General features: G+C 53.2%; 2 protein-coding genes across 7 annotated transcripts; one reads left to right on the top strand and one right to left on the bottom strand.

Moving 5' to 3' along the window:
* The first annotated feature begins 1,887 nt into the window (after positions 1-1,887).
* Positions 1,888-5,372, top strand: HES3 (hes family bHLH transcription factor 3). 2 transcript variants are annotated; one of them, XM_065575298.1, is made up of 4 exons: positions 1,888-2,306; positions 3,410-3,505; positions 3,678-3,759; positions 4,661-5,372. In XM_065575298.1, the coding sequence occupies exons 2-4, from the start codon at positions 3,425-3,427 to the stop codon at positions 5,050-5,052; spliced, it is 555 nt and encodes a 184-aa protein (XP_065431370.1). In that variant the 5' UTR covers positions 1,888-2,306; positions 3,410-3,424; the 3' UTR covers positions 5,053-5,372. The 2 variants fall into 2 exon arrangements, with proteins under 2 accessions (XP_065431370.1, XP_065431369.1); XM_065575297.1 differs by lacking the exon at positions 1,888-2,306 and adding an exon at positions 3,085-3,319 and having other exon boundaries at positions 4,661-5,369.
* Positions 5,373-13,874: 8,502 nt separating this feature from the next.
* On the bottom strand, positions 13,875-64,994 carry GPR153 (G protein-coupled receptor 153). 5 transcript variants are annotated; one of them, XR_010594296.1, is made up of 7 exons: positions 64,865-64,994; positions 45,768-46,286; positions 42,512-42,941; positions 25,474-25,663; positions 23,802-23,986; positions 19,972-21,572; positions 13,875-19,060 (listed from the first exon to the last, which is right to left on the bottom strand). XR_010594296.1 is itself a non-coding variant. In XM_024110263.3 (7 exons), exons 2-7 carry the CDS (start codon positions 46,121-46,123, stop codon positions 19,023-19,025), a joined length of 1,866 nt encoding a protein of 621 aa, XP_023966031.2. In that variant the 5' UTR covers positions 46,124-46,286; positions 64,865-64,994; the 3' UTR covers positions 13,875-19,022. The 5 variants fall into 5 exon arrangements, 3 of the variants coding, with proteins under 3 accessions (XP_023966031.2, XP_065431470.1, XP_065431471.1); XR_010594297.1 differs by having other exon boundaries at positions 20,200-21,572; XM_024110263.3 differs by having other exon boundaries at positions 20,906-21,572.
* Positions 64,995-65,234: the final 240 nt, after the last annotated feature.

Below are 65,234 nucleotides of genomic sequence, written 5' to 3'. Positions count from 1 at the left end.
ATTCCCTCTGGGCAGACCCCCGTGCCCGCGGGTCCGGCGTGCCGGGCTCGTCCGCTCCCTGCCCGGGGTCCGAGGGAAGAGCGTGTCGCGCCCAGGAGAGGCGGTGTAAACCCCCCCCCCCCCGCCCAGGGGCTCTGGGGGTCGGGGGGGGCGAGTCTGCAGCGGCTGGTTGGGCTGTGCCAGCATCAGCGCCCAGTGACTGCCTGGCACAAGCCACCCAGCCCCTCCTCCCCTGTGGGGCTCCCGACAGACGCCCCCTTTCCACTGCGCGGGAGCAGGGTCCATGGGCTGCCCGAACTCCTGGGTCCCTGGCGCGGCTGGGACCCGGACTGAGGCTGGAGCTCTTGGGAAGGTGATTCCCCCCCCCTCCCCCGTTTAATTAAAGCGGGGACCGCGTGTCGGGACACACCCAGGCAGCCCCGAAGCTGACAGGCCGCTGGCGATGTCCCCCCGTGGAATGCAGCGGCTGGCCCGGGGCTGGGCTGGGCAGGGATCTCCCTGGGAGCTGCCGTCTGCAGGCCGCATCGCGTGAGTCCTGGGCACGGGGGCTGGCACTAGGGCTGGCGGGGCTGGTGCCACCACGTACGGGGGTTACAGTGCGGTTCAGTGGCTCCCAGCGCCCCACATCCTTCCAGCGCCCCTACTTGGGGGAAACGGGAGGAAATCCAGCTGCCTGGCATCGTTCCCCCACCTTGTTCTAGGACAAGATCCTCAGGCCTAGTCCTGGGGGGCTGGAACAATGTGTGTCGTGGGGGGAGGGGGGCGCTGAGAGCCAAACCCTGTGTATGATGGAACCACTTCAAGCCAGGGGGGCCACGCCCCCCCCCCAATCCCCCGAGTTCCAGCCCCAGGGCCTAATCGGGCCTCTGGGTTGTAGTCTCGGGCCGTGAGCATAGGTGCCTCTGCGCTGATCTGCAGGAGGGTCCTGAAGCGAGGGACTCGGGGGGGAGGTCGTATCCTGGACGGGTTAGAGACCAGCCTTCCGGCCACACAGCGCCCTGCCTCCGCGCTGGGCAGGTATGGGGGAGGGGGGGTAATAGGATGGCAGAGCTGGTGCTCTCCCCAACCCCTCCATCCCTGGCTGTGAACAGGAGAATAACTCCCCGGTCCCCTTCGCCGCGCCCCGCTGAGCCCGCAGCCCTTTGGTCTGTTGTCCCCGGCCAGCGGCGCAGGGCTGCAGGGACAGCGGCGACAGGCGGGATTCAGCGCAGCCCGTGGGCACTATAAAGGCGTCATTAAAGGACAAATGCCGGAGCGGGGCTGCAGGCTGCTCGCTGTGCCGGGGTCCCGGCTGGGGAGCGCTGGGGGCAGGCGGCCCGTCGGGGAGGGGGCCCCGCTTGGCGGGACGGGCAGCGGCCTGCCCAGGGATCTGTCCGCACGGCGCCCTCGGGGACACGCAGGGACCCTGGGGCCTGGGCGCCTGGCACCGACTGACCCGCTCCGCCCTAGCTAGTCACATGCTGGATCCTGGCCCTTTCCGCCTGCCCTGCCCTGAGCTCTGCGGGCTCGCTCCCGGCCGCCGGCTTGCTCCCCCGCTTTCCCTACACACTGTGGGGGAACCTGGGCTTGGCCCCTCAGCCATGGGCCCGAGCCTGCACCTCTCCCGTTGAAGGCAAGGGCACGGCCCCCCTGGGTCCATTTCAGCACCCCGGGGCGGCCACGAGGCGCTCAGCAGGGCAACCTGGAGGTTTGGCTTTTAGCAGCGTGCGAGGAGCGGAGAGGTTTGGGGGGTCCCCTCCCCAGCGAGCGGGAGAACCCACCTTTAAGCCCCCCCCCCCCGCGGGTTTGCTGGCGACCCGGTGCTAGAGCAGGGGCGCGGGCTGGCTGCAGCCTTCCCTTTGCATTCTGCCTGCGCTGGTAAAAAGCGCCGCGGCCCGGGCTCACACAAACGGTTTGTGGCTTTGCAAACATCTGGGGTTTTGTATCTGGGACCAGACCTAATTGTCTATTATAAAAACCTTTTAAATGAGTGAGCTGGAGGAATTTCGACTGTGGAAGGCAATTTTGAAGCGAGGCGAATCCGGGAACGCCTCCATCCCCTCCGCCCGCTCTTTGCTGAGTTCCCACGTGCAGTCGGGGAAGGGGCTCCCGGAATAGTTATGGCTCTGAGGACAAAAGCCAGCCGAAGAGAGAGAAAGCGCCCCCCGCAGCACAGCGAGTGCACGGGCAGGAGCTAATGCAGCGCGCGAGAGGGGGAGAATTCCCTGGCTTTACAGAGGGCCCGGGACCCTGCCTGGGGCCGGGGAGCTGGAAACAACCTGGACCTCTCCTGGGACTCCTGCCTGTCGGGAATCCCACGTGCACCTGTGAGCGCGCGGGGCTGGCCTGGCCCTGCCATGCTTTAATGAAACATATGTTCGCTCATGTCTCCGCTTAGAGCGGAGAAATCGCGCCTCCGCGCTCTTTGAAGGGCTGCAAGCAGAAAATTGCTGCATTGTCCGGGCATTAGGGCCGCTAATCTAGCCTGGCCTCCCCGCGCCAAGCGTGAAACGCGGCCAGAAAGGAGGAATTGCTGGGCCTAGTTGACATGTCTTCATCTCCCGGCGGCCCGCCTGGCACGGGGCTCTCCCAGAGCCTGGCCCGGGCCGGGCCGCGTGCGGACTGCAGGGAACAAACCCTTCGCTAATTAGCAGTGCCCCGCGGAGGGACTCGACCTGCCGCAGCAGCTCCGGTAGCGCGCTAGGGATCCCCGGGGCGCACAGACTGCAGCGGCGGGACCCGAGCATAAGCCAGCTGGTGTCTGCGAGCTCTGGGGCGTGCGCGGCGCTGTACAGCCAGTCACGGCCCAAACAAGCCCGTTCAGCGAGAGCCGCGTGTTCTCCGGCACCCAGGGGCGCGGAACACAAAGGGAACCCTATGAGAGTTCAGAGCCGCACGGCAAGGGCTTGGTGAACCCCCGTGGGGGGGAGGGGGCAGAGATAACTCGAGTGATGCCATTTGCTTCCCAACGCGGAGCCCCCCCCCCCCCCCCCCGAGGTGTGGCGGGCTGGGCGGTGGCTCCCGTTCTTTAAATCCAGTGAAATACACAAACGGCACTTGAACAACTTGGTAAAAGTCATTGTAACCCTTCCCAGCCTCCCTCGCCTCGCCAATCACAGCTCCTGGGCCCCAGAATTCCCCCTTCCCCAGCTGCCCGCCCCCGGCCCTTGCCCTCCTCAGCGCCTGAATGCCGGTATTGACATGTAAAGTGGGTCCCCGGTATAAATCCTGCCTCCCTCCCCCGGCTGCGAACTCCCGGGGCCGCTTGTTCCCGGAGAGGGGGAACATGGTCACCCAGCCCGGAGGGCAGGAGAAACCGCAGCTTTGCAGCTTCCGCAAGGTTTGCTAGCAGCACTCGGCCGGAGGAAAGAAGCGGGCCGGGGGAGGGGTGAAAGCCAAACCCCGGTAACATTTCCCTTCTCCCCCGCAGATCTCAAAACCCTTGATGGAGAAGAAGAGAAGAGCCAGGATCAATGTGTCTCTGGAGCAACTGAAGGCTCTGCTAGAAAAGCACTATTCTCACCACGTGAGTCCCCCCCCCGGACCCACTACCCCTCGCCCCCAGATCACCCCACTGTCTAGACAGGTTTCCCAGCGGGCACTTCTTGGCTCCGCATTTACAGAGGAACCGAATCACTCGGCTATGGCCCGTTCAGTACGTTATTGATGGCGGTGGGTCTCTCTCTCTCTCTCTCCAGATCCGAAAGCGCAGACTGGAGAAGGCAGATATCCTGGAGCTGAGCGTCAAGTACATGAAAAGCCTCCAGAATTCTGTCCAAGGTAAAACTTCCGTTGCCCTCCCGTCTCCCTGCGGGAGTCGCAGGGCTCATGGCGGTTGTCGCTGGGTAGAAGGGTCTTGTGTTAATCTGGATCGAAGCTCGAGGCTGCGGGGTCCCGCCGGTTACATCCCAATGATGCGAATCCACGAGCTGTGGTGCAAGGAGCCAGAATCTCCGCTGGGGGACCGGGGCGGCAGCAGTGTCTGGTTATTGGGCTGCCTTTGGCCGTGCCTGGGCTCCCTGAGCGCCTCAAGACACTGGTGTGAAATTTACTCCGGATTTAGATCCCACGCCCCGTTATATCGATGGCCCGTGTGGACACGATTCTGGCCGGTCCCTTTGCTCTGTCAATTGCAGTTTCTATGAATCCCTTGGCGCCTCCGTGGCTCGCAGGCTGGGGCGGAGCAGTGCCGGACTGGCCGGAGAGCCCGCGGGGGTAACTGGACCCCCCAGAGGGGGAGGGGCCGAGTAGCAGCTGTTTTCCTGGCTTGTCTGCAGGCCGGATTAGGGCAGGCGCGTGCCGCGCGGATTGGCCCGGTCCTCCTCCCAAGAGCAGGTTGCACTCAGGCAGGACGCGCTGCGCGCGCAGGAGAGAGCCGCGACTAACGCAGCGTCCTGGATCCACGCGCCCCAGTGTGGCGAAGCCGGACTCCCCAGCCCCCACTGGCTGTTCAGAGACCCCGCGCCCCGCTGGCCAGGGGCCCAGCGCAGAGTCCGGGGCTCCCAGCGGTGCGGATCTGCAGGATGGGGCGGGCAGGAGCAGCCGTGATGCTATCGGGGTGGGGGGCTTGGCCCTGCAGGCTCCCGGCTGGCATTGGTGGGGCGGGCTGGGGCCCTCCCCGGCGCCGGGGGGTGGGGAGCCCGCTGCTGCAAGGCTGCTGATCCGCTCTCCCTTCTCCCAGGGGCTGATTACCAGGCCGGCTTCCGGAGCTGCCTGCACGGGGTGAACCAGTTCCTGCTGCGCTCCGAGGGGGCCAGCGAAGCTTCCTCCTTCCACCTGCTGCAGGAGCTCGCCCGGGCCTCCCCGCGGGTGAGCGGCTCCGGCTGCAGGACCACGGACAGCAGCCCCCTCGCGCCGCGCCCGGAGCCCCGGGGCTCCCGGCCCGGCGGCCGCGCGGCCGAGCAGAGGGGGCCTGTGCAGAAAGCCGGCGGCTCCACCCAGCGCCCCCGGGCCCCTGGCGCTCCCAGCTCCCAGCCCCGGACTGAGCCGGGCGCTGCTGCCCCGCGGCGCGGCCCCGGGCAGCAAAGACCCTCCGGGCCCAGCCGGAGCCAGGCGCTGTGGCGGCCCTGGTAGCGCGCGAGCCTCCCCCACGCGCGGCTTGGTCAGGAGAACGCGGGCGGACGGGGGCGGCCCCTGCCCGCGGGCGCTAGAGCGCAGGAAGGACGTGCCCGGGGGATAGGATCACCCCCGCTGGGCTCGGTCCTTCGCTAGCCAGCGCCCCGGGCGCGCACAGCGCAGGGGCGGAGGGTCTCCGCCCAGCCGGGGAGATGCAGGACCCGGGGGACGCGTTTCATTGTTTTAAATATCGCCCCCGCTTCCAAGGGGCGCCGAGGCGGCAGCGTGTTTGTACCCGGCTCCCGGGTTTAATAAACCGGCTCCCACATCCCGTGTCTCGGTTTCTTTCCCCGCACGGCCCAGCAAGGGAGCTGGCGGGGTCAGGGATGACGTGGGAGAAAGAAACACAACAAAGTTCCCGGAGAACCGAAGGCGCCTGCTCGCTCCCCGGGCCGCAGGGCGGGGGCAGAGGAGCTTCAAATATTAAACGAGTTTGAACAAAACTCTCAAGGCAGCTGGGAGCGTTGAAACGCGGAACGGCGGGGAGCAAAGCGATGCTGCAAAAGGCAAAGTACCCCCCAGAGCCGGGACATTGTCCGCGGGGAACAGGGACCCGTGTAGGGCGGCCCATTGGCTCCAGCCAAGGCCCTGACCAGGGGACACGATCCCGGGGAGGTTGCAGGGTGCAGAGCGTCTCCTGCCGCCTGGACAAACGCTCAAAGGGCGGCGACTGTGCCGGACATTCCTTAGGCCCGTCCACACTAGACCCCGCCGGGAGCCGCCTTGCGCAGCCTGCCCGCAGAGCGCCGCGGTGGGGGACACACCCAGGCCCCTTTGCCTCGATCAGACTTCTCCCCTTCAACGCCTGGCAGTCACTGCTGCTTTCCACCCCAGAGCCCTGCAAGCCCGCAGTGACCTGGCATGGTGCAGGGTTTCTGCCGGTGCTGGTAACGCTCCCCTGGACTGGATGCAGTTCCAGGCACCCACCCAAGGACTGTCTCTTTGTGTTGGGGGCCTGCCCTGTGTCCGGTGCCTAAGGGGGATAAAAAGCCACCGCAGGCCCTGCCCTGCAGAAGCTCCACCTTTTTGTGCCCTAGGACTCTCCAAGCACCTTTTCTCAGCACAGCTATTTAGCACAGTTCCAGATGGAAGGCGTCTGGAAGCAAGGGGGGTTGAGCTAACTCCCTGCTACATTTCAGCATTTTTCTTTCTTTCTTTTGGAAAAGCAGCCTCAGGCCCTTGGTTCCAAGCCCCAAATTTACCAGCTTTTATGTGCCAAAGACTAACAGGAAATGTTTAAATACCCCCACGTGCGTACGTGTGTGTGGTTTATTAGGGAGAGATGTGTGACTTTCAACCTGGGGAGCGCTGTGAAGAATCACCGTGCAAAAAATATATACAAAGAGCACTTACAATTCTGTGATGTTGCTTCCAAGTCAGAGGTACTGTGCTGCAAATCTAGTGAGTAGATAAGGTTGTACATTTAGCAGAAATTTACAAGGCCATTGCAGAGAAACTAAATTAATTCTTTGCCTCAGTCTTCACTGAAGAGGATGTGAGGGAGATTCCCACACCTGAGCCATTCGTTTTAGGAGACAAATCTGAGAAACTGTCCCAGATTGAGGTGTCATTAGAGGAGGTTTGGGAACAAATTGAGAAATTAAACAGTAATTAGAACAGAAATTAAACAGTAATAAGTCACAAGGACCAGATGGTATTTACCCAAGGGTTCTGAAGGAACTCAAATGCGAAATTGCAGAACTACTTACTGTGGTATGTAATCTGTCACTTAAATCAGCCTCTGTAACAGATGACTGCAGATAAGGTAACACCTATTTTTAAAAAAGACTCCAGAGGTGATCCTGGCAACTACAGGCCAGTAAGTCAAACTTCAGTACCAGGGAAATTGGTTGAAACTTATAGTAAAAAAACAGAATTATCAGACACATAGGTGAACATATGTTGGGGAAGCATCAACATAGCATGTGTACAGGGAAATCATGCCTCACCAATCTATTACAATTCTTAGAGGGTGTCAGCAAACATGTGGACAAGGGTAATCCAATGGATACAATGTACTTGGACTTTTAGAAAGTCTTTGACAAGGTCCCTCACCCAAGGCTCTTAAGCAAAATAAGCAGCTGTGGGATAAGAGGGAGGGCCATCTCATGGATCAGTAACTGGTTAAAGGACAGGAAACAAAGGGTAGGAATAAATGATCAGTTTTCAGAATGGAGAGAGGTAAATAGCAGGGTCCCTCCAGGATCTGTACGGGGACCAGTGCTGTTCAACGTATTCATAAATGAGCTGTTAAAGGGGGTAAACAGTGAGGTGGCAAAGTTTGTAGATGATACAAAATTACTCAAGATAGTTAAGTTCAAAGCTGACTGCAAAAAAATTACAAAGGGATCTCACAAAACTGGGTGACTGGACAAGAAAATGTCAGATGAAATTCGTTGTTGATAAATGAAAAGTACATAATTCCAACTATACTTACAAAATGGTGGGTCTAAATTAGATATTACCACTAAAGAAGAGATACTGGAATCATTGTGGATAGTTTTCTGAAAACATCTGCTCAATGTGCAGTGGCAGTCAAAAAAAGCTAACAATGTAAGTAACCAGTAGGAAAGGGATAGATAATAAGCCAGAAAATATCATAATGCCACTAGATAAATCTAGGGTATGCCCACATCTTGAATACTACATGCAGTTCTGATTGACCCATCTCAAAAATATGTATTAGAATTGGAAAAAGTACAGAGAAGGGCAACAAAAATGATTGGGGTACGGAACAGCTTCCATATGAGGAGAGATTAAAAAGACTGAGACCGTTCATCTTAGAAAAGAGACGACTGAGGGGGGGATATGATAGAGGTCTATAAAATCAGGCCTGGTGTGGAGAAAGTGAATAAGGAAGTTTATTACCCCTTCACATAACACAAGAAACAGAAAAAAATAGGCAGCAGGTTTAAACCAAACATAAGGAAGTACTTATTCACACAACGCACAGCAAACCTGTGGAATTCATTGTCAGGGGATGTTGTGAAAGACAGAAGTATAACTGGATTTAAAAAAGAATTGGATAAATTCATAGAGAACCAGTCCATGGCTATTAGCCAAGATGGTCAGGGATGCAGCCCCATGCTCTGGGTGTCCCTAAACCTCTGACTGCCAGAAGTTGGGACTGGACAACAGGGGAGGGGTTACTTGATAATTACTAGAGCCCTGCAAATCCACGGATATCCACTTTATATCCACATCCACAGATGCCAATAAGTATATCCACGGACCATCAACATACCCGTAGGAAAACACCCTGGTTCAGTAGGAGAAAAACATCATCATCAACCAGGCATAGTCTGCTAAGGACCATTGCACCAGCTAGCATGACCATGGTTGATGGTGTCCAACCAGGCTTCCTGTAGGGAAGTTCCCACTCTGTCTCAATCCTGTGAATCCATGAATCTCTGGGGCAGGCAGCACCAGGCAGGGGTAGGGATGCGCCCTTTGCCCATGAATGGAGAGTTTGCGAGAACACAGACTGCAAACTGTAGTTTCTTTTGCACAGGTGGAAGGCTATTGTTAGGGACTGCAGGGAGCATGCTTTGCAGGAGCAGGAGGCAAACAAGGCCCAGACTACAGTAAAGTGTCATTTATCATTTCGCCTCTCCCTTTGCTCGTGGGAGCTGCTTTTAGTGGGTTGCATTGAGATTCAAACTGTTACCTTCACTGTTGTGATTTCTCCCGCCCATGCGCACGCTGCGTGCATACAGCCACTTCACCCCCAAGGGGCTCGCCCCGCTCAGAGCTTTCACCAACATTATCTTCAAAGTTTTGAATGGACTCCCAGGGAGCCAGATCCTCAGGTGGTGCAAACCTGAACAGCCGCATTGGCTTCAGGCTGTGCCCTTACACCAGGCTCTGGGTGTTCCTTGGCAGAAACATAGACCCAGCTGCTTATTAGCAGCTGCTAGGAAAACCCGCCAGGCCCCAAAAGATCATTTTACCTGCTCTGTCGGCATTTACTGAGGCATGTAGTGGTGTAGGATGAGCTGTAAGCGATTGCAGCCTCCCACCTCCCCGCCTGCCTTTGTGTCCTCCACCACCTCCCCGGGCAGGGTGTGCTCCAGGCACCTCCAGGGCTCTTTTCCCTTCACCCACACATTAAGTGGCACTAATTATGCACTAAGTAGCCAGTCATGTTTCGAGTTACACGGTAATTGAAGTGTTCCTCCAGCATGTCACAATCCTTTGTTGGTTGCTTTCCACACGCCGACCAGTGAAAGTTAATGCTAGCAGCTTCCACCGGCCCATGGTCAGCGTTCCCGGAGCAACCTGCTGACTTGTCTCCCTGACAGTCGTGGAGCGTAGGAGTGCTTTCTTTGGCTCTGTCTACGTAAGATTTGTACCTAGAGCCCATCACCGTGTTATCTGTGCTGCACACAGCCCAGAACAGCAGGCCTTTCTCTCTGGGGCAGGGCAGGCATGCTCACTAAAGACAAGATGCAAAAAGTGAGTGTTGTAAAAAACTGGGGGGCAGGAGGGAGCAAGACTAACATGCTTTTCCGAGGACCCACCATGGGCCCAGCATGTAGGTCCTGAGGTTTAACATGCCCCATTAAGGGAGGCCCCTCATCAAACCCCCCTTTGTGCAGGGCTGGTGCTAAACTCCCTGGGATGAGAGTAACCGCCAGCCTGTGTCTGAAGGTAAGTGTTTTGGCGAGGGCCCGGAGTCAGCAGCAGGGCATCTCACAGCTACTCCCTCCACCTACTCAAGCAGCCCCAGGCCAGGCCCCTGGCCCCCACCCCCCACCCCCCACCCTCCAACCGCACCCCTGCATTACAAGAGAGCCAGTCCTCCGGCACCTCCAGGTGCTGTGGACAAGCCCTAAGGAGCTTGCAGAGGGAAGGGAGAGCAGGAATTTCTAGCAACTCCCTGCACTGTCTCCTGGGATTTTCACTTTGGCTTGGAGCCTGCCGAGTGAGCAGCCAGGAGAAGAAAAGGCTCCGCTATTAACATGACACTGGGACTAGTCAAGGGGTAGAAGAAAAGGGGCACTGGGGCCACGCTGCCACATCCCCCACTGCAGGAAGAGCTGAAGGCACAGACACCCCTTCACACTGTGAGCTGCAGCAGGGCCCAGCCAGGAGCTCTCTGCACTGACTGCTGGCGTCTCGCAGAGGTTGCGATGGGCAGCAATTGGCGCAGCACATCCATGGCCATGGGGGTACAGAGTGGCCCAGATTGCCGCCTGTCTCCCTACTCGGGCACCTCCATGGTTATTTGTACCTGAATGGTCCCAGGGCCGGAGGGTTCTGGCTGGTAGGAACTAGCTTATTCTGCAGCCCAAGGCCTGGAGACTGCCAACTCCTCTCCGGTCACACCAGCTGCTGATCTTACTACTCTCAATGATCCAGCAGCTGTTTGTCATGAGCGCGCTCAGACCTGGGACGTCTTCTATACAGCACGTCGCTCTGAAGAGTTGGAGAAACTGGGGTGCTAATGGCAGACCCTCCTTTTATGATATTCTTCCTTATGTCCACACCCTAAATTCCTACTAAAGGTGCCATCAGAGTTTCATCTTAGTCTATTCATTTACCATTCCCTCCCTCCCCCCGACATACTTCTCAACAGGGGGCTCTCTTTCCTACCTTAGATGACAGACGAGCATTGGCCTTCTATCTAAATAGATGTAGTTTGTGTAATTATATTTTGCCATCATCGTCTGGTAATTCACAATCCAAAATTGTAGGGTTGCAGATGAGTGTAACTTCCATGTCTGGTGAGCTGCACGCGAGGTCATCGCTGAGCCTCAGAGAGAGGGAAGCGATTTCTGTCTCTTCCATTTCACGTTTTTCCCCATGAAGAGGAATTAGGGTAGAACCTGTAGAAGCTTGTGTTTGAACAACTGGTCACAAAAGGTCACATTGCTTCCTGGGCCAGCTGTCAGAGAAAGAGACTTCATCCCAGTCGCCAGCAGTGAGTGGAGACGGGCAGTTGTCCTATGAGTGAGCAGGGGCAGAAGAGTCATTTTAAAGCCCTGATCACTGCTAAGATCTCAGCATGTGAAGAAGTTTATTCAGGGGCATTTAGAAAGGGTTAATGATTAACCTTCCGGGTTATAAAATGTTTTACCCATCCAGTCTGCAACTGAACCACTAAGTGCCTTTCACAAAGAGAGGAAGGCAATTAAGCAGACCCATAAATGAGAGAGACATGCAAACCCTAGAGAGACAATATCCCACGCTATTGTCTGTGTTCCCCCTTTCATCCTTAGACACGGGGGAGGAGAGGGTTTTATTGCTCGGGGGATTGTCACAGCTGTAGTGCAGCAAAGATGGACATGTTGGTGGAGAATCTTCCCGAAAGCATAAGCCTTGATCATTCTTGTGTCTTATTGGCAAAGACATAGAAGATCAAAACAAGGAAGCCAGGAGACCCCTTACAATAGGCCGGCTCCAAGAGGCGGAGGGTTTTAGAAAGACAGACATGCTTTCCCAGCGCTGGGAGAGGGACACTGCCTCATCCCACAATTTTGCTCAGTGAATGACAATGATAAGCATCTTTCCAATGGCCATAATTTGATACAGTTTTGTTTTTAACCCATCCTAGTGTGGCTGCGAGAATCACAGCTGGTGAAAGCGCTCCTAGGTGAGATGCACAGTGGAGCCCCTGTACCATTAATGATGCCAGACAGGCCGGGTCTCCTGGGACCCACTCACTGTTGCTTGGAATGGCTGGGCCTTCTTCGCAGTTGTCTTTAGCAGCGTTCTTTCACTGCTCCTGCCTTTTCCTGTGAACTCACGTTCCTACGGGAGAGAGAGGAAAGACACAGAGTGCCAGATCCTTCTTTGGTAGATGCTTTATGGAGCTCTTCCAGTTTCTGCTGACGTACCCTTATGCCCACACTAGGTACGTGTGACAGTGAATGGAAACGGCTTATATTAATGTGCCTCACTTCACCACCACGCCTTCCTTCCAGCTCCAAAAGGAGCCTCCTGCCTCGTGTCCAAGTAGCCCCTCGAAGAGACAAAAGCCCTTTTAGTCTCTGAAGCCGCCCCCTTGTCGGGGTCAGTGTGTCACAGCAAACAATGATGGGACCGTTCTGCAACCTCTGCCCCTCTAGATGGCAGCACCGGCACACGCATGGAAGAGCCATTGCCTTGCCAGGCTGTGCAGAGAGGCTGAAGAGCGAAGAGCAGCAAGGATGCTAGAAAGATGACTGTGGCCTTACCAAAATCTCACTGCAGCCAATGGAGGATCTGGGTTTCTTTGCAAACCAGTGCCTGTGCAGGGGAGCAAATACCCCAGCCCGGCCAGCGCTGCTGAGCGAGGCTCCGGGGGCCCTGTGTCCCCCTGGGCAGCTTGTCAGAAATAAAGATATTAAGCTCTGTTGTCCAATGTCATTCCAGCCAGCAGTGAAACTTCAGCCCCACTCTGCCCGAAGCTCAGCTGGAGTTCAGGTCCATGTTGCACAGGGAGGCAGACAGCCCCTTTTTTCTCTCCACTGCGCCTCGGATACCAAGGGGATGGGCGCGATACAAGAACCCAGAGAGAAGGCACATGTGGGTCCAAGTGGACAGGCTCATTCCTTCATGCACTGCAAGCATGAAGTGGAGTTTCTGAGCATTTGCCTGTAATTCCAGTCACTGTTTCCCCAGTTTCACCCTGCTGCTTTCATAACTAAGGGCAGCAGGTGATTCTCCTCCCGGTGGAGGATCCCTAACCCATCTTGCACAAGGCTGCCATAAAACATAGGTGAGATCATCTGACCAGAAGCTGGTGAGTCTGTCATGCAGTCTAGGCACTCATCCGACATCGCTTTTCAGCTTGCTCCGGGAAGCTCCTACCATCATGAGGCTGTGTCGACAGAGAACCCAGCCTTGACAAATCAGAACAAATGGGGAAATCTCTGCAAGATCAGACCTGCTAGTCTGCTCTCCACGTAGACATAACTGGGACCTAAAAGCTTAAAAACCATAAGTGTTCAGGTGTTACTCCAAACTCAGCTGTAGTCTGTGGAGGAGAGCAGGGAGGGGGGCAGGGCATACGTTCTCCTCAAGGGCACTGACTCACATGGTCCAGGATGAGGGAAGTCCTCACCATCAGCTGGCTGTTCAGTGAGTTGTGTGAACGCAGTTCGGCTCACCAGTGCAGTTTTTAGTGAGCAGGTGTGTCCTTCATACACTAACCTCAGACATTACTGGTACTAGGGATCGTACTTGCTGGCAATTCCTGCAGAGCAATCAACAGCTAGGGAGGGTTGAGATAAGCTCCAGCTCTGGGGCAGGTGGATCCTACTTGCTTGGATTCTGTTCTGGGGACTTCAGGTTCTGGTGCCTTTCCCCAGCTCACAGCCCGCCTGCGGGACTCAAACACATTGAAGTTGGTACACTCAGCACTTAGCAATACAAGGAGCCATTCCCCATCCCCATGCACTACAGTGCCATTTCGAGGGGGGACATTGCAGACAACTGCCCAGAAATTCTTACTGATGCAAACAAAATGGAGCTGGTTCTGTCAGTTTTGACATCACTAAGTTCTGTTTTGGGACGAGCAGGCAAGCCCACGGGAGCAAGTGATAGCAGAAATGGGCCCAGGACAGAGTTTTGATGATTTAGGGTGGGGGTTTCCAAAAGTGCGTAATCATTTGGGAGCGCAAGTCCCAGGGAATGTAAGTGGGATTCCTGCTATTCCCAGAGTGCCTCAGGAGCAGGAATTGCTTCCCACTGTTGCACTGGGCCAGGGTTATGCGAATGCAGGAAAGCTGTGGCCTGCACCTGAAGAAATAGAAATTAAGTGCCAGGACAACGTACATACCAAGTAGCCAGGTGAATGGAGTGTAAACAATACGGAAGGGATTTTTATTTAGTCCTTTACAAAGAGAAACCCTCAAGTTGTCAAAAAAGAGCAAACTACAAACCAATCAGAAATACTGTGAATAAAATGCTTTAAACTTTATACTTAAGACAAATCCATTTAGACCAATAGAAAGAATTGTTGCAAAGCATCAACATCACTGACAGAATGGAGATCTTACAAATGCATAGTACACACAGAACAGTTTAAAGAAGTAGTTTGAGTTCCAACAAAAGTACCTTATTGGAATACATTGGAATTTACAAAACATCAATCATTATTGTGCAATAAAAAGACATTGTCTAGTTATCCCAAAGAATGGAGCAGCCTTTGTATTCTTTTTTTTTTCTCCAAAATTCAGTAAAAATCAGGATTGGCTCTCTGCGATACGGTGGCACAAAACACATTCTTTTCAGAATATTGCCTTTTGACACTAAAAATAGTTAAAAAGATACAGTACTACAAATTGTTAACAACTGCTTAAAGCCTTGTTCTCCCCTGGTTAGAGGTGAAACACAAAGAGGTCACCAACAGAATTATTAATAAATGACCAGCATCAATATTTTTAATCCTTAAAGGCACAACATCACTTTCTGGTGGTGGAATTTTATCAATAGGAATAAAACACCCACCCAGACGCTCTGTTTAACCCCTTGTTTCTAAGTTTGTGGTTCATTTTTTTTATTGCAATTGAAAAATGAATTAGTTAGAATGGTTCATTTAAACATTGTGAATTCCAAATTATAAGCATACCTCACACCTGTCCCCTAGACACAGAGACTCTCTTCACTCACTTAACAGGAGAAATCTCGTTCTCCGGGACCCAGTTGAGAAGAGCTCAAGATTGAGTATTTTTTGCTTATGACAAAACTAAGGATTCAAACGTAACACTGAAACCGACTGTGTTTCTTTAATGTTTCATTCATGGCTTTGAAGTTTAAGTGAATTAATGGCAGGATCTGGATTGTTCTTTTACAGTCTGGGTTAGATTTGTCAAAAAGAAACACACCTCAAACCCAACAGAATTCAGCGGGTGGCTCCAATTTCAGAGGAGTTGAATTTTGGTTCCAAATGCATTTTATTTTCAGTCTAGTGCAGTTGGCAGCACTTTATGTGTATAATTTAAATCTGTCTATTTCAGTAAAATGTACCGGTTCTTTGAATTCAGTCTGCATTTGTATGCTTCAGACCATCAATGACACAACTCAACTGCGGCTCTGTCTGTTGACTCTTTCTCTGGAAAAGGCGGCAGAGTTTTCTGGCGCTCCGTTATAGACTATTTCTTGCAGCGGAGGAGGATTCTCCCACTCCTTCTTCACATTCAGGCAAAGCAGATAGCTTAGCCACATGCTTTCCCTGGAATTCCTTTCCCCATCAGTGCTGATTAACAAGGTACCAGGGGCTACACAGGTGCCGCTCAGTACTCTCGCTGTGCAGGGAATTGGGGCAGCAGCAGCATTCTTTAAGGAACTGGTACCAATGGTACTTTGCACTCAAAAGCACTTTTCACTGAGGGATCACAGCCCCGTGAGAAAGGCAAACGTTACTAAACTGCCACCACATCTGAGGAAACCGAGGCACACAGAAGTGGTGTGAGCTTGGACAAGTCACTTGTCCAATGAACAGCAGAGCCATGAACAGGATCCAGGAGTCCTGCCTCGCAGCCCCTCCAGACCCAACCGGCCTCCCTGTGCAGAGCAGGAAGGTTATCGGAGAGATGCTTTCTATTTACCCCCACCCCAGGGCAATCGGGGCTGATGGGAAAGGAAATGGCAGAGAACTACAGGGCAAGGCAGAGGCCCTGGTCACAGTCTTGTCAGCCCTCCTGAGCATGCTGCTGACACTCTTCAGTGCTCGCTTGTGAGCTAGCGAAATCTCACGTACTAGAAAATAAGCCGCTGGGGCACAGAGTCCCGTCGAAAGCGCTACTGGTAACTGTTCTATGGCATATGTATATTTTCTGTTCTCAGACAGCTCCTGCTAGCACCGGGGAATCTCAGCTGAGAGTGTAGCTGGTCTAACTCAAAGAAATGCAAGAGTACATGAAACCAATACATGCATGTTACCATATTTTACAATATATATCGGGTTGCATTCACACAAGCATAACATCACAGACCAGGGAGGGAATGTCCCTCTTTATGCAGCACGTGGGGACTGCCCGTGAATACGGCATGCAGCTTGGGGCATCCCCATTCCAGGTGGCTAAAACAAATCAGAGGGGATCAAGATAGAGGGGCCCAGAGCATGATAGGTTCAGAGGGGCTGCTGACCTAACCAAACACTGAAAGAGCTAAGTATGAATAACTCAGCAGAGAGACCAGTAAGAGCGGCAGGGAACAGCCACAGTGTAAGTACTTGACAGAGAGCAGTGAGTTTATCAAAGGGAAAGTTTAGGGTGGAAGTCAGGACAACTGTCCTAATGATCTTGATAGGACTCGGGAAGAGTCTCCCCAGGGAAAGAGGGTTAGCACTTTACCGGGAATGTGTGTTAATGCTAAACAACCTGTTCCACTTTGTATTAACCTGGGACACTGGGAATACCTTTCCCAGACCTGCAGAACAGCTCTGTGGGGCTTGAAAGTGTCTCTCTCACCAACAGAAGTGGGTCCAATAAAAGATTATCTCACCCGCCTTGTCTCTCTGATATCTGGGGACCAACAGTGCTACACAACACTGCAAAATAGTAGGTTCTATAGTCAAATGTAACTTTTGCAACAATGATTCTCCCTCTGTTATAGGCTGCTATTAAAAAAACACAATATTCATCCCTTCCAAGCGTCTGGAAAGGGCTATACTTGGGCGCACTATCAGATATGATGACCAGCCATATGGCTTCTGCTCTGCAAATGCAGACCTCGGGGTAAAAACATACGCCCATTTCCTGATAACCCCTGCAGGACAGAAGAGCACTATGAACACCCTGGCTGCCGAGCAGAAAGGCCACGTCTTCTCTTAGCAACTCGATGTACAACTTGCCACTTCTGTCCCCGCCACCTGCAATGGCTGGGAATGGGGCAGAGTGACCCACTCCAGGCAACTCGGAGGCACTGGCAGGCTCCAGGGAGATTCACATCCAAGCCGCTTTGCACAGCAGGGTGGATTAGGCTGACGCAGACCTCTGAGGTAATAGAAGGGAGGGTAAAAATAGAAAGTAAAAAATGGCAGGGAAATCCCGATGGCTCTTACCTTCCCCAGCCCTCTAAAGCTGCCTTTGGGGGACTGATTTCTAAAGGTGTTTAACATATACTGCAACCCGAGACTAGACGTTACATGTTCACAGAACTCGCCATGCTCCAGGTTTCCTACTTCCAGGGAGCAAGTCAGAGGGATTGGGAGTCAAGACTGGGGCTGTCCTCCCTGGGCGATTTTGGGGGCAAGACCCTTCCCGTCTCTGTACCTCAGGGCTGCAGAGCAGCACCAGGGTAGCCACCGATGCGATTTCAAAGTGATGTAGTTAAACTGGTGCAAAAGGCTATGTGAACGTGTCTTTCAGTCTAAGCCAGGCTTATCTCAGTTTAGCTGAAATTGACTCGGAAGAGGGTTAAACTAAACTGGAATAAGCGACTCCTGAACCGAAATACAAGGATCCACACAGGCAGGTGCCGGGCAGGGGCCCAGTCCTTACATCAGAGCTCAGCCAACACCAGGGGAAGTCATGCTGCACCATAAGCAGTCTGGACACAGACAAGGACTCTACCTCCCCACCAGTAAAATGGCCCAATTCACGTATGTTTGCAAAGCACTCTGGCTCTTTTGGAGCGAGCGATGTGCTAAGCACCGTCAGGGAGTGTATGTAGCTCAAACATAGATTTTAAGAAGCCCAGGCTGAGGGAAGCAACAGAAAAGGATTGAAACCCTTTGCAAGCCAGATACTGTAACCCTCAAGCCCCAGCCTATGCCCAGGAGTTGAAGAAGAGAGGAGGGTTACAGCTAGAGAAACAGGAGTAACAGCCTGGTGGGTGGATTAACTGATGGGCAGAAATATCTGCATTAGAGGTGCAAGCCAACTGGAACAGGAAACACGATGAGAGCCCAGCAGAAAGCCGGCCACTCCTCCCTGCTCTTCCAAGGCACCAGCATCTATCAGCTGATGCACATAACAGGGAGGGGTGCTACTATAGCAGGTGCGTTTTGGCTCTGATGGGAGGAGCAGACTAGACTTTGACGTGGCAACTCTCAGTATTTTCCAGGGTACATTGGTGGGGCTTGGGAAATAATCAGTGAATATTTCCGTTTTCTCTCCGTCTGTAATCAGGGTTTTTTCCTATTCGCCGAAATTGTATCCCAGTTATGAACTGCAGGGCAGGACACTGAAGCCTTCCACAGCTCTGAACTGGTTCAAGGAGCTAACAGCAAGCATGGCAGGGCCGGGACATATGCTTTGTTAGTGCTGGATACACAATCAGTGCAGAGTGGTCTGCCACTGGGTACCAGTGTTCAAGTGGAAAAGTCAAAGCAGAGATGCATCGCTGAGGCTTCAGTTCCCCCCATTAGCAGTGTTCAGACTGCGGCTGGGAAGGGAACAGAAATGGCTGTCCAGACCCATGCTTCTGATTGCTGCAGTTGGGGAAGAAAAGGAGTGTGTGTGTGTGTGGGGGGGGGGGGGGGTACCAGTCATCACCAGCTTTGTTTTTTGCACTTCAAACATTGCTTGTTTTAGTTTTAAGGACACAGAAATTAGCTCCACAGAGTGAACCTGCCACTTTACCTTTAGCTTGTGTCTGTATCAGTGGTGAAACCACAGGATACAAATTAGCTGGATTTCACAACATGAACCCAAAGGAGCAGGAGGCACCAATTCTCCAGTTTCATGCAGGTCCGGAGCAACAAGGCTGAGATCTGCACGAATGCACAAGAGCAATGGAGCCTCGTGCGAGCCTGTACAACCGGGCCTCGTGCGAGCCTGTACAAGAAATGGATCCTCGGGCTGTGGCAGAACCCACGAGCAGTCTGACTCTAGGAACTACGACTCTCAGCCTCGGCAGTGAGTTAGAAGATGCACTAAGTGAATCACAGATCTGTCTGCGGTCACCGGCCATTACAGAATCCAGAAAAATGGGCCTAATTCACTTAGCCTGTCTTAAAGCTGGCCTCTGTTCTTGGTCCACTGGAGCCAGTGTCATTAGCTTATCAGGTACCAATCTTCTCCGTTTTTCCCCCCTAGAGAAATCAGGTATAAAATTTAATTCACAGTAATTAAAAAAACAACAATGAGGGTTCAAGTATTACAAAATACTGAGCCCCTTTCCCCTTGCCTGGCCCTGGCCTCTATACGCTTCTTAGCTTAGCTCGATGCTGTTAGTTCCCTTCCATTATGCAAGACACTGTACGCACATGCACCCTACACATGCTCAAAAAGTAGCACTTGGAAATTGGTAAGGGTCACGAGTGGAATGTAACTTCTCCCCACGAGCGAGAGTCCTAGTGAAACAAAGGAGCTCACAGAAAGTCTCTAGCTCCCCCCCCCCCCCCCGCCCGCCTTCCCCTGGACCCCCCTCTCCCTCCAGGCAGAACAGAGTGATCCTGACTCCGCGGAGTTCGCTGCATTGTAGCAGAACAGCAGGTTAACCCAGAGGCCTGGACACCGCCATTGAAATGGAAATGTCGCCTCCTCTTCCCTCCTGACCCACCTCTCTTTGTGGCTCACAGACAGTGTCAAGAAAGGACAGAAGAGACACACTGGTTTTGTCGGTGATTAACTCAGCCTTTCGCTGGCAACAAAAGCTTTTCAGTGCCTGAATTCTGCCCAGTGTATCAATGTTCCCTGCAAAACACACCCCATTCTTCTGCCCTCAGAAAGGCCTTGCCCTCAAATGCGGTGGAGGAGAGAGGGGGGGAGAGGCTGAGTTTGTCAGCCCAGAGCAATCTCTGCCTAGGTCTTGTTTTTAATCACATCAATAGGGGAAGAAGAAAACACCCTAATTTTTTCTAAATGTCAAAACTGAATCTGTTCGCTCTGCTCAGGAAGCAGCTGTTTCTGTCTGGAGCAGCCTGGATGCATTGCGATGGCCCAGACGCACAGCACGCTCTAGCAACAACATCAGCCGAGTGTTGCCATAATGTTTTCTTACCTGCCATATGCTGAGCCCCATGTTTCCATCTGACTGTTATTCACCACACACGTGACTAACCCAACTCCGTAACAGCGCTCGGTCTGTTCCCAGAGCACGAACACAGGCCAGTTCGTACTGTTCAATCCTCCTTTCCCCAGACAGAGAGGGAGCCAGGTCTTGGATAAGTCACACACACACGCACACCAGCCCCGCACTATTAGGCACTGTAGTGTCAGGCTACCGTACCTTGGAGAGAAGGCTGCTTCCCTTGGTGAGCCAACCGCTCTGACTAAAATGAGAAATATCTTTATTCTTCTCTAAAGGAAACACAAGCTCAACTTTCAACCCCAGCCTGAACAGGAGGATGCAGCGTGTTAGCGATCACTAGAGAGACAAATGATGCACGTGTTACAGCTGCTAATAAATACCAGGAGAGAACATGGGGTTCAGCTAAACCCCCACCAGCCTTTTACAAACGGCACAATCCTGCTGCCCAGAATAAAGCAGAGTATTTGCTCTGTGCTGCAGCACCTGCTCCGATCCCCCCATCCCAGGCTCCCCTGCCAGCCACACACAGAAAGGGTCTGGAAGGACCGGGCTGTGGTTTTGTCCACCTGAGTAGGAATTTCAAACATTTTTACACCATCCTCAGTTCAGACATTCCTTTCTGGGACATTCCACATCAGTCTCTCGGCCTCCCTTTTTTTATGCATGAGACAACGTCAGATTTCTTTGGTGCTTTGCTCAGCTCCCGCTACTAAACCAAGACCACCTCTTTGAAGGACGTAAGGAAAGCCATAGAAAACCAACACACACGGCAGAGGTGGCACCAGAGGGGTCCAGCACACCTGCTCCTAGGAGGCCGAGCCGATGGAGTCGGAATGAAATGTTATATACCCAGATGAAGCAGAAGGGGAGCTTAAAAAGCTAGTGCTGCTTCCTTTGCTCCCACCTTTCTGTAGATTGTCCTGCTCCCCCCAGGAGATGCTCAAACTCGTCCGAAATCCCCCTGACTCGGAGCAGCTGCTGCTTGCTGGGCGGCTGTCTAATGCCTGGGCCTCGAGTTCGAAGGGAGTTTGTCCCCTGCAGGGGTCTCTGTTTCCCTCGGGAAAGAGGCATCTGGGGTCCTCCTGGGCACGGAGAGGCCTGGGCACAGCGAGGGTGCAGACCTTCCCCTGCGCCGAGAACCTGCGCAGCACCTGAGGCTCCCGCTCAAAGTCGGTCAGAGGGAAGTTGGAGCGCACACTGGCCTGGGGCAGAAAAGACTCAGGGAGGAGGGAGACGGAAGACGAGTGCATGGGGCTTTTCCTGGGGCTGGGCAGGGGACTCTCGTCAATGAAGTTCACCACTTCCTCCTTGCTGAAGCACTTGTACAGGTCCTTGCGGGAGAGCGGCTGGAGTGAGATGACGCTCTCCGCAGACTTCCGGCGCTTGCGGTAGGGGAGCCGCTCCTCGTGGTAGGAGGTCAGGCTGCTCCTCCTCCGTGCATGCCGCGGGATGAGGAGGTGGGCCAGCCTGGCCGCGTCCTCACCCGCCCCCCAGCGCTGGAGGTAGGCTGAAATCTGGCCCGTAGTCCAAATGTCCGTTTCATCGTGAGAATAACGCCTCAGAGGCGGGACCTGGAGAAGAGGGGAGAAAATACAACACAGGTCAGCCTTCCCCGCCTGGCCTGGGAGCTTCGTCGTCAGAGCTATGGAGTCATGTCAAACAAAACATTTATGGCACGTCAATGACTTGGTGCTGGATACAAACAGATCAGAGAAAGTCCTGACTGCCTGGTGCTCCTGCCGGAGGCCAGGGCAAGCTGGACGCAGCTCAGTGCAGACACACATTAGGCATTTATGCTGCTTCCTCAAGCATTTTCCATGCGGGTGGCACAGGGGGGGTCTAACCCCCGGGGAGAGGTTCCACAGGGTCCCCAGAGCTGGTGGCACCATGACTGGAGCTAAGGCCGAGAAGAACATCCCTTTCCAAAGCCGTGTGTTTTCACTGACTCCTGCTGAGTCGCTGTGCTACGGAACGATCTCCCGCACTGTGCAGCGGCAGGATGGTGTGACGGACGGGACACTGGACAGGGACTCAAGAAACCTGGCTCCAACACTAACTCTCCCTGTGACCTTGGGCAAACTGCTTCTCCTCTCTGGGTCCATGTTCCCCTCCCGCCCTGTGTCCGTTGGGATGACACGTTCTTTGGGGCTGTGCCGGGCACAACGGGGACTGGCCTCAGTGGCACTACCACGGTGCAAATTAACAACAACCGATTGCTGGGAAACAGAGAAAATGGAAATGGAATAGGCGCACACAAGAGCAATGAACCTGGCTGCCCAACTTCTGGTACTCGCAGCTGCTCCAATTTTAAGTAAGTCTGTAAAGTTTTAGGACACAACATGGGTTCGGGGGGGTCAGTGCTACCGCAAAGTGATTCTGAGGGAATAATGCTGACATCTGTCGTTCCACTGGGTCTCAGAAGCAGGCAGTAAAATACAGAGCAAGTCGATTACACACAGCCTTTCTTACGGCCATCTCTCAAGGTGTTTCGCATGCAATAAGAGACAGTCCAGAGGTGTGTCATTTGGACAAGGCCTCATCTTGCACAATGTACTTTGCTGTTTTAAAGGCCAAGTCTGGAATCACAGCAAATTCAGAGGGTGCTGTACCCTGGGGTGTGAGCTCCATTTTGGAACAGTCAGGAGCCCGCCACGAGGGGAGCTCCAGTCAGCTGTTCTTGGGCCGAGACCCCTGATGGGTGCAAGCAACTGCCAAAAGTTAATTTGACAGTTACAAGGAAACTCCACGGATCCCTCAAAACTGGATGAGCAGAGTGAATTGACATACTCCAGGCTGATCTGCTGGCCAATATTAAACCTTTTCTTACAAGTGATTGTGTGGAGCAGCCGGAGTGCAATGGGGCAGCTGTGAAAATCGGCCATGCCCTAGAAAATCCTGACTGATTTTCCGCCAATCAGAATGTGGCACATTCTGGTAGGTTTGTAATTAATGTTTATAAAAACTTCCAATAAATGAATTATTACTTGTCAATTGTTTAATTCCTCAGGGCTGCCCTCCTTCGGTGTGGTCAGCACTATAATCAAGTATACTAAAAAAAAATACAAACAGAATAAAGTGGGGGAGGGGAGGTTTGCATCTTACAAGGTCACTGATCAATGAGAGAGCATACAACAGCAAAGCAGAATAAGCAAAGGTCAAGCAAGGTCTCACCTAGGGGTCAGCGAGCCAAGGGACAGTTACTTTGTCCAGGGACTTTAAACGGCTCCAGTAATGGCCAGTCCATCTTTTATACAGTTACTTTGCTCCCATTCACCCGTCTGCTGCGCTGCCGTCACCCACTAACTTTCCACTGAACTCCATGGAATGGTAAGACATGCTCATCCACACAGCACCAACTGGGCTCTTCCTGGCTGTGCCTGGGACGCAGGGCAGGCAAGCCAGTGCTCGCCGTCTGGACACTCGACAGCAGGCAAGGTACATTCCCAAACTGGACAGACATGGACTGTCCAACAGGAGTGAGCTGAATGTGCCCAGATACACCTGCCGGCGCCGCGGGGGCGTCGTGCGGGGACACACCTGCCGGCGCCGCGGGGGACACACCTGCCGGCGCCGCGGGGGACACACCTGCCGGCGCCGCGGGGGACACACCTGCCGGCGCCGCGGGGGACACACCTGCCGGCGCCGCGGGCTCCTGTTGCACCTGGAATGCTGAGCCACAGCCAAGCGATTCACACATTTTTTCATACTTTGTAGGCCCTTTCTCTTTCCAAGAGCACGTTCCAAGACTGCTCAGAGGGGAAGGCTGCTGTTCAGCCACGGCCCATCCCGGAGCCCATTACCTGCAGATACTGCATTTTGTTCTCCTGCACCGATCGCACAGGATACACCTGAGGGATTCCTCTCTCCAGGGCCGAGAAGTCGTACTTGGCAATGTGCTCCAGGGCTAAGATGTCCCCTCCGTAGTTATAGTCGTAAGGCCTCTCGTACATCAGGTCGGTGTGAATCGCACCATCCAGGCTGGTCTCTGCAAGGGGTTGGTGTCACAATTAGTTTGGAAGGGAAAAAAGCACGTGCAATTTAGACCAGGAGGGAGACGTGGTGCTCTGGTGGGCAGAGCTCTGCTAGCGGAGTCTAGGCAGGAGATTCTCCAGCAGCAGGGCCGGTGGAAGGATGTTTCGTGTCTTAGGCGAAACTTCCACCTTGTGCCCCCCCGTCCCCCACCCTGAGGCGCCCCCCCCCACAGCGGCTCCCCCCCTCCACCCTGAGGCACCCCCCCGGTGGCAGCTCACCCCTGCCCTGCCTCCTCCCCGAGCACGCCGTCGCTGCTTCACTTCTCCCGCCTCCCAGGCTTGTGGAGCCAATCAGCTTAGGCGCCGTAAGCCTGGGAGGCAGGCACGGCGTGCTCGGGGAGGAGGCGGGGCAGGGGTGAGCTGGGGTGTGGGGGGGTTCCTCAGGGTGGGGGGTGCTCGGGGAGGAGGCGGGGCAGGGGTGAGCTGGGGTGTGGGGGGGTTCCTCAGGGTGGGGGGTGCTCGGGGAGGAGGCGGGGCAGGGAGTTCCCCTGCGTGCCGCCCCCCCACCCCCTTGCTGCAGGCGGCCCTCCCCGTGCTCCACTGCCCCAGCTCCCTCCGCCTAAATGCCGGCGGCGACCGGGGTGGCTGAAGATCCGGCCACTGCGGTCGCTGCCAAAGAAAATGACGCCCCCCAAATCCTAGTGCCCTAGGCCACCGCCTAGGTCACCTAAATGGTTGCACCGGCCCTGTCCAGCGGTACCAAGAGCGCTACATCTTCGACTGTTCTTAGCCCGAGGAGCCAGGGTCGCTGGGTCGCTCAGGGCTAAATTACAATGAATCTCCAGCCCAATTCCACGCACCGCTCCTGGGGGGGCTGATGAGAACACAGTGATTCCACCTCCTCAGAGACAAGGCCGGGAGATGGGATTCACGTCCCAGGGCTGCAGATGGGGGGGCTTTAGAGAAAACTCATGACTGCAGAGCGGCAAAGGATGGGTTGGTTCAGAACGGGCATCACTAAGGAGCGCCCGTTCAGGGATGGGGACCGTGCCCCACTCGAGCCACCACTGGTATCATGGAGGGCTGCCAAGCCCACCCAGGCTGCACCCACACTGGTGCTCCAACCCCACCCGCGGGAGGGTGGAAGAATGTGGCACAGTAACAGTTAATGGCATGTGGGTGCCTGGTAACTCCAGACAGGAGACGACTCCCGGCGAGTGACCCGTTTGCCCACCACCATGCTTGGAATCGTCTTGGCTATGCCTGGCTTTGGCTGACCAACCATAGAAAAGCATTTGCAGCCACTTCATTGCCCATCACCCAGCCCTCTCCACCCCCATGTTAAAATGCAGAGGGTGCATTGTCACTGGCGCAGCCCGCCGCTCAGCGGACACAGGACAAGCACCCTGGGAAGGGGGACTGCCGTGGTGGGCGCAGGCTGGCTCAGGCAGCTGCCCAGGGCATCCATCAGGTGTCAGCACAGGGCGTCGCTCGCTCTCACCTTCATCTGCGTCGTCGTTGGACATGATGGCCACGCACTTCTCCCAGATGGACCTTATGTCTGCTCGGTAGCGATCGCAGGCCCAGAGGAAGAGAGGGAGGAGCAGGGACTGGATGACCGAGCACCAGAGAACACACAACACCATCCAGCTGTAGGACATGTCAGACTTCAGGCTGGCAAAGCTCACCACCTGGGACATCAAAACCCCAATGCGTTAGTTACTCAGAATGGAACCATCGGTGCTCAGATGCTGGGCGCACGGCCCCCAAACTGGCCTGGCCCATCGACTCAGGGCCTGCGTGTGCCCCAGAGGTTAGTGCTGCGCCCTGCACAAACGGAGGCCCAGGCCGGATCCCCAGGCCGGCTGGCTGGCAGAATGCTATAGAGACCTGGCCCGGAGCTAGCCATGTGCACTGCTTTCCAGCAGACCCAGCTCCTGGTCCCTGGGCTGGCAGAGTAACTGCTCTGGGCAGGCTCCGAATGGAGCCCAACACAGCCCCGCAACCCAGAAGCTTCCATGGGGGTGGGCGAGACCTCAGCGTTCAAGCCGAGCATCCCAGCCCTGTCTTCCCTTCTCCAGGGAGCAGAGGGCAGGGCCGCCTGGGAGGTGCCGGTACCCAGCACACAGCTGCTCTGAAGGCCCTGCCTGCACTGCTGGGTGTCGCGTTTGGAGGGCGGCACTTACAGCTGCCACCTCAGGGCCTTGCTCAAGGAGTGAGAGCCACAGACTGTGTCTGGGGGAGAAGATGACCCAGGTGTCAGATTGTACCCCCAAGGGTGGCTCCGGCACCACATGCTCGCCCCATACTTCGGGGTGGAGGGGGCGGGTACCTTGCTGGCCTCACGCGTCATGGGTCAGCGCTGGAGCATCGGAGGAGGCAGTGATTACAGACTCCCACACGCTGCGTGTGTACAGCACCTGGTGCAAAGGGGCCCAGCCCGGCTGACAGGCAGAGCTGGCATCACGGCCTTCCACACCCTCTACGCCGTGGCCTCCCTGCCCTGCCTCCCCTGCACAGGAAGGGATACAGTCACTGCTATGCCACCATTATTCTTGGCACGGTCCCTCCCTCCCCAGGAGTGAGCAGACTCAGAGACGTACTGAGCCCTGCTCTCCAATATGCTGCATGGAGCTCCCGGGAGTGTCACAGCCGTGGCCAAGCAGCCAAGTCCAAGGCAAGAGCAGCGTCCCGTCCAGCAGGCATTCTCCGTCCCTCTCTGCATCAGCCACTGTCTGGTGCCAGGACACTCCTGAGTGCTCAACATCTCTGTTAACACCGAAACAGGCCTTCATGCACCTGAACCAACTGGGTAACAACTGCGTGAGGCAGGGCGAGTCTGGAAGAGGGGCCCTGCTAACCGGCCTTCTCAGCTTTGCTCAGCAACCTGTGAAAGCCTCCAGGCACCCGGCAACCTGCTCCTCTCCAATCCATACGAGAGCCAAAAGCCCAGAGCAGCCTCACCAAGGGAAGCCCACTCAGTTCCAAGCCTGCAGTGCCCTGCAGAGAACAAAGCCGTCTTCTGCGGCTGCCTCCACTTGGGCCCGGTTTCCAGACCCGCTTGGCCCACACGTTGCTTGATGCAGGGGCACTGCCCTGATGTCAACATCCCACTTGTGACATCATAGCTAGTCTCAGGGTGAGGCTTATGAGGTCATCAAGAGGATGATGGGAACAAGCAGCAGGGTCCAGAGAACCCAGAAGGGACAAGAAATAGGAAGAACAGGGGCAGTAGCAGATGTGCCCAAGGAGAGATTCCCAGTTCCCCCGCCAGCACAGCAGGTATGAGATAGCGGCTTGCATGCAAACGGAACAGGAGAGTCTTTCACCCCTTGAGCTCCTACTGCAAAGTCCTCAGCGTAATTCACGCAGGACAATGACGCAACCCACCCCAGTTACCGCCAGCAAAACTGACCAGGGCTGCAGCTGGCAGAGGTCAGAGGGCAGCAATCCTGCTGCCATCAGCCACAACGTAGGCAAACAAGCATCTGCGCTTTCTCCTACATTCGGTTCCAGGGTCTTTAAAGTTCAGTTCAGTTTGAGTCACTCCTGCAGGAGTTTCCCTCTCCTCTGCTTCCCATGCACCAGAGCTCCCTCTGGCATTCTCAGGCTCCCACACACAGATTCACTGACAGCCACTGCTCCATCCCTTCAACGTGGGATTTCACCATCCCTGGCCTGGTCAGAGGGAAGCAGTGTGTGTGTCCAGGTGCAAAGCCCCTTGAGTGGAGAAAGTGCGGAGAAAGGCAGCGTTCTCCTCCTCTGAGAGCCCCCTAACTCCAGCTGACGGCAATGGAGCTGAGCGCATGCAGCCTCGCGGAGGATCAGGCCCTAGATTCCAGACAAAAGGCAGACAGGTGAGACCCAGGTGGCTTTGCATTGTACTAAGCTCCGTGATACTCACTGGGGTGGTTTTGTCTTTACACGGAGAAACTCCCGTGCAAGCTTTGCGGCGTCAGTCTCCTGGTAGCAACCCCCCCTCCCCCACCCCCACACTTAGCTCCCACGTTCATTAGCCAATCAAGCCACTGCTGATCAGATGAAATGTCAAGCTGGTCTCTCTGGGGCTCCTGGTATCAAATAATGATTACACAAAAGTCACAAGTGAAAACAGCCTTTCGCAAGCACAGCACCCCCAACCACTCACCCTGCCATAGGGAGGCTGGCCGCAAAACCACGTCTCCTCTTAACACACCTGCCTTCTCCAGCCAGAATTAACAGCAGCCACCCCGACCTTGACGACTGCACCACACGCCAGAAAGCAGGCGGCCCACACAGCCACTCTGCGGGCAACAGGGCAGGGCCCCTCCTTCGGTGATTTGCAGACAAAGTCGAGATCAGAGCTGTAAGGACGGACTCAGACAACATGCTCCGGGCTCACATGCAGCTGTTTTTCTCAGTGTATGGGAGCTCGGTCTGCAAAATATAAAGCACTTGGCTGCGCTTTCCCAGACCCAATTTTGACAAGAAAATGACACGCGCCAGCTCCAGTGGGATCACCTGTCCTGACAGCGGGGCTGCGGCGACACCCTCCTCCCTCCAGCAGAGCACGAGCAGAACTGACAACTCTTGCCCAGTGTCAGCCAAGCACTGCTAATCCAGCTTGACACACATGCTGGCTATTAGGCACCTCCCTGCTCCTGCAGAATTTGGAGAGGAGACTGCGGACTCTGGATAGAACTTGGAACAGTCTGTCGGCTTCTTGGGATGGTAAAAATTAGATTCCAAGAGGGCACATTGTCAAGGCCCTGGCGATGGCGAGCCTAAAAGATGCACGTGCTGGTTCGCAGCCTGTAACCGAAGCCCTGCCCAGCAAACACCCTCCCGCAGAGAGTATTTTTCCTGATTTAATGCCCAAACGTAGCAATTATTCCATCTTTCCCCCTCACTCCCAAGGGCAGGGCATTTCAGTTGCTTTTAGAAGCTGAATACAAGCTTGATGTTCAGAGCAAGCACATGCTAGGGGTTAAATACACGGACCCTGCTAAGCGCACTTCATGCAGATCTCATGAGACTTCGCCCCAGTGATGCAAGTGGAACGAAGATGCAATAAAATGATGAATGCTGAAGGAGCTGCTAGGTAACAATGAGGACCCTGAGATGTAACAGCTTTAGGAACAGTATGTGTGACCAAGTCAGCCAGGGGAAGTTCTTCTGTATTGGATTCTAAGACTTTCCTGTCTGAATGTGTTGCTCTAGCTTAATAAGAAAGAACAAACAGAAATGCAGGCACATATTCTCCCCGGATAAGCAACCTCCCACCAAACACTGTGGGTGGCAGTTCCAAGGCAATGGCCTACTTCCAGGCGAAGGGCACAGCTGGCTTGCCAGGCTGGGAACTAGAGAGCAAAGGACAGTAAGGAGTTAAAAAGCACGTCCCTGGAGAAGATGGGTCAGTAAGTTCTAACAGGAGGACAAGCCATCAGCCCTCCCTGGGAGATTGACCTTTCCAGACCCAGGGAAGGGTAAGCCTCAGGGAGAGGCAGGTATGCGTAGAGGTTGGTTTATTGCTTTTAAGACCTGTTTTCTCTGACATGCTTTTGTTCCAGTAAATTATACTTTGCTTTAAGGAGAGGGTCAGTTCACTAATTACCACTGGAGGGAACAGACTGCAGGGTATGACCCAAGTCAGATCTGCGGAGGCAAGTACCAGGGAATGCCAGGCAGGGCCCAGTCTGCGAAGGGGAAACGCGCGTGATTCTGCCCAAGCCAGGTGATGGCTCAAGGCTGGGGGCAGGGGCACTCCACAAACTGAGGAGGGCAGAGGTGCTGATTGCCCGATAACAGTGCCAATCCCCCCCCCCCCCATCTCCAAGTCCATACAAGCAATGCAAACTGAAAGCTTCTCTAGGTTTCCTATTCTGGCAAATGGCTCCATGCTCTCCGCCCATCTGCTGGAAAGGACATGGGCCCTGTGGGTCACTGGTGCCGACAGTGCCCCAGCCGGTGTCATTCTCATCAACAGTCCAAAATCTTACACAGGAAATCATGATTATTCCGCCAAGGTCTCTCTTTGGGGGACTGCCCCCTCCCGCTCATTAGCTGCTCCAGAGCACTTTGTAGCATCTTGACGACGGCAGCTAACACCAGGCTGCAAATGAGTGCAAGCGTTCGGCTGTCTCCTCTCTACGTGAACTTGCCCAATGCACTTGGAGCCTCCTGTCTACAGGGAGAGGGGATGTGCGCGGCACCGTTGCTAGGCTGGATACATAGCGACTTGGTCTGAATCCCACAAGCTCACTCAAGCCCTCACTTGTCTATCCAGAAAAAAACCCTACGCGCATGGTCAAGTGAAGCACGCGCTTAAGCGCCTTCCAGAATCGGGGCATGAAAGAGCCATTCATCTACACCCATCCTGCAAGGCTGGAATGACTTTTTGCATGTCAAAAGTGTTGCCTGTTTCCCGTCCACTCCTCTGAGCTTTCTCCACACTGGGTTCCAGACGGCAGACAGCAAGTCTGGACTGCTGGGGTTAGGAATTAACATGTTGCTATTGAAACAAAAGGAAGAGGCCTGGTCTATTAAATTAAAACAACCTCTCTGCAGCGTGGTACGATAGAGGCCATTTCCCCAGTGGGCTGGCGCATCTACTGCCAGTTCCAGAGCCAAGGAGCTGCACGCACTCACGGACGGCCAGCCCTGTAGCACAAACCACCCAATTATTAATGTTTCAGAATTTGGAAAAGAAAAATACAGCCAGAATACGCAAACTGATTCATATTAATCAAGACTAACTATAGTGCTTCCCCCTGTTAATTAATGGTTCATTAACATAATGGTGTAAGTCAAATTCAAATGAACTTAATTTGATCTTTATAAATTGACTGCTTAACATCGCCTGGCATGGAGTATCAGCATCATCGCTGTTTGTTAAATCCTGCTTCAAGTAACATCATGAATGGGCTGCAAGGCCAGGAGCAAATTCCTGCTGGAGGAGGGAAGGCTGGCTCGCTCGCCAGGGCAGCATTTGCATTTTTAACTTTGCTATCATAAAAATCAGTTTAGTGCTTGTCAGAGGCGCCCGATCGGCAGTTTTGGACACTGCCGCTTATTTGCACCAGGTGTATTTATCCCCAGGGCAGAAACAGCACAGGCCACAGCTGTGTAAATTCCACACTCACACCCCAACATGCCTCAGCGGGGATATGGAGGATCATGCCCTGCAGACTGGGACTGATCTGGGGTAGGGTCTGTCACTCACCGCACGTCTGGATGGTACCCAGCACTATGGGCCCCGACCATGACCTCCAGGTACTGCGTCTTCCTAGGTGGCATCTCCATTCCTGGATGTTTGCAACCACAGCAACCCAAATCCTCTGCTAATATCTGTGGATGAATAGTCCATTTGGTCCACCCAGGATACCACATCATCCATCCAAGTTCTTCTTTTCTGCTTCCTGTTCTTCTGCCATTAGCTTTCCTTTTCAGTGCCCGTCAACATGCGGCATCCGCTGAACCTCTTGCAATGTGCCCTGCAAATCAAATCTTTGTTTTCATAAGATCGCTTACTAGCGTTTGCTGCGTTCCAGTGGTGCTGACAATACCCTGCAGTATCCTGGACGAACCTTATGGAATTAAGATCAACTTTATTGAATTAAGTTAAATCTTATTGAATCAGGGTTAATATCTTTGTGTATATTGTATTAAAAATGCAGTTGTGTATGTGTTATTGTGGCATTGAATGGACCTTCTCTAGCAGGGAGAAAGATGCTAATGTATTTCCTCCATTATCAACCCCTGGAAGCCCCTCTCCCAGAGAGATGTATGTACTAGTTCAAACTATATTCGCCAGGGAAGAAAGGGTTCTTGGATAAATAGCCTGGTTTAAAACTGGCGCAGAACCTTCTCCCGGATCCAGCCAATGGACAAGGCCCCAATCCTTAGGGTAGGGGTGGAAGGACTGGGGGCTAGTTCTGAGCTGAGGCTGTGTTGACCTTGTGGCCACAAGGGGTGGGGTGCTGACGGACAGCTCCTGCCAGAATCCAGGTTAGGGGTGGGATGAACCCTGGTAAGATTATTTGCATGCATGCAGGTTCTTTTATTGCCTTTAATATGCTTTCTCTGTAATGCTTTTTACCTTAAGAATAAAGCAGGCCTGCACGGGGAGTGCTGTGTGCTGCCATATAACTATTGCAGTTACACCTGTTCACTGGGAGCAGGTGTCCTCGGGCCACCTTGTCTGTGCTGAGAATTACACAGAGTAGGCAGGGAACAGCGCATCATGGAAACACCCCAGCCAGGAGGGAGAGGGGCTTTAGGTCTCTGCCCAGAAGGGCAACAGCTGGGCAGGCGGAAGCCAGAGAGTGGGTGCCCATGTCGGATTGCTAAGGGGAAATCCAGGCGCAGTTGCCCTGAATGGTGACACCCACCATCTCTAATACTTCTTCACTGTTACAGTCTAGCCAGGAGATCTTCAGAATTATTCTATACACCATAATTCAAAGGATTGCGGGTTGTTTTTTATTATTGATTATTTGAATGTCCAAGTTTCACAACCATAGTTTAACGCAGACCAACTGTATGTTTTAAGAGACTAAGTCTTCAGATGGATATCCTGTCTCATCAGACAGTTATTCTTCCAGAATCTCTTCTGGTTTTGCTATTCTGGTACTGACTTCAGTATCTGATTGTCCATCTTCTGTAACGATGCTTCCTGAACAGCAATAATTTCTCACTTGCTGTTTGGCTGCTTCATTCGCTGGAACCTTGCACGTTTCCCCAGGTTCTTTGTGCACCATGCTAGTTTTTGTCTTGTTCGTATTCAACTCTAGACCTGATTCTTCGCCACATTCATGTATAATCTCCACTAACTTCATCCAACCTTCTTTTGAAGCAGCCACCAGCATTGTGCCCTCTGCATGGCAAATGGTGCTCACCCACTCTAGGTACTACCACAATATAAACGTTCATGAACAATATCGATAAGAGGGTATTTGCTGCCTGCAGCTCAGTCAGTCCTTGGCCTCTCTGAAGAGGCTGATGATGAGGGGGCCCAGTTAGGAGGGTGATGTGGCACCTGTGCACTAGGAAAGAAAGACGTCACCAGCTGGTCCCCCTCCAGCCACTGACCACAAGGTAACGACTTTCAGCCATGACCGACCCCAGCCAAATCTGAGCCACTGGCCTGAGGGCAAAAGGCTCACTCCTTCCCCCTCTCCTGCTGCAGCTTTCCCCTGCTTTAGCCAAGGTCAGCTCCTCCCCATCCATGCTGCTCGGGGGTAGGGGAACCAATGCCTCAAGGGGCTGGGGAACCCAGGCCAAGTGCCATGTGAGGAGGGGGAAACCTCTGTACTAGCAGCACCTGCTTCATCCTCACCCCCCCCCAAATGTTCAGAAACTCATCCCACGAGCCAAGTCCCACAGTCCTGTGCGAGGCTATGGTGAGCTGCTGGAGAATTTCTTGGAAATTCTGTGAGTTACAGACCAGATGCAGCAGCATTGCCCTAAGCAGCATGGCCTACTCGGGATTTTATCACGAGTCCCACGATCCTGTGTGTTTTTCTGAAAGCTGCAGCTCCAGGACTCCTGTGATTACAAGAGAATCTTTGCTCCGATTGTTAACAAGGGAGTCTCAGGGTCTCCTGGTTGCAGAGAAAAGCTTGAAAATATGAACCCCAAAGGTGCCAAACAGCAAAGTTATTTTTTAAAGGTCTCATGATCTTTAAGCCACCCTCAGGATTTTGGGGGGCCTGACTTGTGTTTTTTGAGCACTTGGGATTGGCACTATTGCCCTAAGCCATCCAGTCCCCACCTCAAGGCATTCTGGTTTTTATTTAACTGGACACATCAACTGAACTAAACAAAACAATAGCTCTAAGTCAGGCATCTACATATTAAATGTAAGAAGCATTTCTATGCCCTTCAGTTAATGAGTGCAGACACGACTATGCTTAAGAAAGTGAAGCAGAACTGCAAGAATTAGGGCAGTTAAATCATATGCTTGAGTAGATATGCTAATTAATGAGCGTGCCCACTGAATGCCGACTGACTCAACATTTCCTGATAAACAGGGAGCGTCATTCCAGGAGATTGAAATATTGGGGTGTTTCTCCCTGATCTGATTATTTCAGCAAGCTAACCCTTCCGTGCTGTTTAGAACGGGTCAGCGGCAGTACAAACGTTTGAGAGCCCGAAGAAAGCCTCAGGAGTGAGTAACACTGGGAATTATTTGCAGGGCTTTGGTATTAAGTTAAAGAACAGCTAGTTGTCCCCTTCAAAACCTTTACATTACCCCAGGGTATCTGATACAACAATGTCTCCTTGAAAACAGCCTGCCCAGCACGCGGGATGCTTTCCAAAGACAAACACGCATAACCGACCCTGCCAATGTTCATTAAAAGAGGGACAGGTTTTGCGCACTTACTCCTATGGGTGGCACTGACTTAGCTGCTGTTGTCCAGCAGAGATCAACAGAACAGTCCCCTGCATAGGTAGGGCGACCAGACAGCATGTGTGAAAAATTGGGATGGGGGTGGGGGGTAATAGGCCCCTATATAAGAGAAAACTCCAAATATCAGGACTGTCCCTGTAAAATCGGGACATCTAGTCACCCTATGCACAGATGGTTTTTCTGGGAACAATTGGCTGATGATATCTACAGCTTTCAGATCTCCAGAGATCCTTAATGCTGCAGAAATAGTCTTCCTTTAATCAGGACTACACGAGAAGTTAGGAGTGGTGAAATCGGATTGCAGGCTGATCCACCGGGTGAATTACCTCCACAGATTTCACTGTGTGACTGTGTAAGATTTTAATTTTTTAAGGCGATCACACCAACCTCCCGATCTTACATTTTTTGCTCTCAATATTTAATACAAGTTCCGTAATAGGAAGCATTCAGAGACCTGCCTTTGGCACATATCAACGGCTGAAATGAAAACTTAAAACAAAACCCCAAAAGAGCCCAAGGATGAAGAGCCATATGAACTGCTCCATGCCCAGGTGCTGAATTCCACATCGACTTCCCGTCACTCTGTCTGGCTGGTACGGTTGAGTTAACTTGCCAGACCAAACCCACCACAACTCAGAGAGCAGCATTATGCCAACGCTTTCCCTTTTCCATGCCCTTCTGTAACCTGGGTTCTCCTGACCTCCCATGCTGCTGCCTGACACCTTTCATGCTGTAACTCAGGCCTGACACATGAAGTTTCAGAACAGGATTCACACCGAATGGGTTTCAGAGACCCCAGGCCAGGGGTCCAGCACAACCAACCCAGAGGAAAGAATCAATGACCCAGCCCCAGCCTGGAATCAGAGCTGCTGACGGCGATGCATGTGGGAACGAGGCAGTGGGGACAAGAGCCTAGAAAAGGCTCAAAGACTTTGGGCTGCAAAGATTTTCCATAGGAGGATTCTTTGCGGGGGAGGCACAATAGAGACCAGCGCCCACTGACGCTTTGGACACGGGCTGTCTCCTGGTGCCTGGCCAAGCCTCCCCACTTGGATCTGAAACGACAAGCAGAACGGAGCCTTGGAACGAGCGTTTCAGTCACTCCCGTCACTTTCCAAACCAAGGGCAAGGGAACATTGAGGCGCAGCCAGGGAGACGTGAGATGTGCGCGGCACTGCTTGGCATGGGAACGTCTGGGTTTTGTAATCACAAGCCTGTGGAATCAAACCCCGCAGACATTCTGGGCACGACAACCCAGCGAGTTCAACAGGACGAAGCACTGTGAGCAGCTTCCCTTGAATGTGCAAACAGAAACCTGCCCGAATTGCCCCACTGGAGCAACAGAGACAGAGCCGGGCGCTCGCTCGCTCAAGCTTCACCCGAGGGCCTGGAGCAGTTTTAGAAGCATTTTGTGGTCACAGTGTGCTAAGGACAGAACAGCTGGAAGCATTTCAGAGCATGGTCCTTGCATTTAACAGTTCACCTTGCTGCAGAAAACCTGCGTTCTAACAAGGGCGCTGGAGGAGACAAGGGGACCGAGCAGAGTGTGTGCGAAGGAAAAGCTAATGAGAGCAAGGGCTATTGCAGCAGGAAAACAGCCCTCCCTGCTCCATGGCCCTCAGCAAGGCTGGCTGACAGAGAGCTCAGAGCACTGGGACGAGACAGCACCGTTCACCCGCAGCTCACAGGAAGCTGCCCCAGCTCGTTGGCAGCCTGGCTCCCTGGCTGGCAGGCTCAGCAGAAAGGCCCAATACTTTCCCTTTCCTCCCCCGCCCACGTGGCACCTCTAGTGCTGGGCTGAAGCACATGGGGGGAGCTCGCACTGCCCAGCCTCACACCCAGCTTGGCTTGAGCTCATCCACTTCCAGAGCTGTCATTGCATTACCTTCCACTAGTGCAACGTCCCTATCAGAGAGACAAGGCACCACCCACGGATGTGTGCCCGCACTGCACCCAGGCAGGCCCAGAGAAAAGCTGGTACCAGGGGGTCAGTGTGGCATCCTGTTAGCTAGGGTAAGCACAGCCAGTGGACACTGTGTTAAACACACCAGTTGTGTCGACACGGAGCTCGGCGCTAACAGCGTGTTCGTTACCACGGATTCTCTCGAGGCCATTTCCCAGTGCAGACAAGCCCCGAAGGCTTGGGCTGCACTTAGCAGTTATGTCAGCATGGCCATGCTGGTCAGGGTGTGAAAAACCACACCCGACCGATGGAGCTGTGCTGACAACAACCAGCGTAACGGTTGCTATGTTGACAGAAGCAAACCTCGTTCGGGGAAATGGCATTCCTACAACAGGAGAACGGACTCTGCGTCCGCTACCAGAGGCTCCATGGTGCTGTCCGTGAATTAGAACTCGTGCCTAGACGCTAGTGCAAGGGCTCCTAAGAGTGCGCTGCACCAGGCGCTCTCCAGCATCCACGCGGGGCCCTCGCTTACCACATGCTAAAGCCACCTCCTCAGGAGTCTGCACTAGCTACAGGGCGGGTGCAAGGATGTTTCGCGCCCTAGGCAAAACTTCTATCTTGCCCCCCCCCCCCCCGAGCCCTGTGGCAGCTCCCCACCCCCCTCCGCCCGGAGGTGACCCCCGCGGCAGCTTCCCCCGGCCCGGGCTGCCGTGCAGCAGCTCCCCACCCCAGCTCACCTCTGCTCCGCCTCCTCCCCGAGCATGCCGTGGCCACTCCACTTCTCCCGCCTCCCAGGCTTGTGGCACCAATCAGCTGTTTGGCGCCGCAAGCCTGGGAGGGAGAGAAGCAGAGCGGGGCGGCATGCTCAGGGGAGGAGGTGGAGCAGAGGTGAGCTGGGGCAGAGAGTTCCCCTGCATGCCGCCCCTCCCCCCTTACTTGCTGCAGGTGGCCCTCCCCACGCCCCCCGCCCCAGCTCCCTCCGCCTAAATGCCGATGACGACCGGGGCAGCCGAAGATCTGGCCGCCGCGGACGCCGCCGAAGGACCCGAAATGCCGCCCCCAAAATGCTAGCACCCTACGCGACCGCCTAGGTCGCCTAATGGGTTGCACCAGCCCTGACTAGCTAGCAGGGCTGGCCAGGACTCTGGGGGAAGCCTCTGGATGCTGCTCCACAACCAACCACAGCAGTGTTGGCATCTGGCCCCGGGCCTCCGGCATGGGAGACCAGAACATGCCGCTGCAGGCACCACGAGCAGCCCCTCGTCACAAGGGGAACATGAGAGAGGAAATGTGCATCCCTTTCCTCCTGTCCTCAGTGTTTATTATGTAAATTCCAGCAGAGAACGTTCCCCCCTTAGGGTCTGACACATTTCGACAGCAAACACTTCAAAAGAACAAGGAGTCCTTTTTATCTGCTTGTCTCCTCCGCACGTCTCCTCCACGCCATGCTCCCCAGCGCACCCGGGGCCATGCCTGGCCCAGCCGCTCCAGCAGAGCGCAGGGCACTCAACGCTGCCTGTTCCCCATGCTTCACCTCCTGCACATCTCCGGGGATTTTCAGCCCAAGATAAATTCTTGCTCTGCTGAGGCTTTTTCCAAGAGCAGAATTTTAAGTAAGAATCCTGTCAGCACTGAGCTATTTAAAAATCCCAGCCATCAGCTCCAACAGTCACATGCTCTCAGAGCCTGGGGTCATCTTTAGCACCTTCCAACTAAAATCCGCTCATCCGGCACTCGCTCACACTCTCCCCCGCCCCTCTCTTACAGGCTCCGGATTTCTGTCCCCCTTCCCATGTTCCCTGCCTCTCCAGGGAGCAGACTCCCCTCCCCCCGGGGGGCGACAAGCTGGCCTTTACTGCCTTGTCTTTTGGACTGATCCACCAATGGCCAGGGACAGGCTGTGGGATCGTTAGTCCAAAGAGAAGCAGCAGCTACCCAGGAATGAGTCACTGGCTTTGGAGGCCAGAGGCCAGCTCCCCTCAGCCACGAGAGGCTATATTTAGGAGGGGCTGGCGCAGGGAGGTCCTGGGAAATGTTCCGGTCTCTCGGCTCGGCAAACAGGGTGCCGCGTCGCGAGGGCGTTGCGCTGCGGAGGGGTGGGTGACTTAGCGAGAGGACCAACTGTCTGGGGCACACGTCTTGCTCTCGCCAAGGTGCAGAGGGCCTTGGAAGACCAGGTGGGGCCCTGCCCTGGACCATCGGGCACAAAAGGAGCCTGCCGTGCCCTAACAGGAGTCACGGCTACAGAGCTATCCCCACATTAGCCACACAGGGCCGATGGGGCCCAGCCAGTTCCTGAGGTACAAGCTGCGGATGCTCCTGAAGGGGCAGAAGCAGCAGCGGGAGGATGAACGGGGGAGCAAAGGGGGATGATCCTGCCGGTGACGGGTGGAAAAACAGAAAAACCAAACATAGAAAGGTGCCAAGCCCCGGTGGAATCAGGTCAGATTTAAAGCAGGAACAATACACTTGCTGCATTCAAATTAGGCATCTAATGAAGCATGAAATATAATTTCAGGCTGCTGACTTAGTGTCCGGCGGTGCAGAAAAGCACTGGATTGGCCTGGCTGTCTGTAAACACAGCCTACCAACGACACCTACCCTGGCCTACCAACTCCCACCCACCTCTGACTGCCCCCCTCCCGCGCTGTGCATTACCGTACATAACTCACGGCGACAGGACATCAGCAGCACAGCTCCAGCGTCACACCAGCGCCACTGAGAGCCAACGGGGCCCCTCGTCCCCCCGGTGAGAGGAGCAGCGGGAGCGTAGGGACGGGCAGGGAAGGCGAGTGCCAGAGAAATGGGCAGGAGGTTCCCAGCGCACTCAGAAGGGCTGGCCTTGCCCCCCGCCTCCTGCCCATTGAGCCAGAGGAGAAGAATGTCTGCAAATGAGGAATCCCCGTTGGCCAGCAGGCGTCTCCTCCGCAAGTGCCCCAGCCCGAGGGCGCTGCACTGCCAACCTGCTCCACAGTCAGCACCGGCTTCAGACAGACAGCCTCGGCGTCCCTGGCAGGTTAAGGGACTTGCCTCGGGACACAGATTCAATCAGTGGCGGACTCGGCATAAGGGATTCAGGTACTATGGTGACAGGGGTCGTGGAAGTTGGGAGAGATGAAGCTCGGCTGTTTCTGGCTCCTAGGCCCCTCTTCGCCCACTACCATCTGGCTGCTTTCTCAAAGGCACAAACACAGGGGCTCCTACAGCACAGGGGGGGCTATGGGCCTGAAAAGGCAAATCGCCCTCCATAGATTTAGCCAGTCACTTATAAATAACTCTCCAAGCCAGCACGCCAGACTTCTCAGGAGCGTCGGCGGGTTATTAGCAGGCTGCAAAGCTCTGCCCAACCAGGGTGAACCGCGCCCCATCGCCCATCTGGGGCCATGTCTCCAGGGTGGAATGCAATCACACTCTCCACAGGGGCTATCGCTCACTGACTCATGGCTTCCGAGAGTGGATATTATTTGCTGGCAAGGTGTGGATGAGCTGGCAGCTCAGGGAACAAAATCTCAGCCAGGCAACACGTCTCTGTCATGTTTTGCCTGCACAACAACAGGCCTTTTTGAACGGCTTTAGCAACAGGCCTTCCTCTTTGTGCAGGCTGGGCCAGAGGCCTGTACCAGCTCTCCATCCATTGCAATGCACGTACACGTATTCTCGCCTGACGAGGGTCCTGCCAGTGCTTCTCCCTTCTCTCCCCAGAGAAGCCAAAGATGCACACAGAGTCCTGCTTAGAGGAGCTGCACCAGCTACCGAAAGAACCAAGTGAATAAATGTTACAGCCGAAGCAGGGAAATCTGCATCACTTGCCTCTGCTGGGCATTTCATAAGCTACTTCCCATGCGGTAAATACAGGCACTTACCACCCCCAGCTGCCTGGTGTGAACGCTGGGCCTGCCACACGTCCAGCATTATCTTAAAAGCCACAGGATTCCCATCCCCACTATACACGACAGCCACAGAATAAAGCATTGCGGACACTTGCCCAGGCAGTTCTCAGGTCCATGCCTTTTTCTCTGGCTAACTCCAGGTGCGTAGCCCTCCCTGTCTCCAGTCCTGTGCTCACAGCCCCTTCTCGTGATGGAGAGGAGGGGCCGGCACGCCCCATGGCCACTCGCCCCCATTCTCCATCACAAGCCAAACACGGGAAGTGCTGGGGCAGGACCAGTCGGGGGCGTCACATGGCTTGGGATAATTCAGCTGGTGTTGGTCCTGCTTTGAGCAGGGGGTTGGACTAGATACCTCCTGAGGTCCCTTCCAACCCTGATAGTCTATGATTCTGCTCCCTTCTGGGGCCTCGCTTTCCTTGCCCTAAAGCTGCTGGAATTCATCTGCATGAATCGATGTACTCACATGCCCTCCCCCCTCAACACACACACTGTGGTATCTGGATGCCTCACTGGCATCCCTCCCCCCACCCCACAAAGCTGGGCAGTGCTACTGCCCCATGCTGCCAATGGGAATGCAGGCACAGAGAGACCTGCCCAAGGTCACTCAGGGAGGCAGTGGCAGAGTTGGGAACTGAACCACATTCCCCAGGGGTCCAGCCCAGTGTCTTAACCACAAGCCCGTCCCAGCTGCCCCACCACAAGGCTCCCCAGACCCCCGCACAGGCAGATGGGGCGGCTGCACATGCACTCGGCTCCTGCCTCAGTAACTCTCTGTGCTGAGCGGATTTGACAATGCTCAGGCCGGGGGGTCAGACCTGCCAGCGTCCCAGCTCCTCTCTTCACTAAGCCCAGCTCCCGACCCGCACTGCCTGCCCCCTATCCCTGCGCGCCTATTGCGCAGGCAGGCTTGTATGAGAACGGCACTTCAAAGACATCGTTATTCTGCATTTCATCAGCATTAAACCATCTTTGCCATTTATTAGCCTTTCAATTCATTCCATATTCTGGCTCTGGCTACATTCCTCCTCACAGCGCGCCCAGCCCACTTGGTTCCGGGCATGCATATCGGTCCTGCCGTCTCTGCACCAACCCCGCTCGACCACCCCGACAACGCGGGACGTCACTCGCTCCAGGCCCGGCGCTCCCTCCGTCCCACACAGCCCTGCAGAGACGCCCTGTGATTTATTAGCAGTGGAAACTCTGAATCACAGAACTCCCGAAAAGTGCCAAAGTTCAAGGCATGAATCCCACAGCCTCCCCCTCTGCCTCCACTGCTGCGTGAGGCTGTTTCCTTGCTGCTCTCACATATGCATGTCAGAGGCCAGTTTCGCAGGTCTGGGTCCTAGCAGGCTGAGAGCTATGGTAGCAATGTTCGTTCACACAGAGCAGGAGTGAAACCCGGCTCAGGAAAGAGCTGCAGGATCCCGGCTCCCAAGCAATGGTGCAGGAGCTGGCACTGAGCAGGGACCCAGCGCTTCCCCAGGGAGCCCGGCTGTCTGCACTCACACCGCCGGTAGACTACGGGGACCGTCTCATGGAATTCCCCACGTGGAGAAACCTGCCCAGGAGGCAGGACATTCAGTGAGGTTCCTCTCAAGCAGCTTCCCCAGACCACTCTCTTGAGGGTGTGGGGTTTGCCCCATTGCCCCAGAACCCACAGCTCTCAGGGGATCTGCTAGAGGCCAGGGCCAAGGCCGTGTAGACCTGCGGGTGGGGGCAGTGGTTTCCACAGCACAGGGGGGCTCTGACCAGGAGCTATTACAGCTCTAGGCCAGGGGATGAGGGGTACAATCCCCCAGAGGCAACAGACCTCCCCTTCCACACAGGCAGGGAGAGAACCCCTCCTCAGCTTGTCCTCAGAGCACGGCCTTGCGCTCTGGCCCTGGCGTTTCTGGGAACGGCTGCAGGACGCCGAGGAGGGGGTGGCAGGGGAGTCTCTGCGGTAATTTCACTCCAGTACCCAGACAATTCAGAAAACCCAGGTCACCTGATTATTCTTTGTTAGCGAAACATCCTTCAGCCCCGGGTACCGAGCCCCAACAGCGGCACTGTCCCAGCCCCACGCCGGGGGAGCACCAACGCCGAGTCATGATTTCCATGGCACCACCAAACCTGCAGCCAGCACCCAAACTGCCCCCGTCCCCTGTGGGATTGGAAGGGCAACTTTCCACAGTCCAGCAGCAAGTGCCCCAGGAACGAGCGTGTGCGGCTGCATTTACCCTGGGCGAACGTTGCCTGAAATGCCCCCTCTGGACGCCAGAAACCTCCGGTCCGGGGTTGCATCAGCCTGGGCAGCTTTCCCCCTTTGTGCACTCGTCACTAATCCAACCCCTCCTGCCCAGCAGTCACTCACCAGGATGGGAAAGCCCATCAGGAAATCATAAATGAACACGATCCCGGTGACCAGGTAGGTGATTTGCAGAGAGGTCTTGATGGGCTCGGAGCCGTCGATGGACGAGCGCCGTTTGCCCTGCGCGTCCTCCACCACGATGGCAGGCACGTTGAACTTGTTCCTGTCGACGCTGTGCCCCATTTGGACGGAGAAGGTCTGGAAGAGGGCGATGCTGGTGCAGACGACGCCCATCGCCACACTGCCGCTGATGAGGAGCAGGAAGCAGACGCCGAAGCCCAGGCCGATCTCGGTGACAATGAAGCGACAGTCCCTGGCGTAGAAGCGCTCGGTGGTGTCATGCCATCCGACTGCTGGCAAGGTGGAGAGGATGAAGGACACCATCCAAATGCCCATCACAGTGTGAACAGCTTGTTTCTTGGTATTGCTCAACCTGCGGAGAGAAAGACAGCCTTCCATGGGTACAGACGAGACCCGCAGGGCAGTGCTGGCTGGAGAAGACCCAGAGGTACCAACTGCCCCCAAATGCCATGTCACCACCAGGGCAAAGGCGCTCACAAAACAAAGATAAAAAGGAAAACAGCCTCACAAGCCACAATGGAGCCTGACCAGGTGGGCGGCTGACCCTGACCCCCTGCTGAGGAGGATGGGGTGATGTGGGAGGAAGAGGGTGTGAATTATTTGTGCTTCTGTCAAACTGGCCGAGCGAGCTGAGGAGGAATTGACCTGGGCACACAAGCAGATACACTGGCCAGCTGTTCAAAGCTCGGGGTCCTTCCCAATCCATCTCCAACCTTGCGTCACAAGCGCTTGTCAGGTTTCTAACTGGTACCTAGCCCGCCCATGCGGAATTCACCTCCTCCTTGGCACTGCCAGCCAGGGCCTGTGGTAACTGCCCCTCTCCAGCTGCCAGCCAAGCAACCCTCCTGCTTTCAGCTCCTGCAGAATGCGGCAGCTGGCTACAAAGGCAGGGCCCGGCAAGGTGCTGAGCGACTTCAACTCCCACCAACTCCACACACCTCACAGGGCCGGGCCTGGACTTCACCGACACACAAGCCTGCAAGAGCCTGAGACGCTGCTGCCCTGACCCACAGCACCAAACTCAGGATGGGGAGGCTGCATTTGCCTCGTGCCCACCCGACCTGAGCGCGCCGTGCTACCTCTCAGGCGTGGCGGGGCGGTTCGGACGTTAGCCGCACTGGGGTTTCTCTGTGTGCGGCTGGATCCTCACCCTGTCCTGCCGCCCCGAGTGCCGTGGCAAGGGGATGATTTCTGGCAGCCTAGTTCAGCTCCATGGTGCTATTCAAGATTCTTTCTGGTCACTGGAAAAAATACAATTGCTCCAGGGAGGGTGTCACCACCCAGCCCGACTCCTGCCCCATGTCCAGCCTTCAGTAAAGCAGCTCACAGAGCCAGGGAACGGCGGCTTTCGGCAAGTGGAGGAGCTGACTGGGCAGGGTGCTATGCTTGGCTCCCCCCAGGCTGCTGAACAGAAAAGGGTCTGTCTACGCAGCACTGGCAGGTGTGCGGCCGAGCTCAGGCAGACACGTTAGCTCTGCTTGAACCAGAGCATTAAAAACAGCATGCGGCTGCGGTGGTCTGGGCAGAGGCATGGGCGAGCTGCCCGGGTACGATCCTGCCTGGCCCCTGGGTACGTACTCAGCCAGCCAGCCCTAGCCGTGAGGCCATACTCCTATTTTTAGGCACTAGTTTGAGTCAAACTGGTGTACGTATGTCCAGCCAAGCGGGGAACGAGGCCTCCCAGCTGCTGTGTAGACAGCCCAGGAGAGCAGCATTATTCGTATTTCATCTTTTCATACTGTGGCAATTCTGTTCAATCGTCAAAACACCCAATGCAGCGTTTTTCCTACTTTAAACAGATAAATACTCTTATGGGATCAGCTCTTTGATTGTTGCTTAGAACTTCAAATGACATGTAGAAAATACATTCGTCTCAGCAGCGGGCTCTCGCTAGAGCCACCGACCGATTTCATACAGGCTGCCAAACGCCGACAGACCAGAGAGACTGCTGATCTTGACGGACGGATTCAATTTGGAGGACTAGGGGTAAAATCCAGGCAGTGTCTCACCTAGCTGAAGGCTGCTGGGGAGTGTGGCAGTGTCAGGCTCAGGCTGGCATGACTGACAGGCTCCAAATTGAGAAACTTTTCTATAGAGATTCTCCAAGACTAAAGCTCTGCTAATAATCCCCAAGAGAAGAGTCATTTTCATTTTGCTTTATGCTCTTTTGAAGGCGCCTATCAGATATTGTGTTGTCTATTTATAAGTAACTACTCCTGCAGCATCTGAATAAAAAAAAAAAAGGCGAAGGAGAGAGAACTAATGGAAAGCAGTTGGTTAAAGGGAGATAAAAGGAAATATTCAGAGAACAGTTCCAGGGGCATGTACAAGAAATGAGAATGAGACAGACACGCAGTTGTTTTTTATGTAAACAACTCTCCAGCTAGAAGAAAAGGATTCTGGAGGGTTGCCGCAGCAGTTTTCACATGCTGGGAGTCGCATAGCTCCTCTTGGCCAGGCCGTTTTCACAATCCCCCCAAAGCCCCAGGGAGCACACACAGTGCAACCAGCTTCCCAGTGGGGTGGTTGGAATCCACCCTAGCAGGAAAAAATTCTACAGTACTGGGAGATATTAGAGAAAATGTATTTAAATTGCAAAGGAAGTGATAAAAGAGGATTAGACCCAAAAATATCAGAGACGGCAGGAACTTGTACTGAATGTTTATTCTTTCAGCTTCTGAAATGCAGCAAAATCATAAACTCCTAAGGATAATTCTTTGATCAACTGCCTTAATATTCTTTCTCCAAAATATCAGGCCTAACACTGCTCTGCCTCTGTATGCAAAATTCAGATGGGACGTTTGCTGTTTGAAGGGGGAACTGAAAAGCGTTTTTTTATCTTCCTAGTTCCGGTTCTGGGGCGAGGGAAATACAGAACTCTGGACTCTCATCTCGGCAGGGAAGTGCAGAGGGAGTCAGCTTTCCAATCCATCATGCTCCCAGAACGTGGCAATGGATTAGCTCATTCTAAAAGCCGAGATTTTAACTGAAACCATGCTGGGTGTGCTGCTCAGAGCTGGTCGCCAGGGTCAGTCCGTTTCTATCTACAAGGGGCTCCCCATCTCTAGACTTACTTCATGCCAGCTTGGAATGCATGTCATTGCACTCGAGGGATTTTTATCATGTTTTAAAAATAAAAATGTGATTGAGGTAGAAAAGGAGGGAGAGAGAAATTTACCTGTAATTGACTGGCCAGCGGACCATCCACATCCGATGGTAGGACAGGGAGGTGACTGAGAAGCAGGTGACCAAGGTTAAGGTATAGAAGGTGGAGACAAAGACCTTGCAGAGGCCTTCGCTCCATTCATAGTCTGAGCGCTGCCGCCGGAGCTCGATCACAGAGTACATAGTAATGGGGATGGCTATGTTAAGGATGTGAGTCCCAGCCAGTGTGCAGATAAGGAACTCCAGGGGCTTCCATTTCTTCTGCTTGGCACTTACACTCAGAATCCCCCAGGTGTTGGCTAGAACGGAGACCCCCGAGCAGACCAGCCAAGCTACCGCATTGTTGTGTAGTCTCTGATCATCATTCATGGTGGAGGGTGGAGGCACCTTCAGATGAGGCAAGTTGTGGATGACGTACAAGGAAGAAGGAGGGAAGTAAATACATCCTACAGCAGAGTGCAATCCATCCAGGGCGCCTTAGGGAGGGATCGCTCGCTGCAAGGGAGGACCCAACACCAAACGACTCCGGAACCTGCAGGAATACAGAGGGTCTGGCAGGTTAAAAGCCCCTCTCATACGTTTTGCCCGTCGTCCCTACTGCTGTGTGCGCAATGGACACGCAGCTGAACGCTGCCGTCCCCAGCGCAGGTCCCTCCAGGACAAAGGGGAGACAAACGGGCAGGGCAAACTGGCACTGCGGCTCCCCATGTGGCTAATGCCGAGGGGGTCAGGGCTGTCAATCCAGCACCGTCCCCCAGTACTAACGTCACCCAACCCAACCCCCCTTCATGGCCAGTCACAAGATGCTGGGAGCTTGGGTAAAACCCAGGAATAACTATTAGATTGCAGGCTACCAGGGAAGGGCACCAGCTCCACAGCAGGTCTAGCCAGCACACGGGGGGTGCCGCTCCGCACAGACGGCTTCGTGTGCACAGCCCCCCGCCCCCCGGAAGTACAGCTAAGCACAATCCAGCTCCAAACGCAGCCTGCGTCGTGCAGACCCAGAACTGTCCCTGGAGGTGTGTGACTGGCAGGGTCTGGGCTCGCTACCCCATGTTTAAATAGGTGTGAATGCAAACGCTTGGGGGAAGGGGTGGAGTGGGGGAGGGACCTGGGGCAGAGCTGGGGGTCAAGCCCCCGGCACTTTTGAAAGTCGGCGCCTGTGCCAGGGGACTGTGACTCCACGTTCAGTGCCTGAGGAGGCCGCACTCGGTGCAGTTGGATGGTGAAATCACAGAGGTTGGTGCCCCGGTTTCTCGCAGTCTGCCCTGAAGTTGGTACTCACGCTCTTGCATTGCCATTGGGAGCGTCACATGCACAGTGCTCCATGGCAGAACACCCTGCATCCCCGAGATGGCGTGGCACAGCGCAGCAGCTCTGCCCACGGGCCACCCAAGGTGCGTGCATGGCAGAAGCGCTGGAGTTCTTATTCTTCCACCAATTATGAGACAGAACCTGAGAGTCAGAGACTATCCTGGGCCAGGCTCCAGCCGCGCAGGAGGGTTTGTAAAATCACTGCACTTAACAGAGAATGAAGTGATGGGCCTAGGAACTCTGGCTCTGGAGGTCTGACTTTCAGCAGATGCTGGAATCCTGATAACCCAACGTATACCACTGCATCACTGTGGGGGGCTTGTGAGCCCCGACTCACACAGAGACAACAGCAGCCGAGCTACAAGGAGCTTTACCTGTGGTTCAGTGTCTGCACCCCTAAGAAAGAAGGGAAAGTTATCGGAGGGGGAGGGAGTGTTTGTCTGCATCACTCTTTGGGTTGTAGTGGCCGCAGCGCTGCCAGTGGCAGGAGAAAATTGCTACATATTCTGTCACAAGTTGAGATTTGTTTTGTTTCTTAATGTTTCCTTATCAAGGTTAGTTTGGGGAAAAATCAGGAAAATGTACAATTTCTACAGATGTCCCTCCAAAACCAGCAACTTGATATTTGGTTAATTAAAAAAAACCGCTCCCTTTATCATGCACTTGAAGTTAATTTTGTGTTGTATTCTCTTCAGACTCTGCTTAATGAATCGTACTTAACGGAAAGTATTTGACATTAGCTGTCACAATGTGATTCACTGTTTAATCTGAAAAGCGTTTTGCTGCAGTTACAGAGACTTAAAAATAAGATACGTTTTTCATTAAAACACTCGCAACCCCCGAGACTCCAGTGCCTGGAAATCGAGATCATCAGCACCACCACATGCTGCTTCCTCAGTGAGGAAGACAGGCCCACACCCCAGCATTTGCTAGGCCAGGAAGGTAATCGCCCCCCCTGGAGCAGTGGCCCTGTAAAGGGAAATCATGTCTTACTAAACTATTAGAGTTCTTTGAAGGGGTCAACAAACATGTGGACAAGGGGGATCTAGTGGACATAGTGTACTTAGATTTCCAGAAAGCCTTTGACAAGGTCCCTCACCAAAGGCTCTTACGTAAATTAAGCTGTCATGGGATAAGGGGGAAGGTCCTTTCATGGATTGAGAACTGGTTGAAAGACAGGGAATAAATGGTAAATTTTCAGAATGGAGAGGGGTAACTAGTGGCGTTCCCCAAGGGTCAGTCCTAGGACCAATCCTATTCAACTTATTCATAAAAGATCCGGAGAAAGGGGTAAACAGTGAGGTGGCAAAGTTTGCAGACAATACTAAACTGCTCAAGATAGTTAAGACCAAAGCAGATTGTGAAGAACTTCAAAAAGATCTCACAAAACTAAGTGATTGGGCAACAAAATGGCAAATGAAATTTAATGTGGATAAATGTAAAGTAATGCACATTGGAAAAAAATAACCCCAACTATACATACAATATGATGGGGGCTAATTTAGCTACAACTAATCAGGAAAGAGATCGTGGATAGTTCTCTGAAGACGTCCACGCAGTGTGCAGCAGCCGTCAAAAAAGCAAACAGGATGTTAGGAATAATTAAAAAAAGGGATAGAAGACGGAGAATATCTTATTGCCCTTATATAAATACATGGTACGTCCACATCTTGAATACTGCGTACAGATGTGGTCTCCTCATCTCAAAAAAGATATACTGGCACTAGAAAAGGTTCAGAGAAGGGCAACTAAAATGATTAGGGGTTTGGAACGGGTCCCGTATGAGGAGAGATTAAAGAGGCTAGGACTTTTCAGCTTGGAAAAAAAGGAGACTAAGAGGGGATATGATAGAGGTATATAAAATCATGAGTGGTGTGGAAAAGGGAATAAGGAAAAGTTATTTACTTGTTCCCCTAATATAAGAACTAGGGGCCACCAAATGAAATTAATGGGCAGCAGGTTTAAAACAGAAAAAAGGAAGTTCTTCACATGGCGCACAGTCAACTTGTGGAACTCCTTGCCTGAGGAGGTTGTGAAGGCTAGGACTATAACAGTGAGGTTTTTACCCACGAAAGCTTATGCCCAAATAAATCTGTTAGTCTTTAAGGTGCCACCAGACTCCTTGCTGTTTTTGTATGACCAATAACGCCCCGCCTGGGGGTCTGCCCTCTCAGCTCCCCCCAACACCTCCCCGGAGGCACGCCCACCCCCAGAGACCCTCCGTAAGCATCTCCCTGTCACAGGTCTTTGCAGGTGCTCAGAAGCCCAGCAACGGCTGAAGCTGTGGCTGGAGCCCGGGATGACACGTCCCAGCTCAGGGGCAGCAGGATGGTGCATGGGGGTGAACGTGACCGAGTCGCCTGCTCGCCTGACACAGGCCAACGCCCACGCGCCTGGCCCAGGAACTCCCGGCCTTCGTTCTCGCCCTTCCTTGTGCACCCAAAGCAGGACTAAGCACCCCATGAGAAGGAACCACCCCACAGCCCCACCCTCCCGCAGGAGTTACAGGGGCAGCAGCACAGGAACCCCCAGAGCATGGAGTCTTGGCAATAAGACCCCACTGAGATGCATGGTGCAGCTCCCAGAGCTGTTGTTTCAGGCTGCCCACAGACTAAGGAGGGCATCACCACACCAGTTATCCTGGGTTTCTATTGCCCCTTCACAGCCACAAAAACTAAAACTTTCATTTAAAAAGAAAAGGCAAGTGGGTAGTCTGAACTCATCACAAGACTCCAGGAGCTGGGGCCTTTGGCACAGAGATCTACAAATGCGCCTGTCTTAATCTGGACTTGCTTCTCTCCCGGGTTTGCCAGCCCCCTTCAGGATGAGAATCACCTGTTTTTACAGGCTTCCATGTGGGCTGGGACTGATTGGGGCTGAGACTGGGAGAGTGTTTTAATGGGGTCTTCTGGGGCTGGGGAGATTTTCCCTTTCCAGGAGGTCTGGGTCTCATTTGCGGTTCCTATTTTCAACGGCTGTAACGTGCAGAGTGTTTGACGGGTACCCGGGGAAATCTAAATATATAAACGCACACTAAAAATAGAAAACCAAGTCAGAGCTGCTTGGGGGCTCTGCGGCTCATCCTCAGCCTGAGACGGGAAGTCGGGGGTAACACGGGAATGATTTTACAGATACCTGGTGAAATCCAGCCACATCTGTTAAAAATCCACTTCGACTATTGAAACTATGTCGCTATTTCTGCAGAGGATACACTAGCTCCCTCTCTTTTTGACTGCCATGGCAACCCAACCATCATCAAGGGTATAAATATATATTCGGCCAAATGCCTCTTCCAGCAGTTCAGGCACAACCAGCACAAGTCCGAACCCTCAAACGTATCATATCAGACAAACCCAACTGGGACACTCATTCTTTGGCACAAGACAAGCATTAATTTTGACCCCTTACAGAGAGGGGAAATCATTGCCCTTCTAAAGGATGCAAGGTAAGGTGCTATAATTAGACTCCTTGTGAATAAACACAAGCCAGGAATCTGAATCCCGTCCAGAACAGCATTTCACTTTCACCTTCCTTACACAGGACACCTTGAGTTCAGGTCTCCTGGACTTCTTTGGCAGCCTAGCACCTATTTCGGCAGCACATGGATTCCCTTGCCCTGTTGCAAATCTATACAAGGAAGCGGTGAAACGTTAGGTGTTCTGGTTTCACCAAAGCATGGAAACCTCACCACTTGCATGATTTAAACCTGGGCTGGGCAGAGCACTGAAGAACTCACTGAAGGGAAAGATTCAACCCGTGCAGAAGGAGGAACTAGAAAGGACCCTAGACATCTTTCCCACCTCTAGCTTGGGGTTATTAGACAAGTGGAAAGTGAGGTACTTTCATTTGTGCACTACAATTTCATCAACACTCCCCTTCACCTAGAAATACTATTAACAATTCTGTACTTATACCCAGAATACAGGATACCCAGCGTTTCTGGATTTTACCAATAAAAGCTGGTAAGACGACATCAAAGACTACGCCAGGAGAGGAAAAAGGATTGTGATTAAGACGCTGAATGGGGCTCAGGAGATCTATGTTCAACTCCTGCCGCTGCCAAAGACTCCAAGTGACTTTGGGCAAGTCACAGGCTCCCTATGTCTCAGATCTGAAGAACAGGGACCGCGATGCTCTCTGCCGCCTACCCCTTTCGTGTCTTTCGTATTTGAGCTGTAAGCTCTTTGGGGCAGGACCTGTCCTGCTATGCACAGGTGGTAAAGTACTATGCCTCGATATTCCAGGGCCTCCGAGCACTCCTGGAACACTGCTATAAATCATTTCCCAGGTTGTGTTTAAATGAGCTCGGAGAATAACCCATTTTAGCTATTTAACATTATGTTTCCATTTTTCAGCTTTCCCATTGGATTATGTCCCCAAGTGTGCTGTTGAAAGGTTAAATATATTCAGCGACAGAGAAAGCAGGACGATGAAGTTTGCAACTTTTTCTTTTCTGTAGGTTAAGCAAGGGAGCTTTTTCTGAGCTGAAAATTGTAATGGGGAGCAGGGCTTTGGAGCTGTGCTCCAGCTCTGCTCCAGCTCCAGGCAAAAACCTGCAGCTCCACTGCTCTGGAGCTGCTCCGCGCTCCAGCTCCGGGCTCTGCTCCAAAGCCCTGACGGGGAGTGAAAACTAGACTAAGATACCTTCAATGCTTCTCCCCCTCCAAACTGAATTGAAGTGCAGCTTGTAGGGAACTCAAAGTTTATTTTATGCAAACACTGGATTTCAGAAAAGAAAAAATTATCAAAAAAATCCAAAAGGTATTTACCTCCATTTCCATGGCTTGCTTTTCTGGCAGGACAGACTAGGTCTTCCAGGAATCCTAGTATCAGAGCCCCGGGCCCTTCATAAGGAAGTTCTACAGATAATATAGATGTTTATGGTGCACCCCCCTCTCCCCTTCCTGCTGGTCCCTGACTGCCAGGATGATCACAAAAGCTAGAAATGGAAGACAGTCAGTGGATCACGCAGTCCAGGCCGGTCAATCACCACTTGTGTGAGAGAGGTGTATGCGTGTGTGTGTGTGTGTGTCACTTTTCCCCGTGTGTGGGGGATAGGGGTGTGTGTGTCACCTCTTCCCATGTGACTGTGTGTGGGTGGAGAGGTTGGGGGGCTGTCACCCCTCCCTGTGTGAGCTCTAAAGCCTTAAAGATCAGAAGGTAAATAAAAAGAATCCAACTCCGCAGTATTTCTTTTTAACAGGGGCTCCGTCAACTTGATGTTAATTTGAACGTTTGTCCTGCATGGTTCTGATTGATTGCCGGTGAACTTGCTTGCATACGAGTAATTTTACCAGTTTTCAGCACAGGGAAATAGGGTCACCCTGTGCAAGCGAAGAAGGTTGAAAACCACTGCTCTAGGTCCTACAAGATAGCCGATCCCAAGTTCTATCCCCAGCGGTTTCAACCAGTTTGGCTGAGATCGCGTGTCAGACGATCGAGCCCCCTGGCAGCTTGTCCTCACAGACTGAAGGAATCGCTAGGATCCTCTGCACCCCAGCTGCAGTTTCAAAAGTTCATTGCCTGACCCCTAAACAGGTGGGAGCTGCTGCTGGTTTTGCTTTCTAGGTCGAGAGAGTTTAAGGCCAGAAGGCACCATCTAGATCACGTAGTCTGACCTCCTGTGTATCCCAGGACACCAGCACCACACTGCACCCGCACACTAAGCACAACACAGAAATGGGGCTGAAGCGTTACAGCCCCCAGGAGACTCGACTGTTACGTGTAAGGATACGATTTCCCTCTGTGACTCCTTCAGCGTCAGCACTCGGGGCAGGAAATGGGCTTGGGCAACAGCAACACCTGTGCCTGAGGCACGCACGAGGCATCTGCCTGTTATTTAGGGGCCCAAAGCTGGAGCTTCTGAGCGAGGAAGGGCAGAGGCCCCGGTCAGTCCCCCCAGGATGCTCCGGGACAAGCCTGTGACAGAGGCTAGGACCAGAGAAGCCATGGGCTCGATTTGGGCCTTCTGAGTGGACTCGTTATCCCAGAAGAGATGGAGTTTTGCTTTAGCTTTGAGAGACTGGCAAGGGAAACTGAGGCAGTGGCTGCAGTACTGTGGCAACAAGGCAAAGCCCTCTCATTCTAACCGAGTGCTGGTATAACCAGGTCAGCCGCTGGCCAGCGACCTGCACTCCGGTCACATGCTACGCACGAGAGCCACAGGGCCACCCTTCCCGCTTGATTGTTCCCCACGAGGGCTGCATCCGGAGTCACACCAGTTACAGTCAGTGGAGACGCTCTGTCTAAGGAAGCAGGGACTCGGATGAAACGGGACCCGATGCAGCCACGCCAGAGAGGCGCATCCTCGCCATGTGTTCGTATAGCACCGCAGAGAGGAACGTTACATTACCATGCGGCGGTGGCAAAACATTGCAGCCATCCAAACAGTGTGGCAGCATTACACAGCCTTTGAAAGCAGAGAGCTTGGACCAGGGCCATTAATCATGACAACTAATCTGTGCAGCTTCACAGCCCAGAAACTCAGATGCTGGGAGTGAGCAGCGTTCTTCCTGGGTTTGTCTTTTCCAGTTTGCTTTCATTGCTATCAGGTTTTATTTAGAACACAACGATGGCTAAAAGTAACCACTGAAAGAGACTTGCACTCTGGCAAGTGCCTTTCTGTACGGAAGCAGTGCAGGAATGCACCGTGACGGGTATGGCTTCACCACACACTCAGATCCCACGGGACAAGATGGGTTTTCCCCAATTTAGGGCATGGAGCAGCCAGCAAGGCTGGGGCTTTGGTCAGATAGGAACTGACGGGGGGAGTTCAGGGGACAGAGCTGGTCGTAACTCAACCCCTCTTCACTTTAATGTAGTCATGCATCACCCTCCTGAGCTGAGATGAGTGATGCACTCAGTTCTATGGTTTGATTTCCCAGCCTTCTGTTCAAACATACTCAATACCCCCTCACACACACAACAGTGCCCCCCCCCCAGCACACACACACCTTTCCCTGAAGCAGGGCTTCTCACAGAGGACGTGTGTAATGAGCTTCAGGGGTCAGTCATGGGTCCACATTTTCATTAATGACTTGGCTAGTGGGTGGAAAGTAAGTTTATAAAATCTGCAGATGACACCATGCTTGGAGGGGTTGCAAGCACTTTGGAGAGCAGGATTACAATTCTAAACAACCTTGACAAATTGGAGAATTGGTCTGAATTCAGCAAGATGAAATTCAATAAAGACAAGGAAAAATCATATGCGCAACTACAAAATGGGGAATAACTGTCGAGGTGATAGTACAGCACTGCTGGCAAACATCTGGGGGTTATACTGGATCACACACAGAATGGGAGTCAACAATGTGATGCATCTGCAACAAAGGCTGGTATCATTCTGGGGTGTGTTAACAGGAACGTTGTGTGTAAGACATGAGAGGTGATGGTCTCGCTGTCTGCAGCACTGGCGAGGCCCCAGCTGTGTACTTTAGAAAGGTTGTAGACAAACAGACAGAGACCAGAGGAGAGCAACAGAAATAATAAAAGGTTTAGAAAACCTGACCTGTGAGGAAAGGTTAAAAAAACCAGGCATGTTTAGTCCTGAGAAAAGAGACCGAGGAGGAATCTGATACAGTCCTCAAACATGTCAAGGGCTGTTATACGGAGGATGGTGAGCAATCGTTCTCCATGTCCACGGAAGCAATGGGAGATTTAGGTTAGATGTTAGGGAAGTTAAGCTCTGGAACAGGTTCCAAGGGAGGTTGTGGAATCCCTGTCATCACTGGAGGTTTTTGAGAACAGGTTGGACAAACACCTGTCAGGGATGGTCTAGGGTTACCTGGCCCTGCCTCAGCACAGGGGTTGGACTTGACGACCTCTCGAGGGCCCTTCCAGCCCAGCCTTTCTGTGATTTCCGCAGAGCTGGGAGTCACAGCACAGCAGCCTTGTGCCAGAGGGAGTCATTTCCTGGCTTCTCTTTGAAGCCGTTCTTGAAGATGCAAGGGTTGTAGCTGGTGCACTCAGCAGGCCAGTCCTAATGCTGCACAAGCTGTAACCTATTTTCCATCAAAGAGAACCCCTGCCTGTCTCACAATCTGTCTGCCAGTCACAGCTCAGCTCCCCAGACACCTCTGTGACGAACTGGGAATGTTCTGAATGTTTTCTCTGAATACTGTGTGGGTGCCTCAGTTTCCCCTATGCAGTTCTTAAGTATCTAGCAAAAAGAAGAACAGGAGGACTTGTGGCACCTTAGAGACTAACAAATTTATTAGAGCATAAGCTTTCGTGGACTACAGCCCACTTCTTCATATGCATCCGAAGAAGTGGGCTGTAGTCCACGAAAGCTTATGCTCTAATAAATTTGTTAGTCTCTAAGGTGCCACAAGTCCTCCTGTTCTTCTTTTTGCGGATACAGACTAACACGGCTGCTACTCTGAAACCTTTAAGTATCTAGGGGGTGGGATAAGGGTGTATGGTTGCTGCAGAGCAAAGGGCCAGTGTACATAAATGCCCGACATTCTGTCTCCTAGCAACTGATAGCCTGGGCCCCACCTCTGCAAGGTACCAACTGAAGGTGTTGGAGACAAAGATCAGGTGATCTCCTGACCCGGGAAAGAGACAATGGCCAGAAAGGAGGGGCTGGAGGGGTTTTCAGTTTGGAGTTGGCTGGGGACTAGGAGTGAGGGCAGATGGGGGTGTCGGGCTCGCTGGGCCCCAGAATGGACCTGGTGGAGGGGTCCCATTCACTGGACCAACAAGCCCTGTTTTAAACCGTGTTCCGGTCATCTAATAAACCTCTGTTTTATTGGCTGGCTAAGAGTCACGTCTGACTGGGAAGTGGGGGTGCGTGCAGGACCTCTGGCTTCCCCAGGACCCGGCGCCTGGGCGGACTCGCTGTGGGAAGCGCACAGAGGGGCATTTGCTAAATGCTCCAAGGAGACACCCAGGAGGTGAAGCCGTGTGAGTTTCTTGCCCTGAAGACTGTCTGCTCCGAGGGAGAGGAGGCTCCCCAAAGTCCTGACTGGCTTTGTGGGGAGCAGTTCCAGAGCATCGCCCGGGGACTCCATGACAACCTCACATCTCAGTACAGATTCATCTCCAGGAGTCAAAGGAGCAGAGAAGCTCACTGCAGTCAGGCCCTAGAAGAGGGTCTGGGCGGACACACATCAAACTCTCTGTGTACAATGACCCTCCGAGAGCGAGCTGGTCTAAATGGTGACCGGCTAATCACTCACTCCTGCTCCCAGGCAATGCCTGGCCACCAGGGAGGGGTCTCCCACCTCCAAAACGAACTGCTCACAATTGCCCAAGTGCAACCATTTGTTTGCAGTCTCCTCTGGAGCACCAAGTAGTGGCAGGCCAGGGGCAATCTGGACATTAGGTCAGGCCCAACGGATCTGTGACAACTCCTGTGTTACTAATCCAGAGGATGAAAGCCAACAGGATTCCTTTTGATTGCCACAGGATGAATGAAACGGAGACTCAGAATCTCAGCCAAGCTGCAGGGAGCTATTCTTAGTTTTCTATCTGAAAAAAAGCTGTATTTTCTTTCTTAAAAGATAACTATGGAAAAACAAACAAAGTGTGCAGACTGCTGTGCTGTTTGCCGTACAACACCAGTCCCCACACTGCAGAAAGTGTACAGCAGCCAGCGGTAAATTACACCTTGCATTAAACGACACAAAAGTGAGTGGAGGGACTAAGCCAGAGGCGCAGAATCAGGGAAATTCAGAGTTCACTTCGGCAGTATGCCATAGCCATGTGCTGTGGAGAGAGCTCTTGCAATGTCTAGTGCACTAAGACAGACAGAATTTCAGCCACAATGCAGAAGTTCCCCCTTTCGGCAGCACTTGTACTTTGTACAGCATTTGGCAGTTTAATTTTCCTTTGGGGCGTTTTGACACTTGAGAAGGGCGGAAGGGGAAGAAGACAGAAGACAAAAAAAGAATTAAGTGTCCACCCACAGTGGATCTTCCAGACCAGTTACAGACCCTTGCAAATACGGGTTCCCAAGCAGATTGGCCAGATCCTTGGCCTTCACAGAGTTCAGGTGTCATCATCACAATGGTAATGATAAAACACCTTCCAAACTCTGTGATGGGCCAATGTCACTGGCAGCCGGGGCTATGTCCCCCCTATGTGGACAGAGACGTATCCAGGTGAGTCCCACTAACATTAATGGGAATCCCATAGCTAATCCCCACACATGGCTGAAGACTCATTCTTCCCTCTCTTGCTTCCTGCCACCAGTAACAAGAGCGCAGGGTAAATGCACAGCGAGGACTTCTCACCTTATTCAGTTTTATAATTGCCATTTAGCTGTAAGAAGAGGCAGCGGTGCCACACAGTGCAGTCCTGGGAATGAATGATACTTGCGTGTATGAAAGACTCATTATTCACTAAAGATCTGTAATAATCCCCTAGACATTAGCTGAATGGCACGTATTTAACCACGCACCAGCGCTGCTTGGGTTCCAGAATGGCTCACCCACGTACACAGTGGAAGGACAGGCTGGGGTGTAATTTCCAGCAGCTCACGTCTGCAAACACATTTTAAACATGAGCAAGCAAAGGGCCCCATTGTATAACCCTCCTGCTGGGTTTGCACTTCATTCTTCCATGCAATCTCAGTTTTCCACCTGTCAATCAAGCTAAGGATTCTACACATACAAGCACCCTACTTACTGGTCCATGCATTACTGACACAGGCTGCACCCCAAACCCAGGCATCACCCCTCTTGTATGCTCTTACTAAGGGCTACTCGCACCACTGGCCAATGCCCTGTTGCACAAGGAAACAAGTCTCCAACCAATGACTCCTCTTAGCAACATCTCCCAACATCATCTCTGCTTCCTGCAAGCACTAAATTAGTGGGATACCAAGCAGAGAATGAGAAAGGAAAGTTAAAATAAATAGGGATTTAAGAAAATAACTCACTGGGGAAAAAAACACTAAGGAGAAAGTTATTCATTTCCTATCTGCATGTCCAAACCATGAATGTAGAGGACAACAAAAGCACAGACACTAGTGGTCAAAGAGGGTGGATTCACACAGGGCCGATTGTGGGATCTGTAGGAGTGGCACAGGATTTTTCATGGCATTTCCAGAGAAATCCGATGCTCTGCAAAGCCTGCAGAGCGAGTCCTGCTATACCTTGGAATTCTCCACCCTTCTTGGCCAGCAGTTGACTGGCCACAGAATGGGATACAGTCTAGCCTGGCACGTCTAAGTTCCTGGCTCCAATGCAGTAGGTTGGTTCAAAAGCTGTTATCAGACACCTAATCTGGGGTCTGCCCAGGCAAGATTTCAGAAGGTTGGAAGTGAAACCAAGAACAGCTTCAACAGAAGGCCAGAACTTTGGGAGTTATATTCTTTCTGCACGCGCACGCGCACACACACACACACACACACACACACACACTCTGGAAAGGGCCTTCCTTGGACTGAGTTAAATATAGGACACGTCATTCAGGGAAGGCAGAGTGGGGGCAGGGCTGTTCCTCGTTAGGATTTGGGAGGGTGGCAGGAGAACACAACCCATGGCAGCCCAGGTGAAAGATGCCGATGTTGTTCCTAATGTCTCTTTGGTGCTAAATTAACACGATGGCTCCACTGATTGCATGGCTCACAGAAAGGGCCAGTTTCATGCGTATCAGAGAAACACACATTTTTTAGTCTCCTTGCTCTCTGTCAGGAAACTCCACTTATCACGCATTCATAACTTCACCTTTCCAAGGGGGGCCAGCTACGGAACCAACTGGACTATGCACATTCTATTAAAAAGGGAGTCTCCTATCAGTCCCCAGAAGGTTGATGTGAGGTTCTGAACCTCTTAGCAAAGCGAAGTGCTTGTAACTCCCTGGGCGCAGCACTGACAAACCCTTTCAAACCGCAGATGTGGTGACGGGGCTCTTCAGTGCTGTCCTCAGCTGATGTAGGAAGGCGGCTCCTCTCACGCTGCCGGCAGGACGCACGCGAACTGCGAGACGTTTGGCTCTGTGAAAAATCACATCACTGGGAATCATTTTTCAGAAAGAAAAATCGAGGAAAATCAATAGTGGCTTTTCCGCCTTCTGCAGCAGCTACGTGAGAAGCGACACAAGAACTTGCTGTATCCTCCTAGCTTGGGCATAGACGCCAGCACCCACCAGCCCGCTCTGGAAGCTGGATAGGACTTAGTAACTTGAACTGCAGCAGAGCAGGGAGACGGAGGGGAGGTGTTTAATCCTGCTCTCCACTCTCGGGAGCCATGTCTTTGTTAGTAGCATTTATTTATATTTCTGTGGCACCCACAGGCCCCAAACGAGCCTGAGCAAAGACGGGCTCTGCCTGGAGAGCTCAAAGGCTAGGATTATGGCAAGATACCACAGGTGGTCAGACAGACAAACACGGGAGGGGCAGCTTCAAGGGAGCCACTCCAGCTTTACACCAGTGGAGTAACAGAAGAATCTGGCCCCAAGACACCAACAATAAGCTTAAAGGCATTTTGTTGCCCAACCTGACAGCTGGGCCAGGTGCCTCTCGGAGTATGGAGCAGCGTCTCCATCACTCACTCTCTCTCCTCGCCGGATTTGAGGGCAGCCACTCCCCCCAAGACTGGCCAGGCGGGCAGGCGAGCTGCTGCACCGATCAGGTGCTAGGAAGCACTAAAAACACAGCAGGCACTGCCGGCCAGAGGAAGCTTGCGTGCATTAGCTCTGCCAAGTTTGCCATCTTCAGCTGCTTCGAGCCAGAGATCCAGAATCCCCCGCTGAACATCACTTCCCCCGACTGCACGGGCAGCAGCTGCCTGGCCAGCAGGGCACTCTTCAGAGGGCAGCAGGAGAAATCCCAGAGCAGGGGGCTGGCAATTATTTTACTAGGGCAACAAGACAAAGCCATCCATCCGGACCCAAGGAGGTGAGAACAGACAAGAACAAGCAGATCTTCTTGTAAATGCTGCCTCCATTTCCAATATCCTTAAGTCGGAACACCACCACCACCGGCATGCCCCGTTTAAAAAAAATAAAATGCTTTTGCTCTCTGGCTGCTATAGTTATGGACATGTGACAGAGCTATAGTTATTCTGTACTGTATGGCATTGCATTACCTGGGCTATATTAGTATTGAGCGGCTACAGCTGCTGTTTTTGCAGAACTCATTAAATATTAAACTTAAATGATGCCAATATTATCCGCTGTGAAAACACACCCCAAAGAGGCTAACGAAACACAGCGACCATTTTAATTATTTAGGCCGTGCCATAACTGCCCCGGCGCTTTAACTCAAGAAGCGATGAAGAGAAACGACAGGCACAAAAGCTCTCCTCCGAATAAACGGAATCTCCTTTGCAACAACGCAACGTCACGGGCGACCTGAGTTCGGGCCCCTTGACCTGTGGGCCAGCAGGGGCAGCTGCCAAGCCCCAAGGAAGGGAGAGGTCCCGATCATTTTAGGCTGAGCTCTGGGCTGGTGGTGTCTTCCTCTCTCCGCAGCCGCTCTGAAAGAGACTGTCAAGAAATACCTTCTCGTGACGTGGGCATTTCTCCAGTAGCCCCTTAGGACACTTTGATTCTGCAGCCGGGAGTAATCAAACAGCTGAGTGAGACTGCTCTCCTCTGTAAAGCACTTTGAGATGCACTGATGAAAGGATCTCTGTAAGAGCCGGTATTAGTGTTCTAATAAAGCAGCTTATTCCCATCTTGATACATGCTGCAAACTGCCATATACACAAATGTGTTTCATGTGTGCCTAGAGAATAGAATAACCCTAAGGCTGCAACAGATTCCTCACAGTCATTTACTTTAAACTACTTCCAGTCCAGACAAAATAGCAGCTAAATAGTGCTGGGGTAGGCAGTTATTAAGTTACATCTAACTAAATTCACCAGGTGCAACCTCTTCTTTCTGTGGTTCACATGGGTCTGAATAAAGATACAGTGTGTGGAAGCTGCCAAGAATACAAACTTGCCTTTTGTTTGTTAGTTTGGTTTTGGAGGGGAAGGCCCAGAAAAAGAGTAGAAAGAAATATTTAAAAATGACAGGCTTTTAAGAAACAAATGTTCCTTATTTCAAACATAGAGGTGGAGAGGAGGCCTTCTTTCCTGCATATGGCTGCTAACCAAAACTGCCGAAGCTCTGATGTGTTTGAATGCAGCGCCCATTGCAGCAGTATCAGGGCACTGGAACAATTCAGAGACATCACAGCCTCTCAACCAGAGGCAACCAGTTCACGTCTCTACAGAGCCAAATCCTGCATCCCTGCAGTGTTCATGCTCCCACTGCGGGGAAAAGGAGCTGAAGATTTTCACCCCTATGCCTGCTCTGAAATGTAATTAACAGGCTGACTAAGCCAACACAAAGGTGAATCCAAGTGATTTTAGAGGATAGACCATTAAGAGCTTTTACAAAAGCCCATTTTCACTTGCAACAGATTATTGCCTGCTTCAGAAGGGTCCCTATTTTCAGCTCTAGACAGGGGAGGGAAACCCATTCTCAACACCACCATTGTAACCAGCACACGCTGGGCGCCTCATCTCATCCTCACCTGTCCACGAGTGTGAGATGTCACCGACGCTGCAAGAGGAATTCGACGTGCACACTAGATAAGTGGCGAGTCCTTGCTAGCTGTAGGAACGTCTTGTCAGAACCAAAGCTTAGGCTGACATTCATTTCTCAGGTCGGGTGGTCTAAACTGCAATCTACACGGCAGAGGTGCTGTGAATATGCTGACGACAGCAAGAGTAGCTACAGGCTTGTATCTGATTACCGGAGCATTTAACGATCGAGATACACACAGGAGTTTATGGCAGGATGTTCATTTGTGCACACATCGCACTAAGATTATCGGTGGCATGTATTCTTGTAATCTGTACCACCTGCCTCCTGGGCTGTGTTTACTTGTGGCAGACTCTGCGTCTCTTGGGTCAGAGCAAAGGCTACCACACACCTCTGAATCCTTGTTTCTACCCTGGAATCCTTGCTGGAGCCTGGACATTGCCTCTGGGCAAGGCCAACACCAGACAAGCATCGTGGAAGTTTTTGTGAGTCTAGAGGGACAATTCCTGGAATCACAGGAGTTACAGATGGAAATGACCTATTAGATCTTCCAGTCCATCTCTGCAAATACAGGACTCTTCCCTATTGTACCTCTTCTAGTGTTTCCTCTAGTTTTACGTTCACGAAGTGGCAGTACTTTTACCCCTTCCACTGCAAAGTTATTGGCATCAGTAATGTTGGGCCCCCCTTTGCACAGTGCTTTGAGATCTACAGGGAAAACAGATTCATAGTCTAATCAAGGCCAGAAGGGACTACTAGAATCATCCAGTCTGATCTCCTGCAGAACACAGCCAGTGATTTCACCCAGTTACCTGGTGTTGAGTCCAATAATTGAACATGCGATATGAGTATTATTCATATGTTGTTCCGCAGACCAAGAGAGCTCACTGCTATTAATATTCGTAAACACCCTCCTTCCTCCCACCAATAATTCCTCTACCTCCTTGGCGGACTATCACACCTCACTTGGATTTATCCAGGCTGTACATCCTCAGCTATATTTACTCTACACTCCTCAGCCAAGCCCCTCGTCTGAGTATCTCTGAGCTCCCACCGGTTTGCCAATATTTCCCAGCAACGCGATGCCCAGAACTGACCCCTGGGCTAGATGTGATTGCACCAGAGCAGCACAGAGCAACCATTGGCTCCTTCCTCCATGCCAGGCTGTCTCTTCACATGCAGCCCCCGGTAACCTGGCCTGCTTGGCAGCCACCCCACAGCACAAACTCCTGTCTCACTGCTCGCCTGCCATCACCCCAACGGTGCGCGCAGCATTTCTGCTTTCCAGCACAAATGTTCCAATTACTCCCCACTGCATTCCTCTCTCCTCCCCATGTTCAGCTCACTTCACTGGCTAGGTTTTTAATCTTTCCATGCCCCATTTTTTATTTCTCTGTCCTCAAGGATATTCTCAAATGCTCCCAATTAATATCATTGGTACATTTCATTAAGATGCTGTTCACCCTCTTCTAGATCATTCATGAAAATGTTAAACAAGACCATACCTAGCACTGATTTCTATAGCACTAGATAGCTCCCCCCGATTCAATACATCGCCAATTAGCATTGCTCTTTGTTGGTGGCCTTTTAGTCCGTTTTCAATCCACTGGAGTGTGTTATGTGATGAACAGAGCAATATGTGGGTTATAAAACAAACAGAACCACATTTAAATGCCTAATTTGTTTACCTCCCACCCTGCTTCCCAAACAATAAACCTTTACATTTTACAGTTATTAAGGGAAATCTGAGTTGCTGTTATTTGGCTCCAATGTGTTAAGTCCTTGAGGAAGGAGTAATGAGAGGAAATCAGTAAAGGGAAGTTTTAAGGCAAGAATGAGGCTGTAAAAGAATCACCCATGGAAATGATAGAAACCCCATTGCCTGAATCCTTTAATGCTAGATCAGACAATAGCTAGACTGTGTAAAAGAGGGCAGTACAGTGCAATGGGAGGAGGACAGTCTAAAAAGGCCTTTTTAGCATCTAACTTTTCCAATTCTGAACCATGTCTCTGTGGTTATGAATAATTCAACCCTGCCTTCCCAAGGGTTCAAGATTCAATAATTTGGGAGTGAAAATCAAGTGCTGGTTGATATGCTGCAGGGACCTGCAGAAATTAGAGTCTCTGCTTGTTCTGTATAAGAAAGCTTACTAATAGTGGCAAACACCATGCTGTTTGGTTGTGAATACAGAGGACTTCCTGCGAGACATTTCAGACCAGCTAGTTTAGTTTGAACAGGGTGAGATGGAGCTGGATGGGAAGTGTCCTTTTTCCATTGGATGGCTGTTGGTATTTCTAACACACGCTGTTCTCACATACAGGTCTGGAGTATTAGGCTATTTTGCAGCCTTAGCTGAAAATGAGTCAATTTTTTGGTAATGGGACTATAGGATCAGAGAAGGTAGAGATGGAAAAGACCCATTAGAGCATCCACTCCAGCACCTGCACTTGCAGAACAGAATCCCTCATCAAAAGCTGCAGGCCACTGACAGCGCCATGGATGGCCGGACCGGCCAGTTCTCTCGGACAGGTGCGGGTGACGTGCCCTGCGGTGCATGCAGCACCTCCTCCCACTTGGTCCCTTCGTTCCTGCCAGCAAACAAAGGATGGGAACACACCAGAATCCTAGTCCCCTCTCGGAGGCAGACATGGTCCCTGCCGCAGGGACGAAGCCAGGGCCCCTCACCTGCCCAGCCGCAGCGGGGACAGAGAAGTACAAACCGTTTCCAAACATTTTTAAAAAAATCTCTCTCGAAAGTGGCTAAAACCAGTTTAGGAAGCGAAATCCAGCAGGTTACTGACCAGAGGGATTTTCTACAGCGAGGTGACTGAGCTCCTGCAAGCATGAATCCAGCACGCGCTGACAGCCCCTGATCTACATCACTGCAGCTACAGCTGGGTGGCCGGAGTGGGAAGGGAAACAATCCGGCCAAGCCCCGACAAGTCTCCGGGGCTCGTGGAGGAGGAAGGCAGCCGGGGAAGCGCTCGGGTTCCAGGCGGGGGTTCCCAGGCGGTAGTCGGGCGGTCCCAGGCAGCCAGCCCCAGGGCACAGGGTCCGGGCGAGTGAAGTCCCCGGGGTAGCCCGGTGCCCAGGTGTGGGCGGAGCCCCGGGCAGGTGTCCAGGTGTCCGGGGGGGGGGCAGGGCTCGGCGCACCCCCCAGCACCGGGGGCGGGGGGGCGCTGGGTGTCCCCGCCTGTCCAGCGCCAGGGGCGGCCACTCCAGCCCCGTGCTACGCGGGGACGCGCCTCCCCCGGCTGCAGCCCCCCGCCCCCGATGCATTCCGCCCCCGAGCCCCGGCGGGCTCCGGCTCTTACCTGGCGGGGCTGGAGCAGCCCGCAGCCCGCTGTCCCGGTGGCCGGGCTCCCGGCTCGGGGCGGGGCGGCGCGGGCAGGCGCATGCCTGGCCGCGCTCCCCGGCTCCGAGCCCCTCCCGCGCCGCGCCGGGGCGGGGCGGGATTCCCCGGCCGCCCCCGCCTGGCTGGGACCCGCGGGCGGAGCGTGTCCCCCGCCGGCTGCTGCCCACGCGCCGCCCGGGGCCGGGCTCTGCAGACACGGGGAGCGCGGCCAGGGGACCCCGGGGCTGCGGGAGGAGCCGGGGGCGCTGAGAGCCCTTGAACCGGACTGTAACCCCGGGGTGCGGGACCCCCACCAGCCAGGGGGTGCGCAGCGCCCCAGCGCCCCCGTC

Source organism: Chrysemys picta, chromosome 21 (genome assembly GCF_011386835.1).
Source record: "Chrysemys picta bellii isolate R12L10 chromosome 21, ASM1138683v2, whole genome shotgun sequence".
NCBI lineage: Eukaryota > Metazoa > Chordata > Testudines > Emydidae > Chrysemys > Chrysemys picta.
Note: the sequence above shows the minus strand (reverse complement) of the source record. Positions and strands in the feature narration are given on the sequence as shown.

Excerpts from the sequence above, each read along its gene's own strand:
- HES3 (XM_065575297.1), top strand. The coding sequence starts at position 3,167 with ATGCCGGTATTGACATGTAAAGTGGGTCCCCGGTATAAATCCTGCCTC. Across the intron at positions 3,320-3,409 it reads AGCTTTGCAGCTTCCGCAAG|ATCTCAAAACCCTTGATGGA; the intron begins GTTTGCTAGCAG and ends TCTCCCCCGCAG. Across the intron at positions 3,506-3,677 it reads AAAAGCACTATTCTCACCAC|ATCCGAAAGCGCAGACTGGA; the intron begins GTGAGTCCCCCC and ends CTCTCTCTCCAG.
- GPR153 (XM_065575398.1), bottom strand. The coding sequence starts at position 46,123 with ATGAATGATGATCAGAGACTACACAACAATGCGGTAGCTTGGCTGGTC. Across the intron at positions 42,942-45,767 it reads CGCTGGCCAGTCAATTACAG|GTTGAGCAATACCAAGAAAC; the intron begins GTAAATTTCTCT and ends TTCTCTCCGCAG. Across the intron at positions 23,987-25,473 it reads CAACGACGACGCAGATGAAG|AGACCAGCCTGGATGGTGCG; the intron begins GTGAGAGCGAGC and ends AACCCCTTGCAG.